This window comes from Ruditapes philippinarum, unplaced genomic scaffold (genome assembly GCF_026571515.1).
Source record: "Ruditapes philippinarum isolate M1 unplaced genomic scaffold, ASM2657151v2 ctg4973_1_1_1_1, whole genome shotgun sequence".
In the NCBI taxonomy this organism is placed as follows: domain Eukaryota; kingdom Metazoa; phylum Mollusca; class Bivalvia; order Venerida; family Veneridae; genus Ruditapes; species Ruditapes philippinarum.
The window spans coordinates 109,590-181,404 of NW_026860927.1; the positions used below are offsets into that span (position 1 = coordinate 109,590).

Genomic DNA, 71,815 nt, shown 5'->3' on the forward strand with positions numbered 1-71,815 from the left:
TATCAATTATGAATATTTTAAAATAAAAAAGGTGTCCCGAATTATCAATGGGCAGAGGGTTAGAGTTGTTCGCGTGTTTTATGTCATAATTATGGCCAATTTTGTACATTTAATTTTCCTGAATTACAGTGCAATAAAATATGTAATTTAAAATGCAATTCTATTTTTCAAATGAAATAAGAAATAATTTCAAATGTTTAGAAGACTTACTAAACGTTTACTTATGAATATTCTTTCAGTATTTTCGGGTTGCAAAATATATGTATTCTCTAAATTCATTATTAGTCCAATTAAATAAGGTTAAGTTAATAACTTAATGGCAAGGACATTAATAACCCCATATGGGTATAGGTATCATAACAAATCAGAAATGGGATGATTTCTCGGGGGAATGACAACAAAACAAATATATGAAAACCACAAACTCAGTTTTATTTAGGTTTATCATGAGACATTATTTGAAGCTTTTCCGTTTGATTGATAATCATCAAAATAAACAAAGTTTTAGAAACAATGATGCTAAAGGTACAAAATATATGACAGCGCTGGGATGAAGAATGGGAAACAATTCAAGCTTTATTCAGACTTAACACAGCAAATAACAACTAAAGTAGTGATTATAATTTTTGTAAGAGTAAGAACACAAGTCAACAATTTTTAATTCGCGGTTTTAGACTATTTAATCTTTATTTCTGTTTCAACGATCTTCGAGATATAGGAGACATATAATACATTTTTATGTGCCATCAAATATAACTGAATGTCAATAAACATACTTCTAACAGATAAAAATAAAAACAACCGAAAAAAACAACAGATGTCAAACCTTAAATTGATATGGCAATAAAATAAACGAGGTATAACATGGATTATAAAACAGACAATAGGTCTATTGCAATAAGAAGAAAAGTGCTAGAATTGAAATTATCTCGATCTAATCATGGGTGGGCTGATTAGCATATGTCACTTAGTAAAAATCGCAACTAAAAGGAAACAATATTATTAACCAAGATAAATCTGACAAGGTTTGGGATAAATTCTTTTACTCAGTGAGTTTCATCAAGAAGTATAATCTTGATCAATGGACATATTCATATATATTAATCTAATTCTAATGTCATTCATCATATGAAGACCAGTCGAAAATAACATGATATTCAGTTTCAGTAGAATCTAAAAATAGAAAAGTTCTGTTTTTGATACTTAAATCTTTGGCCCTATTAGTTTAAATTTGAGTAGGCGCATTCGATATCTACAGTATGCAGAAAAATGGAGAGGGGACATAAATATCTTACAATTATAGTAATATAGTGAATTTTAGTTTATACACAGTTATATTTAAGCTTGTTTCCTCCTCTACCAGTAATACTCGTGGTCCAATTAAGTTTCAATATATTGATAAATTGATTTCCCTTTTAACATATGAATGTATACACTCTACAATGTATGGTTTATCAACATGAACAATTTATCATAACAATTGAGAAATCACATTGAATTAATTGCTTCTTCACAGAAAAGAATCAATTTTAACATGATGTACGAGCTTTTCCAAATGCCCGAAACTGCCATTCATGTACGGGGATACATACTTAAGGTGGGGGTGACTGTCATGTCATTATGCCATGTCTCCTGCTTATGTCGCGATGTGTTTATTTAACGACAAGGAAAAACATCATTTCACTGTTCTAAATAGCATTTATACAGGAGAAAGACCGACAGCCTCACATTGCTGGACCATAATCTATTACATGTCGTACAATTTGTTATCACATGAGGTTTTGGGAAGGAATTCAAAGAAATTGCAGAACGCCGAGGTGAGCGCAGTAAGATCGCAAACATCGCCGAAGCATCGCTACAGCATCGTATTGGCATTGTATAGAACGCCAACCAACGGCGCGCATTTTGAGCATGCTGTAGCATCTCCTACAACGCAACAGGAGCGCTGTGAAAGCACAAAAGGAAAGTCGAATGAACGCGGCGCTTATCCACGGCGGTTGTACAGAGATTGTGCGGCGTACGTCTCTACCGCGCTTATACTGCGTGTGCACGGCGCTTTTACAAATTCGTATGATTTCAGCACAATGTGAGCGCCGCAAGAGCGCCGTAAAAGCGCTGTGGAAGTGCAAAGAACGCAAAAGAAGCGCAGTGTTTGGTCGCAGTAAATAGTCAATTAAAATGTCGTAGAAACTCCGTGGCATCACCATGAAGACGCTGTGAGATCCCCAAGTCATCAAATATATCACATTTTGTATTGCGATCTATGGCACCTTGTTAAATTAACAACGCTGTGTAAACGCAGTAAAATGACAGTCTAGTGTGACAGGGCATTAAAGACGTCTTAGGTTATTTCACCACTATTACGCTCATAAAATGTCCTCTAATATTTGTAAATTAGAAGCGCCGCGAAAGGTCCTTTCAGGTTAAATCAATGAGAGCCAAAAAAAGTAGAAGATCAAGAATTTGGGATAACGTTTTAATTTACATTTTAACAAAATATTTAAAACCACGACGTTTCGCCAGTCCTTCATTCCGTATCACATTCGTTAAAATAATGATTTCTGACTATTGGATAGTATTCCTGAATGTGATGCATGCAGTTAATTAAAATGAATAGGTCTATAATGGAAGGTTTGTACAATGCCATTAATGATTATGTTGATAGTATTTAGTATTATATGTGACAACAAACCACAAACGAATTATATATGGATGCGGTTGGTAATGCATGAGATACATGATCTGATATTACATAATCATTTACAACTTGAATTCCATATTTTTACATGAAATATAAGAATATCAAAATGATTCATTGCTATTGTTTTTCAATATTTGAAAAAAAAAATGTAAAATGTGCCCATTGTAGACTCATTTGCAGATAAATATTAATGTTTCATGGGTCTTTTGTCTTAACTTTTATAATACAATTATAAAAATTAACTGCACTTATGTCTATTAAACTTGTCAATATTTTTTATATTGTATGCCGTTGACCTTTGATACTTATGCATTTATATTCATTTGTACTCGGAAATCGAAAATACTCAGGTGCACAACTACACATCCTGATCAATATTCCTGTAAAGTTTCATGACTCTATGTCAAATCCTTTTTGAGTTACATGCGACACAAGTTGAAAATTGCAAAATTTTACTAAGTCAAGGGCAATAACTCTAAAAATACTAAAAATATCCAGACAAAAATACCCAGGTGCACAACTACACATGCTAATTAACATTCCTGTAAAGTTTCATGACTCAAGGTCAAATACTTTTTGAGTCATATGCGACACAAGTTGAAAATTGCAAAATTTTACTAAATCAAGGGCAATAACTCTAAAAAATGCTAAAAATATCCAGACGAAAATACCCAGGTGCACAACTACACATGCTGATCAACATTCCTGTAAAGTTTCAGGTCAAATCCTTTTTATAGTTACGTGCGACACAAATGTGAAGGGACGGAAGGACGGACAAGGGTAAATGTAAATGCCCGCCACTAAAGTGGGGGCACAAAAATCTACACATGTAGTAAGTTTCGTAGTATTATGTTTACAAAGGCTAAAAGAGCCGATTATGCTAGTCATATCCAAACAAATCAGTATCATGATCATGGGCTAAGACTTTCATATGTTGTTTTGTCTTCTCTAACATTATCATCGAGTCTGGAGTATACGTTCTCAACACCTGAATCAACGTTAAAGTTTCCCGATGTATTTGATGCTGAACCGGTCATGAATATTTCATTAACATATGTTTGACTCTTACGATCTTTTCTGAAATAAAAACAAATGATTTGCATCATGTAAAAAGTGCTTTTGGCAAGTCCTTTTATTATTTTTATTATCTTTTTTAACATTTATTATTTTTGAAATAATTTATCAAGTATTTAAAATAAACTATGTGTTAAACACGTGACTGATATACATGTATGATTTAAGTATATAAATACACATTATCTATTCATAAATCATTGCTGTCCCACTTACTTCAATTGATTACATTTAAATTGATGTAAAGAGCATCGGACTTGTAATCATGGGGTTGCTGGTCCGATCTTCGGGCGAGGCGAAATGTCATCGTAAAACTGATCTTGGACATTGAGTCCAATGGTCATTTGACTCGAACCGATGATTCTAAAATCATGTTGTATGAGGTTTTTTTCAAAACATTTGGTTAGTTATCCAGGGGATTGACTGCCGAGATATGACCAAATATGTGTAAAAATTGTCGTAAATCACACACAGTAACTGATAAACATAAATCAATAATTTATCATACTTTACTTACTTATTTCCAAATTTTATTTCTTGTTCATCTGGAAAACATAAAGTATAAACAGTTCACACATTAATCACAGCGTGAAATATGAGTATCTCATGTGCATGGAAAATGCTTTTTCAAAAAACTATAATCCTTCCACCCGTAAACATAATAATAAGTATCCATTAACACAGTTAGCATAGTACATCTACATAATGAATTCGTGCCTTATAAGATGACAAATATGTCATGAAACCTAATGAAACATACCAAACTTGATAATCCCGGTAGAACAGCAGTATAACTAGTATAAATTTGTTTTCTTAATCATATAGGCAACTTGGTTAAGGTTAAGTTTTGAATTACAATATAGTGGTGGATAAAGACCTCAGGTGTCCCATTGTGCATTATTTTGACAATAAGCGGGAATCCGAGTAAAAACTTCGAATTGTCGTAATTTTATTGCATAAAAGAACTGAAATTACCTGCATAACATTGAGGGCCAAATTATTTTAAGTCAATGAACTTTACCACTTGTGCACGAAAATGAGAGAAGTGAAATTAAATTGGCATTATTTTTTCTTTTATTTTTTACACATTTATCATGCAATTTTCTAAATCTTACTAATGTCCTACCTTTCGCTCTATACCTTCTAATAAGGTAAGTTGCATAGCCAGCATATAACAGAAGAATGATGATTATTAGGCCAAGTACAACTCCAACGATGACAGCATGTGAGTTGGTAGTATAAAACTCGGAGCAATGTGAATCTAGATATGCACAATAAATTCAAGTTTTAGGTTTGAAAATTTAAATTAGGATAAGACTGCTTTTCTTTCGATGTATTTTTTAACACGAAAATCATTCATTTAATGTTAAATCATATCAGAAGATTTTCTTATATAGTGTTTAGTATTCTGACGCGGTTGATAATGTTATAAGGACATATCTGACGTTTTGAAATGGAAATAGCGTACCCTGGTTAAATGATTTTATCTCAAATTCTACCAAAGTTCTTGCTATTTGAAATGTTGCCTATTACAAGGCGTACTACATATACTATCCATTGCTTTGAAATATCAAAAAAAATATTTGATTGCTATGCAATACCGAACATTTATATTGAAAATTAGTTTTGCCTCATCATTTTGCATCAAATAATATGTTTACAGAATCACCTGCATTTGCCGTTGTGAAAGGTCCATACTGCCGGCTCAAACGGCATCCTCCATTTGTACACGTAAATGCAACAAACCTGTTTGCAAATAAACAAGCAATGGATACAAATTGTCAATACTAAGTTGATATTATGGCCAAGACTTTTCACCAAACGACATTAATTTATCTACTTTTTAAAGAGAAAATCTCGTAGGTGGATTATCTCATAAGCATCTTAATAATATAAATATCTTTTGAAATATTCGACGTGTAGAGGCTGTAATAAACCTAGTCCAATACTTATAACTTGTCCCAGGTTGAAGTGGACCATTACAAAATCCATCTGGTGAGACATTTTTACAATCCTCACTGCCAACAATGAACTCAATATTTGTTACATCCCGTTTATTTCTTCCTACAAATAAACCATTAAATGTATTCAATATTTGTTACTTTCTTTTAGTTCTTCCTTCAACCAAACCAATCAAAGTCAAACCAACATAAAAAAACAATACCGCAATTAAGCTCTGTTTCTGATTTCTATTCATATTTTCATTGTTTGAAACAAGAATGTCTCTGATGCATCTGCACATTGAAATAAACCAATAAAGTTTGTGAAAGCGTTTACTAATTGATCTTAGACAGCATGCTTCTTCTCTCTTGACTCTATCCCTTCGATGTTTGATCTCGGACAACACACTTTTTCTCTCCGATGTCTATCACTTTGCGATGTCATAAACTAAGTAAGAATTATAGCTTTTGTACACAATTACTTACTTTTCTCTATTACTGTGTGTGGATTAAATCAAATTCCTTGAACCAAGTGTTCAACTACTTTACACCCTGCATCTTACATTTAACACATCTGGTGGACACTTTCAAGCATATATAAGTTTTACGTTCAATCACATTTATCTAGATATAGTACCTGCGATAGCATAAAATATGCTTGTTATCAAAATAAATGATAAGTGCGCGATTTTTTAAAGTTTCAATATCTAACTGAAATTGCAACTTACCCAATGTATATTGTATAGTAGCCTTATCTAGCCAGTCAGAATTTGTCGCCCGATACGACGCCTGACCTTTCTTTGATGCTCCTGACCAATTTTCCATTGCATTCACATCCGTAATTGTCATTACGCCTTTAAAATACCATATACAATTATAAATGAGCTTACATCTAAGACAAATCATAAGGACTTGTATAAATGGTTGTTTCCATTACCCGATCCGCTCGGTGAGAGTTATATAACAACTACCCTTTAGACCGGGTCATTACTGATATGGGCGCTGGCAATCGAAGTGAAGTAAGAAAACACACAGTATCATATATTAAATAACATTCCACGGTGTAGAGTAACTTTTTGAAACTACTTTCTGAATTTTGTTTTTTAAATTTAATATAATCAGCAAATTATTATGACTTGCATAATCATTGTTGCTTTTTTTTTAATATAAATAACTTGTCTACGAAACGAAAAGAATACCTTGAAGGTCACAGCTGTTAACACATACTACGAGTCCAGTGGTTTGTACTTTGCCATTTGTAGATTCTTCAAAAAACTCCCGAACTAATGTAATTGTTATTTCTCTGTCAGATACAGTTTTATCTCGTTGTAACTCGATAACATCTATTAATAAACTTTCCTCGATGTTTAAAGGAACTGAAATGACAATTGTTGTCTTATAATATTTACTCCAACAAATAATTACCTGTAACCACCTTATAAAGTATCTTTATCAATATAACAACTTTTAACATGTATATAAGTTTGAAAAAAGTTTTCCTCATTAATAATATTTATGAAAGAAAGAACAAAATAATATATATCTATATTCAGTTATTTCTTTATTCACAAAAAAAAAACATTTTTTTTTATTCCAAAATTTCATTAGTCAAATAAGTTTTGTTAATCTTATGACCATGGTCAAAATTTTTTGGGCTACATGTGTCACAAGTTGAAAACTAAAAATCCTTAACTAAGTCAAGGGCAAAAACTTTACAAATACTGAATAAATCCACAAGCGAACACCAAGGTGCATAAGTACATATGCTGACCAACATTCTTGTAAACTTTCAAGCCTACAGGTTAAATACTTTTTGAGCATGAACAAGTTGAAAATTGCAAATTTATACTAAGTCAAGGGCATTAACTCTTACAAAACTGAAAAAAATCAACAAGCAAAATATCAGGTGCATGAAAAGCTTCACAGTGATGTTGATCATTATTCCTGCACAGTTGATTGATTCAAACTCAAGCACTCAAGTCATTAATAACTGAAGATATTGAAACGATTTATAAGTCAAGAGTAATAATTGTACAAATACTAGATAACTCCACAAACAAAATCCAAGGTGCAGAATTCCATATGTTGACCAACATTCCTATTAAGTTTCATACACAAGACACAAATTGAAAATCGCAATGGCAATAACTCTGATAAAACAGTAAAACCGGCCCCAGAAAAACTTCACATACTCATCAACATTCCTGTGAAGTTTCATGACCCTATGTCGAATACTTTTTGACTTACATGTGGCACAAGTTGAAAATGGCAAATTTTTACAAAGTCCAGAACAATGAAACTAAAAATACTAAATTAATCTAAACAAATATACCCAAATGCACATGCTGATTAACACTTCTGTAAAGTTTCATGACCCTAGGACAAATACTTTTTGAGCTACATGCGACACAAGTTGAAAATTGCAAATTGTTATTTAGTCAGGGGCAATAACTCGGACAAAACAGAAATAAATTCACAAGCGAAACGCAAGGTGCAAAATTTCACATGCTGATCAACATTCATGTAAAGTGTTTTGCCTGTAGGTCAAATATTTTTTGAGTTACGTGCGACACAAGTTGAAAATTGTAAAGTCAAGGGCAATAATTTAAAAAATACAAAATATAGCCACATGAAAACACTCAGGTGCACAATTTCACATGCTGAGAACAATTCCTGTAAAGTTTCATGACTATAGGTCAAATACGTTTTGAGTTACGTGCGGCACAAGTTGAAATTTGAAATTTTTTACTTTTACTAAGTCAAATGCAATAACTACAAAAATACAAAATATATCAACACGGAAATACCCAAATGCACAATTTCACATGCATGCTGAGCAACATTCTTGTAAGGTTTCATGACTATTGGTCAATTACATTTTGAGTTACGTGCGACACAAGTTGAAAATTGCTGATTTTTACTTAGTCAAGGGCAATTACTCTAAAAATACTAAATATATTCACACGAAAATACCCAGCTTCACAACTACACATGCTGATCACAATTCCTGAAAAGTTTCATGACTCTAGGTCAAATACTTTTGAGCTACGTGCAACACAAAATTAAAAGGACGGACGTAAGGACGGATGGACGGACGGACAAGAGTAAATGTAAATGCCCCCCATCCCCTAAAGTGGAAGCACAAAAAATATCTAAGTTTCAAACCTCCTGGAGGAGCCATTTTTGTAACAGTAATGTGTTCGCCTTTCATGTTTTGTTCATTTATTGCATACACCTACAAAATAAATATCTGAGATACTTTTGTATAACTTAAATTTACACAAATGTGCGTTCAGCATTACAAACGTAACTTAAGGATTAATCCCTTTGTCTTTTACTGTCTATAATTTGATATAATAATATCATTTTCTAAAATCTCTTTATAACAAACAAAAAGCATTTGGCATCATATTGAATTAGTTTAAATTAATATTTCATTGATATGAAGAACATATTCTACGATGTAATACGAAACAATATTGCTCTGATATCAGTAATACTTTCTTTGACGCAATATTTTGTTTGACAGAACAAATATCTTTATTGGAAATGTTTAAACAATTATTTATTTCATGTAAATGTAAGTTTGAATTGTAAAGTGTTTTAGTCTTACGTACATTAAGTAAAAACTTGCTTTCCCTCTGTACATTCCTTAAAGTACGAGCGGGTTCACACCCTGGGCGGAGAGGGGCAATATGTTCGATGTCAAGGGACTTATCCACGGAAGTTTTTATGTGAAGATTTAGCTTATATCAATAAATTAGTATTTTTTTTATACCTTTTAAAGAATTTGACATTTTTTTTGGAAGCAGTACAATAATCTGACAAAGTATATTGCGTTAATAGCAATAATATAATATTTATACTAATAACATGTCTAGACATATTTTAAACAAAAACATAAGGATACCTATGCCCGAATTCAAGCGTGTTTCAGTAGTCATAAATAAGTTTTACATAAGGGAAAAAACCCATTCTTTAAACCTTGCTGCAACATATTATATGCGTGAATTAGTTATTCCTTATGATACAAAACCACCATGGTGGGGGGCATATGTGACTCTATGTGCATGGCAATTCCTATCATTGAAGTTATCCACCCGTTACTCCTTTCCCTTAAAATCTATATTTAAAACAATATTCTGTATATTTTTGCTTTAAGCAGCAGTCATGTTGAAGTCGATGTCGTTGAAGTTACAAGTCTTGAATGGGTTCGATCCCCGGGAGATGCTTTGGTAGTTTAGCACGGAGGAAGGTAGTCTAGTACTGGTGTAACTCTCCAGGAACGATGGTTAGCAAACTACCCGCCTATATGACTAAAATACTGTTGGGAATAGGCGTAAAATAAACAAACAAACAAGCATCAACATTAAATTATAAAGTCCACAGTGTGCCAATCAGCTAAGCTTTGAGCATTGTAGATTGACACATTACGACTTTAATATGTTTTCAAATAATGGTCTATGTAGTCTATGTTACTTCTTGGTTGGACCGATTTTTATTTGAATACGCCCAAAACTCCTCTACAACATATTATTACTAGGACAATTTACAAAAGATTTTAAATTGACGTGTAATGAATGTGACCTTGACACGAGGAATTCAAAACCTGCTCACTCATAAAAGTTAAACGTTTTCTTCTAAGAAATTTCGATGTCTTTCCATCGGTTCCAAAAATAGAGTGGATACGAAATGTCAACATATAAGACGAACGGTCAACCTGGTGCATAACAATGTACACAGAAATATTTTCTGTCGTTCACAGGTGTGAGGCGTTTAGCCAGAAAATACTTTTTCATTTAATTTAAAGTACTTGCATATTATATTTACTTGCGCTTTCGGTTTTTAAATTTATTTCTTAAAGCATTGGTATTTTAAAATTTTATTTACCCTAAATGTGTATTGTTCTTCTGGCACTACATATACCGTTTTTGTGTAAGTGTAACCTGGGCTTTTCTGTTGAAAATTTGTTGTCGCTGTCACATTCTTAAAGAAAGTAAAGACACTTAATGGGGATATCTAGAAATGTTTAAAGACATGGCAGTAAAAAAAGAAAATGCAAAAAGTTGCCGATTATCGTGGCATCAAAACATTCTATAAAGTTTAAAATAAGTCCCTATTTAATACACAGGATTTAAAGAAGAATAACGTTAACAAATATATGGAATCAATTTTTTAATTTCATAATCGTTACTTATAAGCAGATTGGTGTTCACTTAATCAGAAGCTTATAACAAAAATAAAAACATTTAACAACATCATTTTGAACATTTAAAACGAAAACTGAATAGCCGATAGTCATGTCACAACACTGTGAAATTAAAATACGTTGTTAAATTCAACACGGAATTATATTGTAATTGTACACGCACGGTTGTAATATATATATATAGGACGAGGCACAAGCCGAGTCTGATAAGGGTTTTTCAGCTGTGTACGAATTCAACAGAATCAAAAGTGTTCTCAAAATGTATAATGAGCTTTGAAAAAGTTCTTTAAGGACTCTATTATATTTTTACCCTGCAAAAATGGAAATGAAGCTAGATGGAGTACAATTTGGTTCAAACGCTGACAATTTGTTGGTTATATTTCATAACGTGTGAATTAAATTTATTTTATTCGTAAAATTACAACGTGCGTTTTGAATAATACAACGAAAATTGTACACAAAGGACTTTTCACACATACTAAATTGAATATAGGGCATACAATGTTGAAAGACCGTAAAAACTTCTTTAATTATGCAAACACATACCCCTGGTTCAAAGTTTTCGAAACGATAGCTTTTGATGACCCCATTTCTCTCCAATATAGTCGGCATTTCCCATGATATCTTCATTTTCGTAAAGTCTTCATCAGGATGAGGTTCTACAGAAAATTCGGAAACTTTGCCAGGGGCTGAAAATCAAACACAAAAGTCCTCTTTATGTTATAATTAGGAACATAGAATGATATGACAATGCATATTTAGGTTTGACTTCTGTTTACAGGTAATGGCTATGCCAAGAGTCGTCACATAAACATAAAGATAAAGTTATATCATAAAGTTTTGTATGTGATGAGATCGATATTCAAGTCTAAATATCTGGTCAATATGATTTTATCATATGACCAGAATGAAATCTTCATTTATTCATTTTGAAAATTGTCTGATAACACCTTGTACGCAAATTATACATGTAGATGGCAAACACATTATTTTTTTCTTTAGGCCATAGGCGTGTAAAAGTTAATTCGGATATAAGGATTCCAATAATCGTATTTTCTCATCTGCATCTGTTTTTAAAAGAAACAAAATCATGTGTGTAGTTAACCGATTAAAAATTTTAATCATATGTTAAAATATAAACCTTACACGAGTTACTTTATGTAAAATGGTTGGTAAGCGTTCAGTTGAAAGGTTTTGAAATAAGGGCATACATAAAAGATCGAGCAAAGCTGAGAAAATATGCTATAAATGTTTAATATAATGATACTTTTAATATTTATGACAACACTGACTTATTTCAAGGTGGATTTATAAATTTAAAAATGAGCACGAGTCAAAGATGCCTTAAAGTCTGGTAGAAAACATGCCATAGTTACTGTCAGAAATATTTGTAAAGTCAGGCTTATCATTGACAAAGATGCCAGACTTTGACAAAAAAATATCGCAGGGATATTAAAAAGGTCCACTCATACTTTTCTGAAGAATCACTCGAAGGTTAGGGGAATAACGACCAGTACGTTATATGCTTAAATACTAATGGATAACCAATGGAACTTTTGTCTAAATTCCCGTTTTTACAGGTCGTTCTGTTACATCCAAGTATTGTAGACATAAATGAAAACAAGCAAGTATCATAGTATTGCAAGCAATCCATACGTCCCGTACCGGTTAGAACCCCAGCAACATTCTGAAGGGCCATTGGCCATTCTTTAATGTTTCAATTTTTCTCTCTATTTTAAGTAAATTTGTTGGAAAAACTCCTTAAAAGTGATCACAGGAAACAGTATGTATGAAAAGACAGACAGACAGACGGACTGAAGGACACTCTAAAGTTAATATCTGAAACATCCCTGTTACCAAAAACAAAATTTTAATTAGCAAAATTCTTAAAGAAGAGATGACTCTTGAAATAAAGATGCAATTTCATAAAAAAGTTCAGCTCCTTTTGACTCATCACAAATATTGTTATATTTGCTATGTTTTAGCCCTTTACCTCACATATACGCGGAACAACGCACTTTCGACCCCCCCCCCCCCTCTTTTAGGCCTCAAATAGTAAAAAAAGTTCTATTTGGGCCCCAAACACATGTTTTCGTTTGAGAAATGTTGCTTAAAAAAGTGAGCACTTTTCAAGGCCGCCCCACATCCAAAAGATACATTTAGGGTTGAAGGGGGCGGTAGTCCCCCTCACCGCCAAGAAAATTTTGGACTTGTGAGAGGCTTAAATTGACCCAGGTCGATCATAAGGTAACGTGTAACAAACACTGAAAACTGAAAAGTTAAAGCACTTTGAAATAAATTTTGATGAAAAAAATCAAGGCAAAATAGTGATTTATTGCAATTTTGAGATGTCCCCTCGTTGCCATTGTAAAAAATTTAAAACTGAGCATGTGCCTACAAAGGCAATAGTCCAGTTAACGCTTGTGCCAAGTTTGATAAGTATTAAAGCATTTTTCATAGTTTCATAGCAGTTTGAACTTGTAACAGGAGGCTTTTCAGTAAAAATGACCATTTTTCACAATATGCTCATGAGGGAAAGGGTAAAGCCTATTTGTTGCCATGGCAACCATTTTTTCAAATAGAAAGAAAAGGATAAGACATGCATAATTTCCAAACTGCCATCTATACATATGTCACATTTCACAAAAATATTTCCAGTACTTTTTGAGTATTACTGGATTCATTTTATGTGTAAAGTTTGTCATATATTCAGTCTATTTGTTGCCATAGCAACCAGAATTTTCAACATAGGAAGAAAAAAAATACGTGCATAACTGTCCGACTGCCATCTACATACAATTCAAGTTTCATAAAAATATTTCCAGGATTTTTTGCATTATCAATGGATCTAGTTTATGTGTAAAATTTGCCATGTTTTCAGTCTATTTGTTGCCATAGCAACCAGAATTTTCAACATAGGAAGAAACGAAAAACGTGCATAATCTTCAGACTGAAATCTACTCATATATATTAAGTTTCAAAAAATATTTCCAGTACTGTTTGCGTTATCACTGGATCCAGTTTATGTGTAAAATTTGTCATATTGTCAGTCTATTTTTTGCCATAGCAACCAGAATTTTCAACATAGGAAGAAAAGAGAAAGACGTGCATAATCTCTATACTGCCATCTATCTATATATCAAGTTTCATAAAAATATTTCCAGTACTTTTTTGCGTTATCACTGGATCCAGTTTATGTGAAAAGTTTGCCATATTTTCAGTCTATTTGTTGCCATAGCAAGCAGAATTTCAACGTAGGAAGAAACGTAAAGACGTACATTATTCCTATACTGCCATCTATCTATATATAAAATTTCATAAAAATATTTCTAGTACTTATTGCGTTATCACTGGATCCAGTTTATGTGTAAAATTTGCCATATTTTCAGTGTTTTTGTTGCCCTAGCAACCAGAATTTTCCATATAGGAAGAAAAGAAAAAGACGTGCATAATCTCTATACTGCCATCTATCTATATATCAAGTTTCATAAAAAATATTTCCAGTACTTTTTTGCTTTAAAACTGGATCCAGTTTATGTGGAAAATTTGCCATATTTTCAGTCTATTTGTTGCCATAGCAACCAGAATTTTAACGTAGGAAGAAACCTAAAGACGTGCATAATTCCTATACTGCCATCTATCTATAAAAGTTTCATAAAAATATTTCCAGTACATTTTGCGTTATCACTGGATCCAGTTTATGTGTAAAATTTGCCATATTTTCAGTCTTTTGTTGCCATAGCAACCAGAATTTTCAAGATAGGAAGAAAAGAAAAAGACATGCTTAATCTCTATACTGCCATCCATCTATCTATATATCACGTTTCATTAAAATATTTCCAGTACTTTTTGCGTTATCACTGGATCCAGTTTATGTGTAAAATTTGCCATGTTTTCAGTCTATTTGTTGCCATGGCAACAGAATTTTCAACTTAGGAAAAAGAAAAGACGTGCTCATTTGCCAGAGTGCAATCTACCCATACTTCAAGTTTCATAAGAATATTTCTAGTACTTTTTGCGTTATCACTTTATCCAATTTATGTGTAAAATTTGCCATATTTTCAGTCTATTTGTTCCCATAGCAACAAGAATTTTCAACACAGGAAAAAAAGAAAAAGACGAGCATATTCTCCATACTGCCATCTTTTTATATATCAAGTTTCATAAAAATATTTCCAGTATTTTTTGAGTAATCGCGGGATCCAGTTTTGTGGACGGACGGACGGACTGACAGACGGACGGACGGACAGACGGACGGAGGGTAAACCTAAAGTCCCCTCCAGTAAAACGGTAGGGGACTAAAAACACTTCAATAAATTTCGTCCTAAGACTGGTATGATAGGCATGTATTTTCTGCAAGACAAGGTTCCTTCACACACACTGTAATGGAATTTATTTTCGAGAGCAATTTGTGACTTTCCATATTCGCACCCTAGGCACCCTATGACTTTTTCCTTTTACCTTACTGAGCCTAAGATTTAATCTTGCAGGTCACCACTAAAGATAAGAAATGCACATGGGTTGGCCGGATTATTCGGTTTCTAAAAGATTTACCTTGGATTAAACGTCCGAAACTTTGTATTTCGTTTGGAGGAAATTATTGTAAAAATTTGCAAAATATTTGTTTTTCTGAAAAATTAAATGATCATTTTGCATGACATATTGATCAACACACGTAATTCTTACACTCTAAGATGAAATGAAAACCAATTTGAAATCAGCCCTGTGTTCAAGGATTACCTGCAGGTGAAGTCCTGTACTTATTTGTCACTGCTGATATACTGCTACCAACTGATGTTTTAGCCATCACAACGACACTGTAATTCCAGTACTCTTGTAATCCAAATGCTTTGTATTCTCTCAAAGCGAAACCTGAACATTACTTAAATGTTTATGACAAGACATACAAAATACGAATACAGTGTATGGGAAAAATGTTTGTAAATGTGACATTATGCACATTTTAACTGTTGAGCTGAATTAGCTAGATTTTTCAAAATATTATCTGTCTTAATGACCAATGATTGGTACTGAAAATGATATGGATAAAATGTAAATACTGCATAACATATAAGATGACAGCCCAATTCTTTTTATGAAATGGACATTACCGATATGTATTCATTATCAAGTCGACTTTTGTTTTAGAATTTTCCGTGGGTCATATGAGTTAATGATTATATAATTATGTAAAGAAGAGTGTAAATTGAAAATAATTATGGCAAAATGCAGTTATTTTCACATTAACCTGTTCACTTACAATTGAGACTTAGATCGACATAATGTAACTTGTATGCCTACAAATGAAATAGAATATAAAGGAATACAAATAATTTACCACTGACAGAAAAGTTCTTTGACTTTGCCGGCGTATCTGCTGTAAGTATCATAACATAGAGTGTTTGTCCCGGTCTTGGTCCATTTATACTCCATTTTATGTCAAATGTTGTTGCAGTCATGCCTTCAACTTTAACATTGTATGGAGTCTGAGGAGCTGTTTAAATGAATAAACGAATTATACATTTATTTGTACAGTATGTTCAGCAAACAAAAAAAATATGCATAACAATATAAATTTTTTATACTTCCTTTATACAAATTTATTTCGTTCGATTGTGTATTAAGCTTAAAGCTTATAGACATACCCTCAAATATGTTCCTGGAAACAACAACAAGAACTGAGCATTGAGTGAAAAATTTCTTGCTGAAGGCCTGGTGGAGTTTGAAAAATCACCGCAAAAGGTATCCTTAGACGCATTTACCCGGCTATGTGGTTTAAGCAAATACTTAATTTGCTGGTTTGATAATGGTAATGAATTACCTAACCAATATAAACCATTAAGAAATATTACAAAAAATGTAGATAATTTTAGGATGTTGCCATTGAAATCAAACAACTAGCACATTAACAATAGACGATTCTATAAATGACTAAAACATGTCTTGGATATTAGTTTGATTGCAGTGAAAATCAAACGGATATTTTATGAAAACCAGTAATTTCAAAGAAGTGTCAAACATAAAATTGTTTGTAATGAGAATCGAAAACTTTGTTTGGGTTTACATTGAAAAGGTAATATGGAGCTCTCAAGCTTTATGGGTGGAGGAAGACCTCTCGTATCCATTCGTGCACGAAAAGGCTTACTCGAAAGAATCTTAAGTCCCTTGCGGTATTCGAATTCACTGCGATGAGGACAAGTGGTCTGAAGTCAGCGACCTTAACAACTCGCGATCGGCTACGGACGCGCTAAAAGTCGAACATCATTTTTATTTTATAAGTTGTGTTTTGATTAGACATACTTACATGCCAAATATAAACAGACTTATTGAAAACCAATAATGTCTCTTAAAAAAAGCTATTAAAAGGCATAACTCTAGTAATGATAAGCTATCTGCAGCCAAAATTGAATTTAACCTGTGCGTTGATATAACATGCATTCATGCTACATATGAACACAATCACTAAAATCTTCCAAATGTTATATAGCGGAAACTATTGATTTTACATGAAATGTGCTAAAAAAAGGGCATAACTCTCAAAATTACGAGGTCATTGTAGCTTATATCGAAACTAACTTTTTTGATACTACACACTTACAATGTTATGCCAAATATGAATAATATTTTTGAAAAACTTCAAAAGTAATACTGCCAAAACCAATTGTCTACGGATAGTGTACGTTCTAACGAGATTTGTGACTACTTCACAGTTCTCGTCATAAGTGTTTTAACCACATAACAAAGAGCGTCATAAAAACTTATGGAATGAATGACATCAACGTAAAAGTACAGTTACCTACTGTTCCAGTAGCCACATAAGAAGCATATTATTAGAGCGAATAGATGGACAGGTGAACAGACAACGCTTTCGCACTACAGTTCACCGAATTCTTAATATATTGTTAAGATGTGCAATTTGCATTTTCTGACAATTTCCGTTGCATTATATGCATGGAAATATTTATTTGAAAAATGACAAATGTCTTGTTCCGTCACTCTGTAAGTTTTATCAATTATACTGCCTAACTATTAGGCATTTCTTTTTGCTGATATAGTGTAAAGCCAGACGGTCAATCTTTCATTATAAAGGAAAAAATACCCTCTACATTTGTTCCATTTGTCACTGTTGCAGGTTGACCTCTCCCTTCAGTAGTTATTGCTGTAACTGTCACTGTGTAGTTAATGCTTGGATTAAGGCTTGCATTATAAGACAACTGTCTTGCTAACTGAGCTTTACTTAAAGTGAAATCTGGCTGCTTATTCTGATCGCATAATCCAGAAAGCTCAGAAACCTAAAATGTAAAAGAAAGTTTGTAAAGTATGGATTTGAGATTTACGTGATTTACTATACATTAAATATCACGCCCGATAAACTGTCGCTCCACTTCAAAGTGTTTCGTGCGGTAAAAACAAGCAAATAGCATTTCCCAGAGATAGAGAAGAAGGCCGATTTAAACGAATTCACACCGTACAATCAAATGGGCAGACAGCTGTTCCAGCGTCCACAGCTGTACCAGTATATACATGTCGGCGCGGGGAATACAATTGACCTACGGTAAGTATTCATCTATTTTTAACATATCCAAACTGTGTTCGAGTAAATCAATGTTATGGATTCATAGTCACATCTAAAGAAGCATGCTAACAAATTTCTGGCCCTGTGAAAGCTTTACTTCACTTGAATTTTGACTGAAAATAACCACACTATCCGATGAGATGCGGTATTTTTAGTTTGAAGTCACAAAAACTTATATTTTCTCATGATAATTAATCCTTTTTTCATACGATTCGTAAGCGTCAACATTTTGTCATTAAATATTCCAAACCATACCTTCAAAAAAGCTTTTCTGTTAAAGTTATAAGGTATTTAAGTTTAAGTGTCATCAAAATTTTAGTAACGTCATCAGCTGTTCGCCTCTTTTTAATGATAACATCGACAGCAATTCATCGGCAAGGATGAATAACGCTGAAAGCTGTTCAAAGAAACAATCGTTAGAGCTTTTGTCCTCCAGTAACCAGGAAAAAGTAAAGCTTTTTTGTTCATTTAAAATATTACTTTATTCATTATACTTTTTAATTATATTATTTTTATTATTACTTTCTATTATTTGGTGTATCTTAGCTGAGAGGCCTTTATCTCCATTTACCGCACTGTATTTCAATATTGATATTGTTCATATGAATGAATGAGTGAATGAATGAATTAATTAATTACTTTATTAATTAATAAATGAACGAACGAATGAACAAACGAACGAATGATGCAATATACGTATATGTTAGTAGAAAGTATATGAGTTGTAATATTCTAAAAATTACATATTATACATTCATTTTTCTTCCTATGCATGTCCTGTTGTTGTTGTTTTCTATTTCAGAAGGCCATATTGGAAATAAGATATATATGATTGTTATTGTATGTTATTAATGTATAACCTTCTTTAAATAAAGATATTATTTTTATTATTATTATATAAAAAGGTAGCAAGATCTATTAATATGTTTCTGAAATGTTAAACTCAAAGAAAGTGAAGGCAAATTTAACGCTTAATACGAATACTCTGTATTATAACTAAATCCATCAAGTGTTATTATAAATAATGGCATATAGTAGACATGTCCCATGTAGTAAATGGATGTGTAACCCGAGATTTCTATTGCACTATACATTAAAACAGATTTCAAGGATAAATAACAACATGTTTTTCCATGCACTTTCATATCTCGGGTTACACAGCCATTCACTGCATAGGACTTGTCCATTATATGAATTGTTTATAATAACAATTGATGGATGCCTTCATTTACAAGACTGAATATTCATATTAAGCATTAAATTTGCCTTTGCCTTTTGACTTAAACATTTCATAAACCTATTACAGGAACTCCAATGAGGTTTATAAGCCTAAAAACATGAAATTTTATTTTTTCACATAAAAAAAACATGAGCACTAAAACATAAATATTAATAAAATATAACCAAGAAATATAGGAGAAATACATTGAAAATCATATGTTTGTGCTATTCTCAGTCCGATTTGAGCAAAAAGCGTTTAAACTCTTTTCAATTTTGGGTCATTTTTTCACTTTTATAATATTCTGGAAATACGGAGCAAGCTAATGATCGGAAATCTTGCATATAAGTTATTAGTATAGATCTACATCAAATGGAGAAATAATCTCAAAAAATTATTTCCAGTCCCGTCATGTCAAAAAAACCTTAGTGGAGTCCCTTTTAAAAGGTTTTGCTACCTTTTTATATTGAAATACAGTGCGGTAAATGGAGATCAAGGTCTCTAACCTAAGATATAACAAATAATAGAAAGTAATAATAAAAATAATATAATTAGAAAGTATCATGAATAAAGTAATATTCTAAATTGACAAACAAGTTTTACTCTTTCCTAGTTACTGTAGGACAAACGCGCTGTTGTAAATACATGTAATTGTTTCTTTGAACAGCTTTCAGCGTTATTCGTTCTTGCCGATGAATTGCTGTCGATGTTATCATTAAAAAGAGGCGAACAGCTGATAACGTTACTAAAATTTTGATGACACACAAACTTAAATACCTTATAACTTTAACAGAAAAGCTTTTTTGAAGGTATGGTTTGGAATGTTTAATGACGAAATGTTGACTTTTACGAAATCGTATGAAAAAAGGATTAATTATCATGAGAAAATATAAGTTTTTGTGACTTCAAACTAAAAATACCGCATCTCATCGGATAGTGTGGTTATTTTCAGTCAAAATTCATGTGAAGTAAAGCTTGCACAAGGACCAGAAATTTGTTAGCATGCTCCTTTGGATGTTGACTATGAATCCATAACATTGATTTACTCGAATACAGTTGGGATATGTTAAAAATAGATGAATACTTACCGTACGTCAATTGTATTCCCCGCGCCGAGATGTATATACTGGTACAGCTGTGGACGCTGGAACAGCTGTCTGCCCATTTGATTGTACGGTGTGGAATTGTAATACATTACAAGCCAAATACATAAACAATATTTACAATAACCCGTTTAAATCGGCCTTCCACTATCGGAAATCCTGTACGCTCTATTTTCCGTACACCACAATTATGAGGTGGAGCGACAGTTTGCCAGACTTGTCTATTATACAATATAATAAGCTCAATGTCTGAAATGGCTTGCATTGTGCAAAAAGGATGTAGTTATTTATTACATAGGACACAAATTTAATGAGAGTTGTCAGATCCCGTTTTAAATTTTGATAACCAAGTGTTCAAAATCTTACACCAAAAATATGGTTTCACTTTAACACTTTCACCAAACTAATTTAGTACAGAAACTCAAAAATAACAGGCATTTTAAATGTGACGAAGTTTTTGAAGCTGAATTTGGTTTGAATTTATTTTATAACGCTTGACAGGGCACATTAAAAAACATTATAATCCAAATATCTAGACTACCTTGCATATTGACATAAAAATGCCTATTTTGCCAATGTAATACGATAACAAGAAACAATTTGTGGAGAATGCCATGTCTAACTTGGGCAACTTTCAAGGGTCATAACTCTAAAAAAGTCTCTGAAGATTGGTTGTCAAAAAAGAATTTGACCGTCAAAGTCATTTAGTGAAGGTAAAGGTCTGTCTAGTTTACTTAACAAACATCAGCAAAATTCTCTAATCTAGACATATAACCATAAAGTACCTGCTAATTTACAGATCAAGAGTAGTCTAGTCTTCTGATAGGTTTTGTCCCAAGTGTTGACAAAAATGAGTTAAAATTATTCTATAAAAACCTTGACGATACAAGTAAACATTGCACTTTTTCAAGAGAAGGTTCTTAGGACACGTTTTCTCTTAAGTGAAATTATGATCATGTTTTTACTGTCAATTTTAGGTAAATTAGGTATATATTTAAAAGGATTGACTTTTTTATAGCGATTGAAAGATAATTTTCGTTTTCAATTGTTAAGTATGAAATATAACAACTGCCTAAAATTTAAAAAGACTGTCCTAAAAAAATGGACAAAACTGACAATTTGTGACGGATACTCATATATATTTATATAGGTCAAGGGCTACTGATTCCACCGGTAAAGTTATTTCAATTTACCTGCGCTCTAACTTTTTCCTCTTGGATGAGCATAATATAATGTCCTTTTAATATATAGATATGTTTACTATGTGACCAAAATTGTGCAACAATTTTTGACTTCAGGGACATGATTTTTATTATTTTTGTACCGGTCTTCTAAAGACGACCAATCATTTCTGTGAAATTTGGTCCCAGTTTATTACTGGTTCAGAAGGAGATGATGTTGAAAGAAATTTTGGATTGAAAAGCAGAACTGACTACAAAAACTGACTAAATACGATGACAAACAAGATTGATCACAAAGTTTACCTCTAAACACTTTGTGCTCAAGAAGGCTATCATGAAGGCACTGGTAAATACTAGAAGATGATAAAAAGAAAGCAACTGAAATCTGCTTCTGTAATTACAAGCTCTACTATGTATCATGACAATGCTTCTTTTATTTAGAAGATGACTACAAGCCAATGGTATATGCCAAAATGTCTTATTTCTAAACGCTTTATTACAGCCAAAATTCTGTCTGAGGACTGGACCATTGAACGTGCACTTCGTTTCAATTCCAAAGACATATACAAATTTCAAGTTAAAACCTTTGAAGTTGTTTTAAATATTGATGTTCCACACAAAACCTAAAACATGAATTTTCTCCATATATATGTCAAGATTTATGGGTTTTTGCAAGTGTCCGCAAGTATCACAAAGACATGTTTTATTTTTCAAGTAAATGCCTTCATTTGTCTTGATGAAAGAAAAGCTTTCACAAAAATACTATAATTTGGTCAAAAGACATGTCACGATAATGAGCCTTGTAAAATGATCTCAAGTTATGTTCCATAAAGCATGTATTAGCTTTCAAGTTGTTTTTAAGATTGATGTTGTACCAGGATATTTTTAAGATCAAATAGAATAGCCATTTTCGCGTCAAAATCCATGCTAAAATTATTAAAAGTGACTGTCTTTAATCATCTTAAATACGTATTTGAAGTAACAAAAAAAGATCTATTAATGGTTGATGAGATATTCTTTGAAAAGGACACTTAAAACACAAATTCTAATCAGGACTGATTCCAGTCTAAAATACATGTATATATTTTGTTCATTTTAATCTTTACCTGAAAACTTCCTTCACAGTCTGAACATTTGTATAGAACTTCTTCCTTGCAAGCGTGTTTATTATCCTTAACTTGCAGGACATAGCCGTAATTCTCAGCACTGTACGTTTTTATAGGTTTATCCCAAGTTATGAGAAAGCTTCGACTTGTAACATTCGTTATTCTTAAATTCTCTGGCTTCATGGACACTGAAGAACACAAACAATAACATCATATTTTACTTGCATATTTAACTGGTCTGTATAAATTAAACTTTTTTGCAATTTTTGTAGTTTTTGTCGTCTAGTTTTACCGAAAGAAAAAAACATATGCAGACAACTTGGTGTCTTTTCTCTGTGTAAAAAAATATGCAGAAAACTTGGTGTCTTTTGTCTGTGTGTCTTATTTATAAGTTAATTTTGTTTATACTGAAAAACATTCATGATTTCGTTCAATACATTTTTCAGTATAAGTGAACTATGGCATATATGTGTAAATGTATTGTATTGATCTAAATCCATAAAAAGTGGGTGGGGTATTACGAACGAGGGTCCAGCCGTAAATGAAATACTTGTCTCATTTGTATTAACAATGAACAAGAGCCACCGCCTGAAGGGGACAATGCTCGCTTTGTTACCTTCTCTAAAGCAAAAAAAGTAAAAACAAAAAAAGTAAGGTTTCCATTTTTTTTTAATTTAACAAGTCAGTTGAGTCACACTGGTATTTTCTAAGCACGAATCCGTTCCATGAATTAATAAAAAGAAAAAAATTAAACATTCAATCATTTGACGGTCAAGGACACTTAAAGTTCAAAGTCTTATCTTTTGTATAATTCCACATGTCTGTTTGGTCAGAAATGTTGTTTTGTCTGGGTACTATGCATGTCTCATGGTTCATGAAACTAAAGGTAAACAGAGCAGATGAGGCATGTAGATACAAATATCAAACTTTTAAATGACTGCATATTAAGTTTAACATGCAGTGTCTAATATATAGACAAGTGCCATCAGTGATTCTATGATAGCTTTTCCTCGGACAAAAAGTCATTTAACCTACAAACATGTATAATAAGCAACATAATCTGAGCTATCGATCAATCCTTTTCATTGAAATTTCAACAGAGCTATAACAGGAGTAATCCGACAAATTTCAAAATTAAAATCACGAAAAGGGCAAAACTGTGACAAAAATCAATGTAAACAGTAAAATATGAAGACTTTGTGATAAATTGTTTCCAAGATAATGAGCTGAATCAATTTTGCCAATAAAGTGACCAAAAGAAGTGACCTTGACCTTTGACCTAATGACCCCAACATTAATAGGGGTCAATTACTTGTAATGACAAATCACTATATGAAATATGAAGACTTGTGATGAATACATTTTATGATCAGCTTATACCATTCTGACATTTAAGGCCCCTGTGACCTTGGCCATTGACATAGTGACCTCAAATTCGATACGGATTATAAACTAGTTGTGACCAATCACTATGTGAAAGATAAAGACTTTGTGATAAATAGTTTTTTAAGATAATCAGCAGAAACCATTCTAACAATTAAGGTCATTGTGACATTGACCTAGTAATAACAAAATCAATAGGGGTCATCTACTTGTTATGACCAATTGGTGACTTTATGATAAACAGTTTCCAAGATAATGAGCGGAAACCACTTTTACTTTTAAGACTCCTATGACCTTGACCTTTGACCTAGTGACCCCAAAATTAATAAGGCTCATCTACTAGTTATGATTAATCACTAAGTGAAATATTAAAATCTTTGGATAAATAGTTTTTAAGATAATGAGCGGAAACAATGTGGTCTCTCGACCGACAGACCGACCGACATTACCAAAAGAATATTCCCCTTCTTCTTCAAGGGGGTGGGGGCGTTAAAATAATCTTAGAGCAATAACTTTGACGAAATCCATTGTATTATTATAAACCGATGATATGCATACCTTCACTTGATATGGATCATTCCTGTAAAGTTTGGATTGAATTACACCAGTGGTTTTAGAGAAGCAGTCCGAGCTAGCTTTTGTTTATCTGGTAACACACACAAACCACTTTTTTATTCATTTGCCAAAAATCAACCAAAAAACCCGTGCAATATGCGATAGGACTTGAGCTACAGATCAAACCTCTAAGGTTTCATTGAAATTGCATTAGCGGACAGATAGAAAGACAGAAAGATGGATAGACAGAGAGATGGGTTACAAAAAATATATCCCTATAAGTCGCCACTTGTTCGTAGAGGCGACACAATTAATGGAAAGTTTCTTTGCATTCTGTTTAAATTTGAATGTGACCTTACACCTCAGTCATGCTTATCAAATTGGTAAAACATTTTGATAGATTATTAGATCTTACAAGATACCTCTTAAGGTATCATTTTGAAAATCAACCCATGTTACCAGTACGTAAATATCGCCATTTCATATAATCGGTAAAATCGAGGGATCACTCTTTCTCAAGATTTTTATTCTTTTGAAAATAGTGGATGGGGTACGTTTTGACTAGTAATTCATTTAAAAGACTGAAGCAAATTATCATATTCCTTATGAATTGTGTTTATCTGTTACATGTACGGTATCAAAGAAACTATATTTTAACAGAAACACAGAATAGATAAAAAAATAAAATTGGTATGACAAATAAGTACAAGTTACAACCTTACTTTTAAAATTATTTAAATTCAGCGCCTTCCATTTTATATGTCTAACTGTTGAATTACAAACAAAGATTTCATTAGATATGATATGAATAGATTTAAGCATTACTCTCATGAGTAAATTACAAAAGCGGCGTAACAAAATAAGTAATAGATATTTGAGCCGCGTCACGACAAAACCAACATAATGGGTTTGCGACCAGCATAGATCCAGACCAGCTTTCGCATCTGCGCAGTCTGATCAGGATCCATGCTGTTCGCTTACATACCCTATAACAAGCCGAGAAACTGATAGCAAACAGCATGGATCCTGATCAGCAAACGCTAAATGTTGGTTTCGTCGTGACACGGCTCTTTTTTCTGTTTAAGATAGATGAGAAAATCATAGCAAGAACCCTTATGTTAAGCATTTAATTTTACTTATTGATGTATAAACTAGAAATGTGTCCATAGAATATGGTGCCCCTATACTCCACTGTTTTGTCAATCTTATGACTCTAGGTCAAGTAGTTTTGGGCTACACTTGACACATATAGAAAACAAATCTTTTACTTAGTCAAGGGCAAGAATTTTACAAATACTGAATAAATCCAGAAGACCGCAAGGTGCATAAGTTCATATGCTGACAAACATTCTTGAAAATTTTCCGGCCTACAGGTCAAATACTTTTTGAGCTATGCATGAACAAGTTGAAAATTGAAAATTTTTACTATGTCAGTATCTCTCATATATCTTAAAAATATACCAAATGCAAAACAACAGGCGCGCAGCTTCACAATAATGTTGATCATTATTCCTATAAAGTTGGTTGATTCCAACATAAGCACTCAAGGAACAATGGAACGGTCATTACAAAGTCAAAGACAATTACTCTTTTAATACTGAATAAGTACAGACGCAAAAACAAAGGTGTACAACTACAAATGCTGACGAACATTCCTGATAATTACATAACGTTCGGTCAAAAACGTTTTGAGCTACACATGACCCATATTGAAAATGCAAATTTTTACTAATTCATTGGCACTATCTCCTTCAAAACATAATGAAACCCCAGGTGCACAACTACCAAAGCTGACCAACATTCCTATTTAAGGGAGACACAGGCAAAATGTTCGTGTCTTAGTTTTGAATTCTTCATTCATTATTCTGTAAATGCCCTCAAAATGAATATATTAGACAGTCAAAGGAACAAAACGTTTCTCCATATAAAGAATAAAAAAGTGGTTTCCTAACTTGACCCGCGTGGGTCAGGTTAGAGTGCTAGGATTTCACAATAGTTGTCACAGTGAACTCTGTAAACAATTAAGAACATGTCAAATGAATGACTAAGACTTGTTTCAATCATACAATATCCACATTATCTGTTATTGTCACTTCAACGGTTTGTTCAAGTCACCTGACTTGTTTTAAAACTATTTGGTGACTCTATTGGTGTCTAAATTTTGTTCAACATATATAGATATATTTACGCTTAATACCCAAAATATATACTTTATTATTAGAATTAAAACAGAAATTCATGCTCAAACTTTTAGAAATGCCATCTTAGAGTGATTTGAGTACATAAGATCATTTTATTACTTTTGTCATTATTTTGCCTGAATATCCCTTTAAGACTCTAGGTTAAATAAATTTTAGCTACACACAACACAATTAAAAATACAAATTTTTACTAAGTCAAGACAAAACAGAAAAATATATCCACAAGCGAAACCCAAGGCGCACAACTTCACATGCTGATCAACATTCCTGTAAAGTGTCATGACCCTAGGTAAAATACTAGCTGCATGCCACACAAAATGAGAACGGACGGACAGATGGACGGACGAGGTAACATCTAAATGCCCCACTATAGTGGGGGCACATAAAAGCAGAAAAAAGTTTAACTTTATTGTTTAAAACGCTTTAACTAACATCCTCAGTGCACAAAGCACTTAAAAATACAAATATAGGTCCAACATCCATATTTATACATGTATACTTACTGTGAGCTCTAGTTTTGCAAGCTGATGACACCTGGTAAAAATGTGTCGAATTATATCCTTCATTTTCTGTATATAACCTAAATATGTAGTTTGTTTCTAAAAGAAGCAATAATCAATAAGTTATTATTTGATAGAGTTATATCTTATATTATGAAATAAATGAAAAGCCAAATTTTATCAATTATTTCATGCTTTCCAGTGTTTTACTGTAATATATCAGATAATTATATTCAGACTGATAAACCAGTAGTGAAATTTATAAAATATAATTTTCACTGTACTTAGCCGGACTATATCTGAACGCGGATGAGAAGACTATCATGAACAGAACTACATGAAATAACAGGCTAATTTAAAAATAAATTTTGTCATACGTAAATTTTGCTAATTTAGGAACGGAAAGTCGATATATCATCATACATCATATTAAAACGTAACAAAATTAGAGAAATGTAACAGGACTATATTTCAAAACTGATGATGTGACGTCATGGTGTGATGACTTGCGGCTAAAATCATTAAAAATACTTAAAATCACTTAAAAAACATAAATAAAAAGAAAAGTTGTTGGTTGTGCATGTAAGATTGAAATATATTTCATTCGTGAACACCAGCTTTTTTATTTGCAGTTGTGGCTACGCCAGTCGCAAAAATATTGCATCTGGTGTTCACTCAACGACGTATATTTCAATTTTATATAAAAGCAAACAAATATCCTCTGCATATCTAAATAACTATTAACATAAAATTGCTTACACAATATCATTCCTTACAGTGTGTTGAAAATGTTATAATTACTTGTTAGAAGATTTCCAACCACTTTTTGTGTTTCAGTTCCTGTAGTTTTATCACGGAGCTGAAAATCGTTACTTGTATTCAATACTACAATATGATATCTCACTAAATCACCGTTAGGTAATGACGGTGCATTCCAATTAAGTGTTATAGCACTGTCTGTAGGAGAGTTGCAAGAACCATTATGAGGTGCATCTGGAACTGTAACAGAGAAACAAACAGAAATTTTAAAAATATTTTTTTTTTCATTTCTGAAATAAAAGTTCACTTGTAAGGGCTTACTATTACAGTCTAAGTATCCTTTAACAATAGAATGCTTTTCTAATACCAAAAATGGAAATATTTCTTGTCTTCTTTTTAAATGTTTCCAATATAAGCTCAATATAATGTGAAATGAAAAGGCATGATAGAGAACTGTTACCTTGGACTTTTGTTTTAATTGGAGAAACCTTTGCTTCACTCCATAAATAATCTCCATGAAACTGTTGACTCCTTGCTGTTACATAAACATTATATCTATAACCATTCAGTACGTTGTTAAACGTTGTTGATACAAATGAGGCGTCTCGGGAACCTTTCTGTGTATCACCATCAAATAACTTTACTCTATATAACGTTGTTACACCAGTTCCTGCTGTCCATTTAATATTTATGTATCTATCAAGAGCATCTAAATCATCTCCTGAACTTGTTACATCACCTGGAATGCTTGGTTCTGAAAAATGAACAAAAGTATAAGCTTTTAAAAGAAAACATTTGTTTACATTTTATGATCTACAATTAAATCTATTATTGATAACAAGTTGTCATGTTACATTCAATATTCAACTGAATGTTCACATCTAATACGGTAAAAACACGTAGGTTGTCCCCATCTATTCTACATTTTCATACCATTCATTACTTGGGGGCAAGTTTTATTTGTGTAATGTACTAAACTATAGTCATCAAATCAGCTTGAATAGTGAATGTCACACAGACATCATTTATGAATGGTTTTAAAATTAAAAGTACTTTATCATGATCAATATCTGAAATAAAAAATCAAATACATGTAAAATATAATACTAAATTTTCATGACACCAACAAAAAGGACCACCTTTAAACTGATTTAATAATGCAAAGTCAACAAGCATACTTTTTACAGGATTTATTTTAGTTCGATTGTGTAGAGAGCTATAAGCTTATAGACACATTTAATTCCATTCTGGAAGCAACAAATACTGAGAAATGAGTGTAAAGTTTCTTGCATTAGGAAACAATGACTTGCCCCTGAATTGGTTTGAACCCATGTGACTAGCAATGCCGCTATTTTGCTTAAATTTGTAAAACTACATAACGAAACTTTATCTTATCTGTACTGTTGTCACCTTAATATATTACAACAGTTGTTGAAAATTGGTTTGTATATCTCAAATGGTTTCGACTAAGAATGCTTAAAGATTTCCCCAACCGTAGAATTCAAGTAATATTAAACAGAAAAAAATAAAGATAATAAGCATGTGCAAAAGTGTGCTCTCCCTTATTCTGCATCATAATGTAAAAATACATTTAATAGATTTTAAGACTTCTTAATTACTTGCTGCTTGTTGCTTTGATGTATAAGTTGTCCTTGTAACACCAGGTTCTGTGGCTGTATCGTTTGTTATCACTTTTACTTCATATGTTTTTCCAGGTGTCAAACCTGTAACCCTCTGAGGTGATGTTGCACTGACCACCTTACCCCCACTTTGCCATTCTACATCAAATCTACTTACATAACTAGATCTGATTGGTGCAGTCCAAGATACAGTAAATTCTGTGGTTTTATATTTGTAAATGTAATTCCAGTTACTTGAAGTTCTTGCACTGAAATCAAACAAATGAACTGAATTGTTTTAACATCTGAGGCATTCACTACATTATCATGAATCATATATTATCTGTTTTGTTTATACCTTCATAACTAGACATATATAATAAGCAACTACATGTATATTACACTCTACATCATATACATTATCATGCATAGATTTAAGCCGATTACCTGGTGTGGTTAAAATGAAAACAAGCAACTTTGTTGAAAAAGTTATTTCCCATTGATATGAAGTTACTGAAGCTGCTTTGTATCACTGACTTTTGAAGAGGATCTTTGACATTACTATTTATATGGGTGAAAACCATAAAATATTTAATAAGTGAAACATCATTGGAGGATTATGGGGGCAATACTTATACACAATGTCACACAATGTCATTGTCAATATACGAGGTCATATAATTTCATAATTTAATGCTCAATAATCACAGAAACTAACAAGAGCCATCAACAAGAGGGGCTCACATGTTGTTTTCTTATTTCTTAAGTCAAACACATTTGAGAAAAAAATATTACAGTAAAGAACACTCTAAAGATTACATCATTTTCTTATACAAAATCAATTTAAAATTTTATATTTCAAAACTGTACAGGTCAACTAGGAAAATACTACATGACAAATATTTAAACTATATGCATGGTAGTTTCACAAAGTAAGACTGATATGTGTTTTCTCATGCAAGATATCAACAAAGTGACCCCAGGTCAGGGCCAATATTGACCCAAGGGGCATGAGAAATACCAGTTATTTTGTGGGCCACAAACTGATATTACATGCCACACATCTAAGTCCCGGGCATCATAGTTCACACAATAAATTAGATGTTGTTTAATATAAGTTTATATAAATTAAGTGACCTCTTGGTTGGGGCCAATATTGAACCAAGGGGCATGGTTCAGATCAGTTTTGTAAAGGTCAATGAGGCAACGCGAAGTAGATACAAATGTATCTAATTTGTAGACATTGAACTTTAACACAATGCAACTTAAATGTGTTTTCTTATACAAGTCTTTATAATCCTGTATATTTCGACATTGCTTGAACTTGTTACATCACCTGGAATGCTTGGTTCTGAAAAATGAACAAAAGTATAAGCTTTTAAAAGAAAACATTTGTTTACATTTTATGATCTACAATTAAATCTATTATTGATAACAAGTTGTCATGTTACATTCAATATTCAACTGAATGTTCACATCTAATACGGTAAAAACACGTAGGTTGTCCCCATCTATTCTACATTTTCATACCATTCATTACTTGGGGGCAAGTTTTATTTGTGTAATGTACTAAACTATAGTCATCAAATCAGCTTGAATAGTGAATGTCACACAGACATCATTTATGAATGGTTTTAAAATTAAAAGTACTTTATCATGATCAATATCTGAAATAAAACAAATCAAATACATGTAAAATATAATACTAATTTTCATGACACCAACAAAAAGGACCACCTTTAAACTGATTTAATAATGCAAAGTCAACAAGCATACTTTTTACAGGATTTATTTTAGTTCGATTGTGTAGAGAGCTATAAGCTTATAGACACATTTAATTCCATTCTGGAAGCAACAAATACTGAGAAATGAGTGTAAAGTTTCTTGCATTAGGAAACAATGACTTGCCCCTGAATTGGTTTGAACCCATGTGACTAGCAATGCCGCTATTTTGCTTAAATTTGTAAAACTACATAACGAAACTTTATCTTATCTGTACTGTTGTCACCTTAATATATTACAACAGTTGTTGAAAATTGGTTTGTATATCTCAAATGGTTCGACTAAGAATGCTTAAAGATTTCCCCAACCGTAGAATTCAAGTAATATTAAACAGAAAAAAATAAAGATAATAAGCATGTGCAAAAGTGTGCTCTCCCTTATTCTGCATCATAATGTAAAAATACATTTAATAGATTTTAAGACTTCTTAATTACTTGCTGCTTGTTGCTTTGATGTATAAGTTGTCCTTGTAACACCAGGTTCTGTGGCTGTATCGTTTGTTATCACTTTTACTTCATATGTTTTTCCAGGTGTCAAACCTGTAACCCTCTGAGGTGATGTTGCACTGACCACCTTACCCCCACTTTGCCATTCTACATCAAATCTACTTACATAACTAGATCTGATTGGTGCAGTCCAAGATACAGTAAATTCTGTGGTTTTTATATTTGTAAATGTAATTCCAGTTACTTGAAGTTCTTGCACTGAAATCAAACAAATGAACTGAATTGTTTTAACATCTGAGGCATTCACTACATTATCATGAATCATATATTATCTGTTTTGTTTATACCTTCATAACTAGACATATATAATAAGCAACTACATGTATATTACACTCTACATCATATACATTATCATGCATAGATTTAAGCCGATTACCTGGTGTGGTTAAAATGAAAACAAGCAACTTTGTTGAAAAAGTTATTTCCCATTGATATGAAGTTACTGAAGCTGCTTTGTATCACTGACTTTTGAAGAGGATCTTTGACATTACTATTTATATGGGTGAAAACCATAAAATATTTAATAAGTGAAACATCATTGGAGGATTATGGGGGCAATACTTATACACAATGTCACACAATGTCATTGTCAATATACGAGGTCATATAATTTCATAATTTAATGCTCAATAATCACAGAAACTAACAAGAGCCATCAACAAGAGGGGCTCACATGTTGTTTTCTTATTTCTTAAGTCAAACACATTTGAGAAAAAATATTACAGTAAAGAACACTCTAAAGATTACATCATTTTCTTATACAAAATCAATTTAAAATTTTATATTTCAAAACTGTACAGGTCAACTAGGAAAATACTACATGACAAATATTTAAACTATATGCATGGTAGTTTCACAAAGTAAGACTGATATGTGTTTTCTCATGCAAGATATCAACAAAGTGACCCCAGGTCAGGGCCAATATTGACCCAAGGGGCATGAGAAATACCAGTTATTTTGTGGGCCACAAACTGATATTACATGCCACACATCTAAGTCCCGGGCATCATAGTTCACACAATAAATTAGATGTTGTTTAATATAAGTTTATATAAATTAAGTGACCTCTTGGTTGGGGCCAATATTGAACCAAGGGGCATGGTTCAGATCAGTTTTGTAAAGGTCAATGAGGCAACGCGAAGTAGATACAAATGTATCTAATTTGTAGACATTGAACTTTAACACAATGCAACTTAAATGTGTTTTCTTATACAAGTCTTTATAATCCTGTATATTTCGACATTGCTTTAAATTTGATAATCCTGAAGTTTATATAGTTTTATATACAGAGCTGCTTTCAATTTATACAGAAATCTCTTTTTTTTTCTCAGAAACATAATGTTAAATTGCTGTATTTTGAATTTGTTATAAATATTTCTGAGAGGTTTTATGGCCGTATATAAAATGTTGTTTGAAATATAATCCTTGCCGTATAGGGTCATATAACCTGTCAGAAATCTTTGTCAGTAATAGTATAAATCAAGTTATCTAAACACAAAATTGTGAAATTTATACAAAATGACCAAATGTGACCTTGACCTGAGGAAGGTCAAACCTGCACTCTACACAACGTCTCATTATAGCATGGAATGAACTTTATTGTTATGTTAACTTTTTGATTGTCCCCTATCTCTATTTGGTAGTGCAGATGGACAACCAGGTGCTCAACAATATACGCCAATATTGTTTTGGGCATATAAAATTAGGACCAATGTTAAAGTTTCTGGCTTGCAATGAGAATGGAAACAGACAGCATGACTTTAGCAATGACATTTTTAAAAAGTTAAGTTAAAAAGACACTTAAGACTATCTCTGTAAATATAAGGGTATGAGATCATATAAATAAGGAGGTGGTTGCTACTACAATTGCCTTGACAGCTAGTAAATAATGAATATAAACTTTGCCTGTTTTGCAAATACTTCGAGAGTTCGCTTCATTTAAATGATAAAATCCAACACTACATGTACATGTTCTGTTAATACATTCAGCATGTGGATCTGAACATTCATTAAGTACACCTCCTTTACAATTGCCACCAAGTGCAACATCTGAAAAAAGGTAATATATTGTAAAATTGATTAATATAAATACTGAATCAGATATAATATTTGTATATCTTATTAGACAATTTTTTTTTGTAAACTTTATTAACTAAATTGTTACAATTTTCTCAGTAATCAGAGATTTAGCACAGTATTAATGCTTAATATATATAGTCAAACTATATTGATTGATAGTTTGGGTCAAATTTGAGATGAAACATGTTTTAACAAAAGCTTGAATGTTTCATTATTGATAGAATGATTTAAAAATATAAAACATAACGAAGTGAATATCTAGGTCTAAATGATATTTTGTCAGTTAAATTTCATCTTAGACAGCAGATGAAAGCTGTGATTACTTGTTATTTATTTACATAATTAATTTAAAGGCACATTTTTCCTCAGACACGAATGAATTCGTTCTTAAAATATAGCGAACACGAGTTCACTAACATGTAAATAATGATACGACAGCATGCTAGAAGCTTATCACCTGAAAAAAGTAGCGCTAAATGTGGAAATATTGCCATTTAAAACAAAGATTTGACTTGATACGAAATACTAAATCACTATAACTGTGCTAATTACTGAAAAGCAACAGAATAAAGTGACGGTTCAGGTAATTGTCTAAACGTAATTCTTTGGAAACTGTAGCATGTTACCAAATACATAAAGTTTTGATAAATAAAGATGCAATCAGTCTTGAGGCATAAAAAGGGTTTAATGAATCACAACTAAAACATAAGCCCATGAACCTTAAAATGTGAGAGGAAAAAGAGGTTTCAATGCTAGCCATTTCTCGAAATACATGTACATAACAAACTGTTTACTGCTAGTTTGTTTTTGTTTGTTTGTTTCGTTTTACGCCGTTTTCCAACAGTATTTCAGTCATATAGGTGGGTAGTCGAACCCACGCCAGAGAGGTAACTGGATTAGAAGTCATCGACTCTTACCCCTCGACCACGGAGGCGGTTTACTGCTAGAAGCTCAAATATAATACAAATGAATGTTAAGTTAAAGGGTCAATCATTATGTTTATTTTACATGATGGGATTTGTAAATAGTTTTGAAGATTAATATTCCATTTTATGTAGGATTAGGCTAATAACTTGTACGCAAAATTTCAGATCATTCACTCATTATATTTCCTGAATAATTCTAATTATAAAAATTTTCACTCAAATAGGGATATTAAGATTAGCACATATATATGAGTTTTAAATATATTTCCGAGTATATTTCTTAATTATTGTTTGCAACTGTTTCCTGTTTTAAGTGCCCCAATTAATCTATGTAAGATATCTAAATTCTATTTTTCCGGCTTTTGGACCTCAGTGCAGTTCGTTTAATATTTCATGTTCATTATGTAAAACTCAAATACACAAACATTGTTCAGAAATAACTAATAAAGATTGAAGATTCTTCTCCATAAGTAGATTTTCCAATATACCCCTTTAAATGTCTATATTTTCTTTAATATGCAAGTTACGTTACTTACTTGGTTTACAATTGCTTCCATCTCGATGATAACGTTCATCACAGGAGCAGATATAGGAGGGCAAGCATTGACAGCTTGCATTTTGGTCAATACATTGTTTATTGTTCGAATGGCTACCGGAACAAGAAGCTCCAAGATTTATCCCTGTAATCATACAATTACATTATTGACAACCATTTTTTTTACTAAACAACTAAATAAAGCTTAAAAATATCTATAATTGTACGATACTGACTGGACATAAAAAGTATTCCTAGTTTGTATAAATTTCAAAGTGTTTTCTTTCATTTGAAATTTTTCTCATGTCAAAGTTAGAAATATTCATTTGATTTTCACCATTTTACATACAACAGGATGTTTGAGCCCTAAGCGCTTTTGTATATACAACATGTATAATTCAAAAATCAAATAAACATACTTGTCTCACAACTACCTCCAATTGTATTGTCAGTGTTTGTATCGTAATATGTGTTGGTACATCTACACCTGCTTCCAACACATTCAGCCCGAGATGATGAACAGGCATTTGGCATTGAACAATTAGAGCCAAGGCCAACCTCTAAAAATAAATAAATGTATAAGGTTTATACATTCATTAACTTTTTTGGATATCACTTAACATGGACAACATACAATAAAACAACAGTAAGCAGCTAGTGAAAACTTGCTTTTATTCAAAACTTTCTACATCTCATAGAAATATTTTACATATCTTACAATCCTCAACACGAAAAAAGAGCAATAAAAATCCTATCAAGCTGACATATCTAAAAATGAATATTACATGAAGTAAGATATTTAGGCCATTTTTAAAGAAAATAAGAGCTCCGCATAGGCGTGGCAATATATGCCCAATTGCAAATTTGTTTGAAGTTATTAAATTCAAAATAATCAATAATAATTTTTAAATAATGGGGAGACCCATTTATAACATTTGTCTGGAACACCCCTTGCATGAACATAGTATCATCACAAATATCGCCTTGCATACATATTTAGTATCAGTCAGTAAATTATCACCAGTCTCTGCTTCAAAATAAGCCCCCAAAAGCATGACTGGTGGCTTTCTGGGGTATTTACTCGACAGCGAAAGCTAAACATTGCATATATAATCATCACTTCAAGTTTTCTTGTGTCATTTATTTATAGATCATAGATCTTTGGTATGAATAATGTATCAATGAAGATCTTAATGTTGATAATTGAATGTCTAAGATAATATTATCTCACCAAGTGACATGTTCAATTACCATCAAATAGTCACCTGATTTGTCTATGCACACTTGTCAGTATGTGTTAAATTTTCCTATTGGCAATTACATTATAGCTCTTTCATCATGTCTTTAAATGTATAGGTATGATTTTTCACAGTGTTTTAATTTGTTAGGTTTTTTTATATAAAATGTCCAAACAAAGAAAACTTTTGTTTGAAGCTACTCACTAGCCGAGATATTAAGACATTTAAGCAGAAGCCGGTTTGATCTACTTGACAGTATAGACGGGTCAAGGACAAGGAGAAAGTCAAACTGACCATGTATTTAATGACCAGACTTTTAGACAGGTGCAGCGTTCTAAACGACCGGGAATAAGTAAAGGCAGCACTGATTTGGCGATTGATGAATATATACTTTTATCTATTTGTGATTAAATTTCTGTTATGTTTGCCAAAATTAGCTCGAGTAGAAGGAAAATCGAGGTCATCGAGGGGAAAATTGACAACTGCCTAAAACTCAAAGGTAAACTCGAAATCATTAAGGACACACTTATCTCATTGAAAATTGTGAACAAACTGTCACCAACCTCCTTTTAATTGAGTAGGAAGTTGCCAGGCCAATACACATGAAACGCTCATACAGACTTGGTCCGTTTGTTAGAGGAAAAACGCGGCCGATATTTGTGACTTTTGAAAACTTTAATGATGTCCAATTGATCATTTCAAGAGCTCGCCGCCTGGAAGGCCTTTATTACAGTATAAATAAAGATTTCAAAACCGAAATAACCTCGGCTAGGAAAACACTGTGGCCTCCTTTTGAATCTAAAAAACAGAGATATCCCGACAGTAGAACAGTCCTGGCATACCCCGTAAAAGTTATTCGTGATGGGGATGTTGTACTGGATCGTGACCTAGACTGGGACGATGTTTCGAAACATTCGAACATTTCAAAACAAAAGACAGCTAATTCCCGTAGTAATACTCCAGATAAACAAAATGAGTTAATGAATAGTCACGTGACCAGGACAAATGCAGACAGTGCACGGGATTTACATGCTGACAAACGAGTTTCTACGTCACCCTCACGAAACACCGGTCTCAACAGGAGAGAGCCAATTTCAACCAACAGGAAAACCCCTGTATCACTGCGTTCACGAGGTCGAGCACCCAGGAGAGAATCCCAGCAGTATCGTAGTAACTCCCAGATTGATAAATTCTCGAGGCCGTGGACAGACACCGATATAAGATTTACCCTAGGAAACAGGAACTCTGATAACCGTGATTATGACAGATTGGGGGAATTCTTCCCGAACGATATGTGATGATATTGATATTAAGTTTTTATAGTTTGAATGTAAATGATTAAATGATTATCCAGATTTCCTTGAACTTGTTAATTGCTTTGATTTTTTCTATGCTATTGAAACTCATCTTGATGATAAAGATTTGGTAGACATTGAAGACTGTACTTTTGGCTAAGCATCGTTCAAATAATTACACAAGAAATGATGTCCGATGGAATAGGTCTATATGTCAAACAAAAGTATTCTAAATTTGTAAAAGAATTACCTGAAAATAATAATTATATAAAATGAGTTTCGTTAGACTAACAATATTTGAATACTTCTGAAAATGCAGTGCTATGTATTATATATTTTCCGCCAAAAAAACTCGCGGTTTAAAATTAAACCGATATCAATTCTTTTGAAAATGATTTTGTCTGTATGTAGTACATATAAGATTGTTATGTTAACTGGTGACATGAATCCAAAAGTTGTGGAACTTGCAGATAATCTCCCCTCAGACTCTTTTCTTAACGATATGTTCGAATTTGACGAGGATTTTGTTTCACATTTAGATAATTATACAAATCTTGAAAAAATGGCAATAAATTTAGACAGGAAATTGATGGACAAGACAATTAATCACAATTTTATGATGTTAATTTATGCAGAAACAATAATTTATTTATCGTTAATGGACAATATGATAAAGATTTACAAGGGAATTTTACTTTTCGAGAAGAATCGTTAATTGATTATTTGATTGTTACTGCCAAATGCTTTTCCCTTTTGAACACTTTTGAAATCAAAGGAACAGATGCACTTTTTTTTCTGATGGACAAAGTGCACTGTAGGTCTTTTAATTTAAAATTGTAAATAATTTATTTTCTGGTATGTCCGGTTTGTCTAGGAACTTAAGAAGTATTTCTGATTACCGTATCTTAACCTTATTATTAGATGTCATACCCCATTTTTTTCTTTTAGTGTCGAAAAGACGAAAAATCGGAAAACAATGAAAGGATTATATTATGATTTTTTACCACTGTAATACAACTTCATTGTAATATTTGCGGGATTCTACAGAAAATTCTTATTTGTTTACATATTCATGCAAAACATGAACTTTTTCCGAAGTTAGACACAGATATTGCTGTATTTAATAAAAACTATGTAAAGGTAAAAGCAAAATTATCTATAGTTATAGATTATATATCAATATGGACTGAAATAGTTTGTACTTTCAACTTAATATTAGAAAATTAGTTGAAAAATCTGCAAAAATGAGCCGAAAACATCCTATTTGTTTATGTTTTCATGCCCAACACGGGGTATAAAAGCTGCTCTCTAATTGGTCGAAAGCACTTGTCTCCAATGTCGTCATTGGTTCATTTACTATCCGATTTTGACTCCATGCTCAATACTTTAACCTATGATCCCCTCAGGAGCGGGCGTAAACAAGTCCTGTATATTTTAGTGTGCTCTGCTGTGCACTATGTAGAGCATCTAGACTCTATTCACGTTAAAACTTTTGATTGTTTACTTTATAAAAACTAAATATTCGTCACGATTCTCTATAGATACATTAGTTAAATTTAGATTATTTATTTATTTTAGTTTATTAATTAATTTGATTAGATTTTTAGAAGAAATTATAAGAATATTTATAGGACTAATATTTATATTAAGCTATTAATTGTTTATCTATATCTCAATTAGTTGGAAGTAATCGGAATTTAATATTGAAATAGCCTGGGGACGGGTTTTATCCTGATGTTTGGCCAGTCCACACGCTCAGGTCAACCCGCCCCTAATCTGTTTTATAATTAAAATTGTTTAAGAAAATTGAAATTTATTATTTGACATATATGGTACAATTTGTTTTTACTTTGGATTAGCAAAGGAACATGGAGTCTACCAAAGCTCCTCCCCGGTAACATAGGATACAAGTATCCCCCTCCCTGATAAAACAGGGCGCCGCTGGGGTGCCCGCGACAGTCTTTTGCCGCCCACTTCTTGATGATATTGACCTGAAGGAAAGCAAAGGATGTCTCTGAACCCCCTCATTACCAAAAGCAGTCAATTATATTATTATTTGCTGTTTAAGTCTAATTACATGGAAACTGATGGAAAGTTGTACAAATTGACCAAAGATAGTTTAACATCTAACCCAAATATATGCTATATTCATTATTATTTTTATGTTTACATTACATTAATACAGAAAGGTTGTGAAATAGAAGATATAAGCTATTTATTGTTTATTTCAAAGGGGAGAGTAGATAACTCCTATTTATTGGTTATTTTGTAAATATTTGGCAATATAATCCATTTAACTGTATATTGATTAAATTTATTCCGAGAAGTCATTAACATGTTATAATTTAATTTTGGTCTGTCCTACTATGTTCAGGTTTAATAATCTGAAAGAAATTAAGTGCAAAGGTGATTTGTTAGAGTTTGGCGCCTTTTGCATACATGCAACTTGGATAAAAGCTGGACAGTCGGACCGATCCGATAATAATCATCGGACCTAATAAAAATTTATCGGACATGTCCGTCGGACCGACGTATTTCGGGAAGTCTGGAACAAGGTTGGCAGACATCTACTAGGAGATGTTACATGTCAAATATCTAAGCTTTAGCTCTTTTGGATTTTCACAAGCAGATTTTTAAAGTTTTCACGATATACATGTATATAATTATAAGGAAAATCAATGACCCCCTCGGTTGGAGCAAATTTTGACCCTAGAGCTTTTATTTGAACAAACTTGGTAGACATCCACTAGAAGATGTTTCATGCCAAATGTCTAAGCTGTAGCTCTTTTGGATTTTCACAAAAAGAATTTTTTAGTTATTAGTTTATACATGATAAAGGAAAAGTAATATCCATGGGGACGGGTCAATGACCCCCTGGGGCAGGGTAAAGTTTAACCCTATGGGTTTTATTTGAGCAAACTTAGTAGACATCTACTAGAAGACGTTTAATGCCAAATATCTAAGCTCTAACTCTTTCAGTTTTTTACAAAAACATTTTCTAAGATTTTTGGTAAATAATATTTTGGTTGCCATGGCAACCAGAGTTATTTACGGGGAACATCCCTGTAAAATTTCAACAAATTTGGCCAAGTGTTTATGGAGGAGAAATTGTTTAAAGAAATTAGTGACCCACGCACAGATGCACGATGGACGACAGACAATGTGCCATCACAAAAGCTCACCTTGAGGACATTGTCCTCAGGTGAGCTAAAAGTGGACGGACGGACATACATTTCTATTAAAAAATAACGCGAAATTTTAAGGAAATCATTAGACTAAGATGTTAACACTTCATCTTTTTGTTCCTACAGTACTCATATAAGCAAAATAAAAATGGGGATATTTAACGTTGATGCAGCTCAATATATGGCTATCAATTTCTGCATTTGGTGCTGAATGACGCAGTCAAGTTAAAAACGTTTAAAACTGTGGAAAGGTACCATACTACTTTGATCATCGTTAAACAATTGTCATAAAATATATGTCACTTGTGGTGAAAACATTTAGCAACAAGAGGGTCATGATGACCCTAATATTGCTCACCTGAATATCAATACTTTCCGTGACGAGAAACAAGTTATATTGTAAGCTATAAACAAAAGCAGATACAAAATCTAAATCTTAAAATCCTGTATGTTTAAATTAAGGTTGTAACAACATTTAACTTTTTATACCTCATTTAGGCGTGTTTTGACGGATTTTCACACCCTACTTTTGAGGCCTCAATTTGACGGTTTGAGTGTTTACGAACAAATGTGGACAGACAATAGACAATGGAAGACTGACATTCAACAATTCTAAATTCTTACCCTGAGCAAGGTTATGTCAGCTTAAAACGAAGAATATACTGATCTTTTATTAATGAGCATTTTAATAAAAATTTAATAAAGTCTACAAACTTTCAACACATGTTCCTCCTACATCAGCACCATTGCTATCATAGTAATTACTTTTACATACACATTTGGTTGTAGTAGAATCACAAACAGATGATTGATCATTACAAGGAACATTGCCTGTACAGTTATATCCTAGCCCTGGAATAAACATTAATTTAAACAAAACTTGAATAAATTGTATAGCCACCAAATCACAGATGTCAGCGTACCATAAAAAGAGCATAGTTCTTAGGCATGTATCAATATAGATCTTAATAATGAAAATTGAACTAAAATATGTTCCCGACAAATGTTTTATATATATAAATTATGGGTCTCATCTATAATTTAAAATTATTTTTGATTACTATTACTTTAAATTCTAATTACTTTTAACAAATGCAATATTTCTATTTTTCCAGGTGGTAAATGAGCTAGAGAAATGTTACTTACTAGCTTTACATCCATTATCATCAGTATTTACAACATAGCCTGTGCTACATGTGCACTTGTCATCAATGCATTCTGTGAATCCTGTGCAGTCATCAGTATCAGTGCAGTTTTTACCGTAACCTGCAGCTTGACATGACTTGAACATACAGCAAAGGTATATCTGTGAAAATAAAAACAAGACTTGTCTACTACACATACAACTCATTTATTTCTTCGTACTTGACAGTATAAATAATTTTAAAATCAAATTTGGATTAGGGGCACAATACTGCAACAAAAGGGATCAGTGATCACATATGTCGCCCGAAACCAATTGCATGAGACAGCTATTCTGTAGAGACACATAAACCAGTCACAGGCCAAAATACATTATTAATTGAAGGGCAAAATCATCCAGCTGAAAAAAAAAACTTGTTTGATAAGCATTAGTGTATAAGAGAAGAAGTCAAGACAAACTTTAAAAAATCTTTAAAGGGCCATTATTATTACTCAGACAAACTAGATGCTCAAAGGTAACATTTGTCAAACCCGCATACTGTGAATAGTCAGAGAGGAAGAAGTGAAACTTTTGGACAAATAATATTGTTGTCTGTTTTTTTTAATGTAGAGTTTTATAAATATCTACCAAACAATTAAAGAACAGTTATTTAAAGGTATTTCTATTTTAACCGCTGGTGGCCATTTTGTCAGACGACCAGATTCACAATTGTCCAAACGGAACATCGTAGTATTTTGTATATTTGGCATATATTTTTTGTTTTCTTTCCCTCATAATCAAAAATAGGAATAAGGTGTGCATTATAAGTAAAGCATGCAAGACTCCTTTTTTAAAAGTATTTTATCCGCCTAAGAGTTCTTTTTTTTACATAAATCATTTACCTGACAATGCCAATTGATTGTATCTTTAACATAGATACCAAACAGTCTTTGTGACTTTTTGCTATGGTCAGCTTTACATTAATTCTCCAGAAATTGTGAAATCGTTGTCGCTGCACACTGTGGACATATTATTTGATAGCTTACATACAAAAAGTATAATTGGTTGTTTTTTTGTTTTTTTTGATAATTAAACTACTTTTAAACTTGGGTGATTTTTTTAAAGAAAAGTAAATATTTGCACACTTTATAGTCCTAACCTCCGCTTCGGCTTAACACAAAATATATTTGACAGCGTTTGGTAAAAATAAAATATTAATATTTGTTCAAGCAGAAGCGCAAGCCCCAATGTGAAAGAGCCTTGGCAAATGTGACTTAAGACTTAGGCAACACAAGCATATAATAAGTCAGGGATTATGCGTTTATTCTGAACCAAAATATTGAAGCATAAGCAAATACATATATTATTTTTGGGACTAAGAATGTCTCTTGTCCCAAATTATTATGATGATGTTGTACTCAAGGACACTTGGTTTCAGGATAGAGAAACATTTTGAGAGGTTTGTAGCACTCAAATTAAATTGAATTCCACGATTTTAAACGCGGATGTCTCTTTTCTTAAACCGTAATTTTGCCAATGCGGTTTTAGGAAAGAGACATCTACGTTAAAAATCGTTACATTAAATCAAACGGCTTGATTTTTTTCTGGATATTTTAACACATTTTATCACAAAAAAGGTATGAGTCTCCGCGTGTGCCTTTTTTTTCATTTGTCATACATCCAGCAATAAAATACATGATCACCATGCAACAGATATGGTAAAGGCAAGCAAATATATCCAATTCAAAAATATATATTAAGTTAATAGACAAATGCCACTGATCCCTGAAAAAAAACACAGTAAATAAAGAAGCAAACAATTAAGATAACAAAGTGATAGATTCTACAACTTTCCATACATCAGATATTTCTTTTAAATAATATATAGTCATTACTCACGAAAAGCATAGATCCTTTCATCATGCTATCTAACAGACGAGTGTTAATTTAATATCGATAAACAATCCTTAAACCGAAGTAAACAACACACGGAAGTAAAGGAAAAAAAACTTACCATTGTTATTTTTTTTAGTTTTTTTTTTGTACTAAAGTTTAACTTTTTTAAGATATTAAAGTGATATATGCGTATTTCCGTATATTTCAAAACATCAAACGTTTTGTTATATCTATCATATATACAATCAAATCATTTTAATAAATTAGTAAAGATTGTATTTGCTGATTATTTTCTGAATCAATAACTGATTATCAATTTTATCTTTTAATCTTGTCACATGTTAACCGATTATACATTTATTATATATAAGTAATCTATCTCTGTTATTAATATTAGAAAAATGCACAGTTTCTTAACTAATTATATCAATAAGATTAATTTGGAATAATTTGATAATATATTCGCCGCGATAATTTATTTTAATTTTACTTCATATTTGAACAAGAATATCGCTTAAAGCGATAGATACATCCAATCCTGCATCTTTGCCTATGAATGTTAATACAAATAAGGGAAAACGAAAGGGGTAAGCATCAAAACATAGATATTTACCTACAAAATATAAATGACATTATTGACCTTATTGAACACTTCTTCACTCAAAGGTTCAGAATCAACCAAGATACTGCATGTACTATTCATACTATTTATGACTCCAAAACTAAGAAAGGTACGATTATGGATGGTTAATACAGCATTTCCATCCCTACTTTTTACAAATGAATGAATTTCTAACACAATATTTATACTTTGTAAGTAATGCTCCGTACAAGAATTATTCAACTTAATTTTACCCAATTTAATACATTCTATCAAATTGCAAAGGATTCATTTAAAATTATTCTTATACAATGCAATTTCTCTCATATTTCTCTATTATTGTGTAAAGTATAAATCAGATCCCATTAAACATTTCATGTTTTTCGTCAAAAGTAAATTGAATATGTCGGAAAATAGATAGCTTGATAAATAACAAAAAATTAATTTAACAACATCTAACCCTCTTGAACGAATAAGACACACATTTACATACACAGTTATAATAGTTCACATGAAATTACTATTATACTGTGCACAGCATAAACATTGCAGTATAAATGTTCGTGTATGATACGAAACAATGTAAATATATAAACTGACTTGCATTAACATTGAGATTTAAATTTTAACATGTTCGAGAAAAATTTTAGTCTTTTGTTAGTAGTAAGTATTTTTTTAAAAGGAGATTAGATGAGATAATTAATAATTTAGGACAATGCGACAACTATATACGTTTTTGGAAAGTCTACATCCTGATTATATTTGTAACTTTACGTATGTCTAATTTTACCTCATTTTCTTGTTGATAAGTCACAAAAAATAGTTTTGTTCTAAAATAATGACTTTCCAGGACGACTATATATATATATATATATATATATATATATATATATATATATATATATATATATATATATATATATATATATATATATATATATATATATATATATATATATATATATATATATATATAATAAACTTATATCATAAAAAACTCTTATAAAAAAATATCTACAACATTTACATATTTATTATCTGTCAAAAACGGTACATATATTTCGACGGGCAAGCATAAAAAATTATATAAAAATACAGTTTATTTTTAAAACAGCATTCAGGTCTATAAATATGAACATACTTTGTTACTCGTAAAGAAACTATATCGTACAGGTGTATAACAAGAACCTCAGTAGCATTGTGTTAAAAACGTACTTTTTAAACTGGGTTTCATAGACGCATGGATATTTCAAACAGTTGGTGATGTTGATCTGTTTAAATTTATTTAATGTCAAACAAAAAATAAGAGACCAGTTTGTTCAAAAATGTAATGATAGACTAAACAATTCCACAAGAGCAATCTTTTTTAGAAACATAATCAATTTTTGCTTTTGATCGTACTTTAATATTTTAAATATTAAAAGTTTCGTGTATTTTTGTCACACAGATTATATGTTTAAACAGGTAGATGGCACCCGCCAAGGGCTTCTCCGTATGGTTATCGCAAATGTTCTGAATGTAATGTTTTAGAGGACGAGTTTCACTTTGTGTTTCAATGAAATAGATATATTAACCTAAGGAAGCAGTTTATATCGCCATGTTATTGGAGACATCCAAATATGATAAAATTTATTGCTCTTATGAACTTTGATAATGATACTATAATAAAACGTCTTGCATGTTATATTAAAAGAGCTTTTAATGATAGAACAACAGTATTTTCATTCAACGTAATCAAGGTAATTAAGGTGTAGAAAACTTATAATCGTAATTTGCCTCTGAACGTGATATATTTTCAGTAAAGTGCTTCAATCACTTAGTTATCTATGTATTTTGGACGGTTTATATTCATAATTGTCACCAGTTTCGTTGCTATATTTCGTTGTAATTATGTAAAACTATTTTAAATGCAATACTCAAGTGAAATTAATCTACCTGTTGCTAAATAAATTATGTTTACTGTTACGTAAACGAGAACGTAAATATGTTCGTTAATAATATTTATGTAGGTCTTATATGCTAGTATATAAACTGCCATATTTGTAATTTTACTGTGCATTTTGCCACATGGATCGTTGACCCCCTGATTTGATATGAATCAAATTTGTTAAACTTATTAACTTGTGTTTGATCTTAACAATCTATTCAAAAGACAGTGTCAGAATAAAATGTTTCAATGAGGATAACAATGGATCTCATAATTTTTGATAATATTTTTTATCTGATTTGCAAAATATGTTTATGGCCCATGCTTTGATCAAAAAGATACTTAAATAAAACTCAATTTTTTATTTGGCATTAAACTATATATACCATATAGCCATTATACGATAATATAAGTTAATATAAAAAGATAAAGACTTCTTAACAATTTAAAGTAAAGATAATTGATGTAAGTCAAAATAAAAGAATAAATTCAAATTTATAACAAGAGATTGGGCCAATTTGTATGGTGTCCTATTCGTGCCATTTTTTTTAATGTCGTTCGGTGCATCGAAGGGTCGACACACGACAATGAGAAGTGACATTTGACAAAGTGAAGTGAGTTCGACAACGCGGAGCGACGAGCGACCTTGCAAAGCGACGCTCGAAAATGTCTTATGATATGTCACAATGTCGCCTAAAATGTCGCGGAAAAAAAGGGCAGGGTGACATTTTAGAAATGTTGCTCTGCGTTGTCAAGTGTCGCTTCTTATTGTCGAGTGTCGTTTCATTGTGTGAAGTTTAAATCAGATCCAATGAAATGTTTCATATTTTTCGTAAGTAAGTAAGTAAAAAAATAAGTAGCTAGGTATGTAGGTAGGTCCGTTGGTAGGTGATATGTGTATGACAATTTATAAATAACGAAAAATAAACATTTTAACATAATCTTACAACATCCAGGCTTATTGGATGAATAAGACACAAATATACATATACATTAATCACATGATACACAGCATCAATATCGCAGTATAAATTATGTAAATAGTGATGCATAATACACAACAATATACATATCTATATTGACTTGAGTTTACATTGGAATTAATCTTAAGATGTTTGGGAAAATATTTAGTCTTTTGCTAGTAGTTTGTATTTGAAAGAGAGATTGTTTAAACACCGATCACTGTAGAGCTCTATCACACTAGTACCTTCAATTACCATCTATAACTGTTTGAAGTTTTGATGAGATTTTATCAATTGTTTACAAGTTTTACTCAGTAAAAGAGTGTACCGGACAGACGGACGGGAGGAGGGACAAGGCGGTAACTATTTACTATAGGGAAAGACTACTTTATGATTAAATTTGTAAATCTATTTGTGACTAGTTTTTCCTAATTTTCATGTTGATAAGACACGCACAATAAATCTTGTTTTAAAGTAAGGACATTTCGGAAGGATATAATAATAGAGAATGTGCACTTTTACTGAAAGGGAAGTTCAAAAAAATATAATAATTAGTTTATACTTTACCTTAGACTAAAAAGGAAAGTAATATATTAGATAATAAGAAGTATATGTCAGTTTATTTACTGCATGACCAGTCGCGTCTATAAGTAAGCTATTATTAAATCAACCTTCATCTTACAGCTTGGTAAGACATTTCAATGAACTACAGTAAAGTCTTCAGGAATAATTAACAATGAGTGAAACAATTTTTCGGCGAGCTGTATAAAATCGTGATTGGTTTACATTTGCAACCAATGGAATTCTACGTTATAAAAGCCTTCAGCTTAATAAAAATGTTTGACGTTGGTTTAAAGAGCAGACGTTACAGAAGTTACAATCAACCTAAAAAAGCTATATATATTTATATAAAATATAATTTCAAAGAATAAAGTTGTCATAAAAATATCAACATATTTATCATCTCTCAAAGCAGAGCATAATTGTCAAAGGGCAAAGATATACAGCACGCAAGTTGAAATATTTTTTAAAAAAAACCACAACATCCGGGTCTGAATATAATTGGCAGACATGTTTCTCGTGAAGTAACTATATCGTACCAGAGAATTAAATGTCATCGGTGTTGTTATGTTTGATCATAACAATCAAATCAAATGATACTATCAGAAAAAAACTGGTTCAATGAGGCTAACAATGGATCTAAGAATTTTTTGCAATTGCTTATATCTAATTTGCAAAATAAATATTTCATGACCCATGTGTTGACAACAAAGACAGTTAATATAATTAGGTAATGTATGTCAGTGAAAATAAATGACCAATCCATGGGGAATATCCTGGACATGTTCCTTGGGTTAGGGCTCTAAAACTAAAAACAAAAAAAGACCCTCCATAGTTGTACAAAATCGAATCGGCATGGGAATTGGTCAAATGGTTTTTGAACGGTAGGCTCGTGAAATTGATCTTTTTCCGAAATTTATATAGAGAAAGAATAAATTGCGGTGCAAAAAATGACCAATTCAAAGAAGACCCTCCAAAGTTGTACAAATCAATTTTGCAACGATATTGGTCAAATGGTTTTTCAACAGTTGACACGAGAAAATGATGCATTTAATTTCACAATTTCTTAAGACCTTATATAAATAAAGAACCAATTGCAGGTCGGAACAGCGACTACTGAACGTGGAGTAGTTGCTCTTATTTTCCTTGAGTTAAAAACTCTGTGCCTTTAAGCCTTATAGCAGTGAAGAAGATACGTTTAACTTACACAATCTATTAGACTTTTTAGTACGTAGCGTTCATTTTGCAATGGCTAACTGTACAAGAGATCAATTCCTGCAAGCGCATTTTTGTCACACACACCAGAACTGATTTACTTTTTATGAAGTTTGAAGACCACTATTTGAACGGTTGTTTCTAAATAATGATTTTTTTTCTCGAAAATCTATACACATTGTATACAGAAAGAGCAAATCGACGGAAATTGACCAAATCATGCGGAAATCTCCCGGACATTTTCCTTGGGTAAGGGCTTTAAAACTTAAACATCTACAGAAGACCCTCCCTAGATCATGTAGATGTACAAAATTAAATTTGCAACGGAATTTGTCAAACGCTTTTTGAACGGTAGGCTCGTGAATATGATTTTTTTTCCGAAATTTATATAGAGAAAGAACAAATAGCGGTGCAAAAAATGACCAAGCCACATATTACTTGGGTTAGGGATTAAGGCCTTTTTATGTACAAAGAATACCCTCTAAGGTTGTTCAAAATCGAATGCATTGGATTTGGTCCAATGGTTTTTGAACGGTAGGCTCGTGAAAATGATGATTTTTCTGAAATTTATATTGAGAAAGAAGAAATTGATGTGCAAACATGACTAAGCCACGCGGAAATCTCCTGGACATATTTCTTGGGTTAGGGCTTTAGGCCTTATAATGTTCAAAGAAGACCCTCCAAAAATATACAAAATCGAATTTGCAGCGGTATTTGTCAAATGATCTTTTAACAGATGACACGAGAAAATGATGCGTTTTTACGCAATTTCTTAAGACTTTATATAAATAAAGAAAAGATCTCTGGTCCGAATAGCGACTATTGAACGTGGAGTAGTTGCTTTTATTTACCTTGAATTACACTCGGTGCAAAAAATGACCAAGCTACACGGAAATCTCCTGGACATGTTCTTTGGGTTAGGGCTTTAAAACTTATAACATGTACAGTACACCCTCCAAAGTTGTACAAATATAAATTTGCAACGTAATTGGTCAATTCGGTTTTTGAAGGGTAGGCTCGTGAAAATGATTTTTTTTCTGAAATATATATAGAGAAAGAACAAATCACGGTGCAATAAAATGACTAAGCCACGCGGAAATCTCCTGGACATGTTCCTTGGGTTAGGGCATTAAAACTTATAACTTGTGCAGTATACCCTCCAAAGTTGTAGAAAATTAAATATGCAACGGAATTGGTCAATTGGTTTTTGAAGGGTAGGTTCGTGAAAATGATATTTTTTCTGAAATATATATAGAGAAAGAACAAATCGCGGAGCAATAAAATGACCATGCCACGCGGAAATCTCCTGGACATGTTCCTTTGGTTAGGGCTTTAAAACTTATAACATGTACAGTACACCCTCCAAAGTTGTACACAATTAAATTTGCAACGGAATCGGTCAATTGGTTTTTGAAGGGAAGGTTCGTGAAAATGACTTTTTTCCTGAAATTTATCTAGAGAAAGAACAAATCGCGGTGCAATAAAATGACCAAGACACGCGGAAATCTCCTGGAAATGTTCTGGGTTAGGGCTTTAGGCCTTTTTATGTACAAAGAATACCCTCTAAGGTTGTACAAAATCGAATTTGCAGCGATAATGGTTTTTCAACAGTTGACTCGAGAAAATGATGGTTTTTACGCAATTTCTTAAGACTTTCTATAAATAAAGAAAAGATCACAGGTCCAAATAGCGACTATTTAACGTGGAGTAGTTCGTCTTATTTTCCTTGAGTTAAATCTCTGTGCCTTGAAACATTATATATCTGCGAAGAAAATCCTTTTAACAAATACAATCTACTAGATGTGTGTAAGTACGTAGCGATCATTTTGTAATCATAGCTAACTGTACATGGGACCAATTCCTGCAAGATCGAGCCCTCTCATCTCTCAAGCGCATTTTTGTCACACACACAAGAACTGATTTACTTTTATATGAAGTTTGAAGACCACTGTATGAACGGTTGGCTCTAAATAATGATTTTTTTTTCTCGAAAATGTATACACTTTGTATACAGACAGAGCAAATCGCCGGAAAATGAGCCAGCCATGGGAAAATCTCCTGGACATGTTCCTTGGGTTAGGGCACATGTTCAGTAGACCCTCCATAGTTGTACAAAATTAAATTTGCATAGGAACTGGTCAAATGATTTTTGAACGGTAGGCTCATGAATATGATGTTTTTTGGAAATTTACAAAGAGAAAGAACAAATCGCGGTGCAAAAAAATAACTAAGCCATGAGGAAATCTCCTGGACATTTACCTTGGGTTAGGGCTTTAAAACTTAAAACATTTACAGAAGACCCGCCCTAGTTGTACAAAATTAAATTTGCAACGGAATTGGTCAAATGGTTTTTGAACAGTAGGCTTGTGAAAATGATGGTTTTTTTCGAAATTTATATCCAATCGCGGTTCAAAACATGACCAAGCAACGCAGAAATAACCTGGACTTATCACTTGGATTAGGGCTTGTGACCTTTTAAGTACAAAGAATAACCTCCAAGGTTGTACAGAATGAAATTTGCACTGAAATTGGTCAAAATGTTTTTGAACGGTAGGATCGTGAAAATGATCTTTTTTTCTGAAATTTATATAGATGAAGAACAACTCACCGGTGCAAAAAATGACCAAGCCACGCCGAATTCTCCTGAGCAATTTATTTGGGTGAGGGCTTTAGGCATAAAAATTTCAAAGAAGACCCATCAAATTTGTACAAAATCGAATTTGCAACGATATTGGTCGAACAGTTAAACAGTTGCCACGAGAAAATTGTGCGTTTTTTACAAAATATCTTAAGACTTGACATCAATAAAGAACAAATCGCAGGTCCGAATGGCGACTATAAGTTATTGAGTAGTTGCTTTTATTTTCCTTGAGTTAAATATCTTTGCCTTTAAGCTTGATATAGCAATGAAGAAGATCTTTTAACTAATACAATCTTCTAGATCTTTTTTTAAGTAGTCGCGTTCATTTTGTAATGGCTAACTGTACATGAGATAAATTCCTGCAATATCGAACTCTCTCAAGCGCGTTTTTGTCACATACACAGACTTGATTTACACTGATATGAAGTTGGAAGACCATTGTATGACGGTTATCTCTACATAATGTTTTGTTATTTTTTTTCTCGAAAATGTATACCCTTATATACAGAAAGAGTGAATCATTTTCCGGCGATTTTCTCTTTCTGTACATAAAAGTGCATATTTGTTCCAAAAATTATTATTTGAAATAATAATTATTTGAGGTCAATTTGTTTGTTTTTAACTGTTGTCGTGTATTGTATTAGCTATGTTTTGAACATTGCAAAATTACGGCAAATGTATTATTAAGTTTAAACTTGAAGTGATATTGCTATTTTACCCACTTGCACCTGCTTGGCATGAGCAAGCTATCAAGAATTAGGTCAAATTTAGATGTTTTACATTTTTGTTTCACAACCTTAAGGCCATACTATGTCAATTTCCTGTTCAAGTTATTTCATTTGTCCTTCTTCTATGCAAATTGATTGAAATACAAGGATGAAAACGTTTGTATGCCAATATAATTAGGAATAGTAATGAAAAATATTAATGCAGAAAAAAGAACTACTGTTTATAATATATTTTTTGTTAATAAGATATGTTCTGTGTGATGATTAAAATTAACGCTAACGAATATTGTTAAGTCTATTTTGAAGAAATGTCTCCTGTCATTTTCAGATGATTGAGACAGATGAATACGTTACACGTATATGTTGGAAAATGGCAAATGTTTTCCTATAATTATATTAATTATTATTTACTGCATTTTATGTTTAATCAAATAAATTATTCCATTTTGTTGTAACGTTGATGCCCTTGATCCATTAAGTCTTATTTGTCGTGTCTTGTTTACTAATGTATCATGTGTCTTCTTGTCTAACAAATCTTTAATTTCCTTTCCGTCTTTTGTCTGATCCATTCAGTGTCTGGAATGCTTAGCAAAGACTTTGATTTCTGCCCCGTGAGCTTAGTTTAGTTTTTGTATGTTCCGTAAGGTCCTTATGATTTATACATGTTCATGTATAAATCATAAAGACATGGCAAAACTTAAATATGCATGTACATTTTAAAATCAGAAAAATATGGCAAAACTTTAGGTTACAAATCCAAGAATAAATAAAAAATACATGACAAACGTTAAGTTTACATGTTCATGTATAAATCAGAAAGACATGACAAAACTTAAGTATGCATGTTCATGTATAAATCAGAAAAGACATGGCAAAATGTAAGTATGCATGAACATGTATAAATCACAAAGATATGGCAAAACTTAAGTATGCATGTGCATGTATAAATCAGAAAGATATGGCAAAACTTAAGGTTACCAACCCATGTATAAATAAATAATACATGACAAAAGTTAAGTTTACATGTTCATGTATAAATCAGAAAGACATGACAAAACTTCTGTATGCATGTGCATGTTGAAATCAGAAAGATATGGCAAAACGTAAAATTACATATCCATGTATACATCAGAAAGACATGACAAAAGTTAAGTATACATATTCATGTATAAATCAGAAAGACATGGCAAAACCTAAGGATATATGTTCGTGAATAAATCGTAAAGACATGACACAACTTGACTTTTAAAGTTCATTTATGAATAAGAAATAAATGACAATAATAAAGGATACACGTATAAATCAGAAAGACATAAGAAAACAAATGTATAGTTACATGTTCATGTTTAAACCAAAAAGACATGATGAAACTTTAGTATGCATGTTCAAATATAAACCAGAAAGACGGAAAAAACATAAGGTTACATATCCATGAATAAATCAGAAAGAAATGACAAAACATAAAGATACATGTTCATGTATAAATCAGAAAGACATGACAAATCTTTAGAACACATGTACGTATATAAATCAAAAAGACATGACAAGACATATGTATACATGGTTATACATTAATCAGAAAGACATGACAAAACTTAAGGGTACATGTACATGTATCAATCAGACAGATATGGCAAGACATATGTATACATGTTCATGCTTTAATCAGAAAGACATGACAAAACTTGCTTCGTCGGGCCCTTGTAGGTGATTTTCCTGTGCTCTGCCTTCCTTTCAGGCATCGAAGACTTTGGTAATGGTCATTTTGCAGTAACTTTTTCTACATATTTACATAATTTTGTATGTGTTTTATTTATTTCGTATAATGTAACCATCACCATTGTTAGAATTTCACTTGGCTGGGATTAATTTTATATACATTTTCGTGTCATTCATGAACATATTGGGGCTAAGAGTGAGGTTTGGCGCGCCTAAAACCGGTTTAAACTCCCCAGTGGTTTAACTACCACTGACCGTTCCAAGGCGGTACCCCTTTGTGTTCCTTCACGTGTTTTTCTTGTCTGGAATGTTACTTGTTTTTGGATGTTTACATGTTTTGTGATGTCTGTCTTGTTGGATTGTCGTTGACGGTATGTATTTTCTCTCCCCCCCCCCTTCCATTTTTAATCCCCCCATCCCTCCCACCTTTTCACCCGTACAGCCCTTTTCCCTTTATTTTTTTTCCTTATGTGCCTGTTTTTGTTTACATGTCCCGCTCCTTTCGCCCTTGTTTTCACTCCAGGTACTTGTTTGGTGCCTTCTGGGTGTTCTGCTTGGGTGTGTCCGGGGGCGGTGTCCTGTGATCGTTGCCTTTGCCTTGTTGATCTTTATTCTTGTTATTTTAAGAATACATTTTCATGTATAAACCAGAAAGACATAACAAAACATAAGGATACATGTACATATATAAATCAGAAGGACATGACAAGACATATGTATACATGTTCATGTATTAATCAGAAAATATAACAAAACTTGTACATGTAAAAATCAGAAAGACATGACAAACTTAAGGACCTATGTTCATGTATTAATCAGAAATACATGACAAGACATAGGTATACATGTATAAATCAGAAAGACATGACAAGAAATATGTATATATGTTCATGTATAAATCAGAAAGACATGACAAAACTTAAGCATACATGTACATGTATTAATCAGAAAGATATGACTAGACATATGTATAAATGTTCATGCATTAATCATAAAGGTATAACAAAACTTAAGGATTCATTTACATGTTTAAATCAGAAAGACATGACAAGACATATGTATACATGTCCATGTATAAACTTGAAAGACATGACAAAACTTAAGGATATATGTTCATGTTTAAATAACAAAGACATGACAAGACATATGTATACATGTCAATGTATAAACCAGGAAGACATGACAAAACTTAAGGATTCATGTGCATGTATAAATCACAAAGACATGACTAGACATATGTACACATGTTCATGTATAAATCAGAAAGATATGACAAAACTTAAGGATATATGTTCATGTTAAAATCACAAAGACATGACAAGACATATGTTTACATGTTCATGTATAAATCAGAAAGGCATGACAAAGCTTAAGGATACATGTGCCTATATAAACCAGAAAGACATGATTAGACATATATATACATGTACATGTATTTATCAGAAAGACATGACAAAACTTAAGGATTCATGTGCATGTATAAATCACAAAGACATGACTAGACATATGTACACATGTTCATGTATTAATCAGAAAGACATGACAAAACGTAAGGATATATGTTCATGTTTAAATCACAAAGACATGACAAGATATATGTATACATGTTCATGTATAAATCAGAAAGACATGACAAAGCTTAAGGATACATGTTCATATATAAACCAGGAAGACATGACAAAACATCAATATATATGTACATGTACATGTATAATATACATGTACATGTATAAATCAAAAAGCCATGACAAGACATATGTATACATGTTCATGTTTTATTCAGAAAGATACATGTACATTTATGCATAAAGAAGTTAAGACGTTAGTATAAGTCACCTCAAAAACACATGCTAAAAATGCTATCCATTCTATTACAAAACTTATTTTAACTCTGAAAATCGATCCACTTCTTACATTTTATTTCTTTCTTGGGTGCCATTTATATCTTTGCATCCTGAAATCTGGCGACATAAACACAAAAGCCGACACAGGAACCCACGAAACTACATTACGACGATGTGGCACGCGCATGACAATGTGATATAACACATAATAATAAAATTAAAAGAAATCAGATTTTCTTTCACCATACAATTAGCCACGACATTAAAATGTTACTTCCATATCTTTTGTCTTATTGTCATATCTCGAGTATTCATATCTTGTGTCGCATTATCACATGTCGCGTCGCATTGTCATTTCCCATGTGTCCTATCGCTTGTCGCATTGTCATTTTTCACATCATGCCGCGCGTCGACTTTAAATTGAAATCTAATAGTACTTTTGACATTATTGCACGATACATAATAATGCGACGTATTCATGATAAACGTATATCACACAAATATCGTGACAACATTAAGAGTCGTGTTTAAGTTTTTAGACACGACCCTACACATCAAGTGAAACATGACAATGTAATTCGAAATTATACATTAGACATTATATGTATTCATTGCAGGTTAAGAGTTATAATTGTCCGGTTAAGTGAGGTATAACATAGTAAGCACGAATATTTTGTTCTCGCACGTCTTGATATGGATACATAACTGAAAGGCGAGTAAATCGCCACTCGAGGACTTCGCATTGCAGTGAACACATCGTTTTGCGTTATACGGTTTTCTTTATTGAGAGTACACGTGGTGAATGTCCTTCAAATTATGGGTTTGATTCATTTCTGAAAAAAGAACTTTCTTCTTTCAAAGAAGAAATAAAAGTGGAAATTTCAGGGTATTCAGAGAAAAGCATTCGCAAGTTGCAAAAAACTGTCAGTAAACGCTCACCTGTTGACTTTAAATATAAAGAGAACAAGCGACAGTACGATTTCAATTGTGAAGTTTTACAAGACATTGGGCGCGTACAGTCTTTAGTGAAGTCAGGAGAACAGTTAAGTTCGCTTCGGTTGCTTGAGTGTACAGTGCAAAATAATACATAAGAGGAATAAACTTGTCAGGTTAGCAGACAAATCCCCTGCTGGGTGGGGAACTGTCGCAGAATACGAGTCTGACGAATTGGCAAGTGATAGCGACAATGATCGTTAAATTCGTAAAGCCGAGGCAAGGGCATTGTCAAAGAAGAGAAACTTATCCATTAGTCGAGGTCCTGCGACTAATTCTATTTCTACTCCTACTAGTAGTCAATTTGAAACTTTTTGTCCCGTTCCCGACATCAGCAGAACTTCCCCGGGAATTATCACGTACCAGTCCCCAACAGAAATCAAAGGCGATAACCGAGGAATGTCATTCAAGCCACAGCCAGTCGAAACAAACTGATGAAAGACAGTTTAGTGATATAGATGAGTATTTTTCAGCTCATAGTTATTTTTGTAATTTTTCAGTAAATGAAGTTGAAACTGATATTTTATGATCACATTCAAGATATTTTGAATTTCAATATGTTTCTTAAGATGATAATTTTGAAGTAAATTCGGGCGTAAAGGGTAGACTGAGATTACACGCTGATTATTTGTGAAATGTTTTAGAGGCATCTGATTTTATTTTTGACGCAGTAAAAAAGCTTACGTCATACCTTTTTACAATATTACTCAATCATATTTCATGAAAAATAATGAATCTGCATTTGACCATTCTGATTTTGTAACTGACGCAGTTGCTGATTTAGTTAAGTCTTGCAGTGTGTTAGAAGTGCCTTTTCAGCCTTTTTTGGTAAACCCTTTTTCAGTGTCTGTGAACAGTTCGGGTAAAACGCGTTTAATTTTAGATTTAAGTGTCATGAATACATTTGTTAAGAAGGAACTTTAAATTTTAGGACTGGAAGGTTGCGTCAGATTATATGTTTAAGAATGGTTTTATGTTTAAATTTGACATTTCATCTGCGTATCACCACATTTTTTTGGATTTTCATGGACTGAGAACGCTACGCTTAAATATTATGTTTTGGTCCGCCTGGGCTCCTTGCCACTGGTTCTTGTTGCTGGGTCATATGGGGGTTGCGTTCATTGAACGCCACCTTTCCTCGTTGATCTTATTTATCATATTTTTACTGTATTACCATTTGGGTTGACGTCGGCACCGTTTATTGGGACTAAATGTTTAAGATTTATTGTAAAATTCATTCGTCTTCAGGGAATCAGATTTGTTTTGTTTTTAGATGATGGGTGGGGAGTAAATAAAACGTTGGAATGTACGCTTAAAGATGCTGATTTTGTTAAAGATGTCTTCATCAAAGCAGGTTTTTTGATCAATACTCGATATAAACTCCAGTTCGAAATTTAGAATGGTTAAGCTTATTATGGAATTTAAAGGATAAGGTTTTAGAAATTCCCGATAGGCGTGTGAAAAGCGAAGTACAGTGTAATACCTTCATCATAGGTAAATTTCCTTTCGTGTCTGCGCGAGATATGGCGAGGTGTACTGGTAAAATTATTTCACTGATTCCAGTATTATTATACCAGAGAGGTTTTACTTGAAATGTTAAAAAGATTTAGGTCTAGATAAGACCAAGTTTGGACTTTATAGTTTGTGGCGGATGTACAGCTGCTGCTAATTTTGATATATCAGATAGACTATTTAAACGACACGGTAGTTGGCGTAGTGAGAAAGCCAAAGATGGTTATGTGAAGGACAGTATAGAAAATTTATTATCTGCATCAAGTTTAAGTGTTTAATTTGTCGAATATTTTATGATTATCTATAGGCTGTTATCATAGCTAAAGTTAATTGATAGTGTATATTGGTTACGACATTATGAACGTTATAATTAAATTGGTTAAAGTTTATAACTATCTCCTTCTTTGTTTTTCTCGATATTGAAACAATGCGAAGGCCTTTATCCTACTTGAGTGTTGTTGTTTATTCTGCCTAAGACTGAAGGTTTCACAACTCTTATTAGTTGATTAATAATTTATTTTCGGTCAAGCAGAGCGAATTAGAAAATAAATGAAGTAAATATCACGTGATTATCATATCATGTATCTACCATAGACAGTATCACTTTTATCATCAAATATGAAGTACGTCAAGTAGGTAATGTAATTTTAAACTTTTTTTACCGTGTGGTTTAATCAGTCAACTAAATTTAAAAGCCTTTCAACTGAATTTTACTTCCTGAAATAATTTATATAAAGTTTATAAAAACCTAAATGTATGCAAACCGTTCCCATGATGTATGGACATAATATTTTCGTGAGTAATAATCTTATATAAATTTTTAAAAAGCACAGGTTTTCATGCGCAATATTTTAATAAATTTCTTGTTTAAAACGTTGCTGTTTTAGAAACATATTATTATATCTTTTGCAAGATTTATAGTCTCGTTTTGAACGGAACGTTTTGAAATCGTTCCAATGAGGCTTCTTTACTTTTCTCATTCTATGCGGCGATATTTTAATGAGAAAAATGATGTGATATCACAAATTTCTGCAAGCATACTGGAAAAGGCACAAATGCTTCAATGGGAACATTTACCTTTAATATCCATATATGTTAGAGATATTATTTAAAGTGATACCTCAAACGAAACGTTTTAAGAGATTTCAGTTAGATTTTCAAAAATTAAAAATCGATTGATGATGATCTGCCGCACAGGTTTTATATGCTTAACATAGATCTGTATTATTTATATTATCGTACTTAACTACATTATTAAAACATGACTGTGTTTTTTCAGCTATCCCTTTGTATCCTCTGCCATCTCCTTAACTGTACACTCACACAAGGTAAGCCTTTCTTGAAACACTTTTTGAAAATAATTGTTGTTTCCTTTAGTTATAACTAAAACATTTGACCGTATAGTTTGTGTATAATAAAATTAATGTAGGAACGTTTTCAGTTTATATTCAATTTACATAAAAAGTTGTTCAAATAAAGGAAGTAAAATTCCTTGTCGGTTACCTTATCAACCTTTATTTATTAGTGTTATAAATAAAAAGTAACTTCTGAAGTCTGACTAGCCAAAATGTTCGGATTTCTGAAATTTCTAAATTAAGAAAACCGAAACAAACCCACTTAGTAGAATTAATGATGAAATATGAGCACAGAGTCCTATATGTTTCAATTTTTATAAAAAGAGAATCAATAGTAAACTATTAATGACATACTTCACATAGATAATACCTTACTTATAAAGTCCTGCGCTTAAACATCTTTAATAGGAAATTTCATTTATACATACAGACAATTTAATTACAAATGTTGATGAATGCACTAAAAATATTCATAACTGTGGCAACAATGCAGGCTGTACAAACACTGCAGGAATTTTTACTTGTACATGCAACACTGACTATACTGAAAATTGAGTGACATGTTCTGGTACCAATTTAAGGTAGAACACCCCTAATGGGCATTATAAGAAACTATAAAATTGACAACATAGGACAGTTATATGCCTCAAATGTCACCTGTATGCAAAATTTAAACAAAATTTACCATGTGGTTCATGAGGTATGGACATTTTTCTGAACTAAAACTTTGCCATTAAAAGGTTTTTTTTTCAGAAATGAGGAAACTCTAAATAATCTATAATATCATCATTATGAAAATGTTTTCCTATTGCTCATTGGCAAGAAACAAATTATGACTTTAAGGGGTAACAAATTAAACAAGCAAAATGATTTTTTTAAACTAAATGTTTTTAATATGTATAAAAAGTAACCCTACCCCACTCACTTTTAACTCTTATTTGACCATGTACCTATGTAACAAGCCTTATTTAAAATATCCCTAAAATTTTCCACAATGAGGAGCTGTTTTCAAAAAATTGCTTAAATTTTCTGAAAAGTATTATTGGTTGGTCTTGCAAAATATACAATACTTTTATCGTGTAGTTTTTATTTTATTAAACTTTGAACATATCTGGTACATATTTACTATTTTTGGCATTATTTAGTAAATAAAAACCTACAATAATTATATAATTAAAATGAAACAATTTTTTCTTCCATTAGATAGATTAATAAAAATGTTAAAACGAAAAGAAAAAAAAAAGTTTCCCCTTCTGGGGTTTGAACCCACGGCCCTCAGTTTCAATACACTTTACAGTGATTCTAGCCTATTTGAATACTCTTCAAAGTGGAAATTGTGTATATGGGGTGCTCTACCTTAATTGAATTCATACGTATGCGCTTTTATTTTTATGAAAAGAATTTCAAGAAAACAAGCTTAAATTTCAATTATTCCGTATTAGGTTTTATTTTACCGGAACAGTTTTCCTGATTAGAAACTCGGTATTTTTTTTTATCTTCCGTTATTGAAATGATTGCATATGATTTATTTTATATATTCAAAAGAGAATATAATCACATAAACCGCGGCGCAAGAGTATAATCAAGCCATTTAATAAAAACGATATTACACTAGTATAATAACTAATAATTAATTATTTTTGCTTTTCATTGGATGCTTAAGTTGATTTATATGCTTCTCTCAAAGCAATGTATGTATTTCTACAAAGTGCTCACCTAGGAAAATGAAAATTCTACATCGTACTCAGTTTCAAATAGAGAGGCATGACAAAAATCATTTTTATTTATATTTTTATATACAAATAAAGTCAAGGGGTTCTCTTATTGATATGACACTTATCATAAGGTACCTTACAAATGCAAGACAGTTCGTTCACAGTTGCAATCAAAATGTTCAATGTTAAGAAACAAATATTGAATGTAGTAGTAAAAGATGTTCACGTAAGAATGGTTACTATCATTACATTACCATGGTTACATTACCATCGCAATTACTTCAGGAAGACTATTGTTACATTTCCTTTTCATATTTATCATGTTATTATGCTAAGACATCAATATATTTATTCTTTTGCTGTTCGTTAAGCCACAGGAAGAACATCTTAATGAAAATACGGATCAGATAGGACTAGGATTAGATATGCATTAATGATGAAGATTTGTGATCTAGCAATTTACTTAATTTACTAATTAACTACGGCAGGTATTCTCTTAAATCGCACCTAGAATTAATATATGTTCATAAATGTGAATGATTTAAATATATTTATTTATTAAATGGAAAAATTTTCTATTTTACTGTTCTTATCAAGCTTTAAGTGATGCATGTCAAGATTCCAGCCAGTGTTCAACAAGCAACGCAGAATGTGGTAGTAGTAGTGGTACTAGAATCTGTCAGTGTAGAAATGGATATTATGATACAAATGGTGTAGAATCTGGTGGATCTTGTATGCAAAGTATGTTTAAACATTTATATTATTCAATGTTATATTATTGTATCAAGTATATATACACGTCCTTTTATATTTATCATGTAATTATGCTAAAACATGAGATGTGATTCCATATATTTAAATTTAGTCTTTTTCTGTTCATGCTTCTTAGACTTTGATGAAGTATAAAATTAATTTGTAAACTTGCTTTTTCCTGTGAGCTCTTTTTTATTTATGTTTTTATTTCTTTACCATTCCTTGATGAACCACAATTAAATGCATTCATTAAATATTATTTATAGCAGGAGATCTGTAACAGTTTTATGATTGTAAAATAGGTTTTTTTTTATTCTAGATCAAATTCTGAACATGTGTTTATATTCATTAACAATGTTTAACAATTTATTTATATCAGAGGTTTATGTTGGGAGTAACTGCCCTCAACCAACAACTTCTGTGCCAGATACAGCTACCTGTAGTGACAATAATGCTAGATGTATGTCAAGTGGTAGTTCATATACTTGTCAATGTATAAGTACCTATTATGACAATATGAACAGCAACAGAATCAACAGGCAATGCATTTTAAGTAAGTTTTATACTTCTTAAAATTCATTTATTGAACATGATAGAAACACTATTTAATAAAATAATTGTTCATAATTAGACAAGTAACCTCCTCTTATCCTTTGCCTGAACTGAACAATTAATTGTTCTATGTATGAATTCAAATACTAGTTTTGAAAAGAAATATGTTAAAGGTAACGATAACTGAGCTTGAAGTACAACTTTTTATTAATAAGTTATGAATAATTTATGCAAAAATGTATTTTGACAAAAATTAAAAACGTGTAATTTGACTTTGTCTAGGAAGAGCTTTGGAGATACCTGCAGTGGCACATATTCACATATTATATTTGACAAAATCAAAAAACAAAACAAAAAATTATATTTTTGTCTGCTAGGAAGAGGTCTTGGAGTTACCTGCAGTGATAATGGTTACCCAAGAGACCAATGTTCAGATTCAAGAGCTTCATGTATATCGGAGAGTGGAATATACAAGTGTAAATGTGATCCTGGGTATCATCAAGAACAACAACAGTGTGTAGCAAGTGAGTAAACTTCAATGTTAAAAAATAACAACAGTTAGGCAGGATTCCTCTTTATTATAAATTTATTTTGTACCTGTCTCCTAAAACATAAAATACTACTAATAGCAGACATTGGATACAGTTTTGCCAAATTGCTAAAAGTTTTATTGATTTTTATGCAGTATAATCTTTATGTGAAAATCAACATATTAATGACTTACACAATATTTATCTGCATTTCACTGAAAGAAGCTGTGATGAAAGGATAAAACTGATTAAATTGGAACAAATAAGGAATTTGATGTTCAAATTTACATTTTCCAATTTTCCATGTTCGAATATATTCGAATATTCGTTTTTACAAAATTTGTTCCTCTATTTCTCTTTTACGTAGTATCCGACATTGATAAGGTTGAATACTATACTAATTTAATATTCTTGGAAAAATCGACGATTAAGAAAGACTTTAATACTATGTCAAAGTTTTTGTTTTGTTTTATTGATTGTAAATCTTACTTTTGAAATAGGATCAAAATTTGATTGTCTTATTTTAGTTTATCCGGCTGCTGATCATTTGTCTTACTAACAGGAGGTAACACATTGACATATTGACTGACAGTACTATGAATCATTTTAAGGACTAACTTAATATTTGTTTATTGAAACTTAACTTGTATTCCTTTTTTATTATTTATTTATAATTTTAGATAAGCTATGAAACATTTTAAGGGTAAATTAGGCTTCCGCAATAAAATATCATATGGAATCTAATTTCTACGTAATGTGTAATGATCATCTTAAAATATTGAACATATATGTTTTTATCTTAAGACATTTATCAATTTATCAGAAAGATTAAAGCACAGAAAACAATAAAGTAAGATAAATCAAATCGGGAAAATAAACATTTTATGCTGTTAAACAGGTAAATAAAAAACAGTGAAACAGGTGCCTTTTTGATCAACTTATAATACCCCAACTTTTCACAAATAATTAGCGATAATAATTTATGTGTGTTATACAAACAAATGAACAACTGGTCAAGCGAAGGTCAAGGATTTAATTCATGATCTTAACTGAAATTTGAAAGTTAGAAAATTTCATTCCTTTTTTTCTCTCCAATATTCGTATTCGTTTACCAATCTTCAAATATTCTGATGTTTTTTTCAATCTTCAAATATAATTCCTTGCCCAATAATTGACCTACACATATTTTATATTTGTAATTATTACAAAATGTGTTTTAACATGCTTATTAAAGATAATTATGATGTGTGTAAGTATTACAAAAACAAAATGTTAACAAAATGTTATAGACTAAAGGAATTAAAATTGTACATCTTATAACATTTAAATGTCACAAAGTATTTCAAGCACGTGTCATTTCAAATTCTTTTAAGCTGTTTATTTAGTTATGTATTACAGACACCTTATATTAAATAGAATTGCATCAACATGTCAGGTTTTCTCTCTAAAGTTTTACTCATCTGTACATTGTATGAAATGGAAAAGACATGTAATGTACTGACCTAGTTACAGTATTAAAAAGTGCCACCTTGTTGTTACAATGTATCTTCAATGTCAAAGGATGGAAACCCAGATAATAGATAACATGATAGTTTAATGAGCAATAATGAAAATAGTTTTTGTCCCTCCAAAATTGTGAATCTTTCTTTTTTCCACAATTGGTGCCTATAAATGTCATTTATTGGGCAGAATAACAATACATGATGCACCACAGATTGTGAAAATCGTCTACATACTGGACATATCCTGATATAATCATAAGAAAACAACTGACTTAATACAAATTCAACTGTTATACAATATTGCATATAATCACGATGTAGTTGACTGAAGCGCCAAGCATTGCATGGTAGTATCTCAATATGAATACATAAGAAGCTAGATAGCATCATTTTTGTATGTTTAATAACAGTTGCTTTAACAGTTCGCTTCCCATTGCTATTAGATGGAAACACTGCACTGAAGGTGTAATCGTTAAAATATTGAATGCAGTTGTATTTTCCTAAGAGTCTGTATATATGTGGTACAAACACTAATGTTTTGCTGGGATGTTCCATGAAATACTTCATGCGCAAGTCAAATCATATTTTAACTCCCTTCGCTTTGTCTAAAGCTATGAAATTTGGACCAAGGTGCACAGTTTTAGATGTAAAATTGAACTTTGATATCAGCTGATCTAGGTAATTTGATGAAGTGACCTTCTTTCCGGTGCTTTGATTTACATTGATATTAGCTGACCTAGAAAATTTGATGAAGTGACCTACTTTCTTGTCCTTTGATGTACAACTATGAAATTTGGACCACAGTTTCAGATGTTAACTTGATCATTGAACATTATGGTACTTATTCATAGACAATGCAATAACAGTAACTAGACCTACCTATTAAAATTAAAAAAAGGAAATACTATATTTTTCTGTTTAATTTTCTAGATTTGTTATTTGATTTTAGAAAAAAATATAAAAGTTGAGAATTGCCCCCGCTCGCAAGTTTGTGTGTTTTATGTTATATTTGTTTATATTTTGCCAGATAAAGCTCTTGGTGATACTTGCAATTTGGCTGCAACGGAAGCAGAATGTTCTGATCCCGCTGCCGTATGTTTGAACAGCAAATGTACATGTAATACTAAAAGTTATGATAGCAATGGACTAGTAAATGATGGGACATGTATGCCAAGTAAGAAAAAATAAAGCAGTATTTGGAGGTTTTAAAATATTAATTATAAGATTTAAACTTTCATTGTTGATGCTGTAGAGGTAGATAATGGATTACATGAACTTTTCATTTTCCAAAATATTTTAAGGCATTCAAACTAACTAGCCATCCATTATATACAGGTTAAACATGCAAGATAATCATTGTAAAATTGAATAAAACTTTGCTTAATCTGGAGACTGTTATAAACTTTCTCAGATTGCTGCTCTGTCACCAAACTTGTTTGTTTTGGCAACAAATGAACATTCAAGATAATGCTTTGACTATCATGTTTATTTTGCCAACAAATGAACAAGATATAATTCCATGATGCCTGACATAGGAATGTTTGGACTTTGAAAACATTTCATGGCATTATGTACTTTTTTCATGAAATAAAAAGGGATATAAGGGCATCTGTAACCAAATTCCAGTCACTTCCTCTTACTTATGTGGATTTGAATCAAGTAATAGACTTTGGTTTCGTTCATGCGAGGAATCTATCCAGCTAGCTTAAGGAAGATTCATGATTAAATTCAAATGTTATTATCTTAGATAATGCATGGAGGGTCTTCATCTACCACTTTAGCTGGAATAGTCTCTTTATAAACTTTCACAGTGTAAGTATTATGACATAAAATGAAACAAACAAATAATAAGATTAAGACTAACATAAAGTACTTGCATATAATTTTCATTGAAAATCTCATATGCCCATTTGATAATACAAATATTTTTTCTTACAATATTTTCTTAAATTATTAAACTTTAAATACAAAAGTAAAATATAAAAATCATGTTATCGGAATTAATTACTGAGTTTGCTGTATCTTTTGATATATTTTATTGAAACTGGATAAATTGAAAGGTGACAATTTCAATATGTTGCTTTCTTATAAAATATGCTTGAAGCATATGTAGGGAATGCTAGTTATTTTATTTACATTTTAGTACTAGCTCCTATTGAGAACAATTATATGATCTTCAAAAACGTTTTACAGTGGTTTAAAAAAGTTCTGAAGAAATATTTATTCTCACTATTTACCCTCTCTATTTTCAGTATCAAATTTACAAGTTAGTAATGTTGGCTTCAGTTCAATACAAACTGATAGGATAACAGTTACTTGGATCATACCCCAGAATTATAGACAGTACATCAACAGATTTAAAGTGACTTGGAGACCAACCAAAAATAACAATGTAAACAACGATTCAGGAGACCTAGCCTCTTCTCGTACATCATACACCATGACACAAGGAATAGATGCTGGTAGAGCATATACAGTTACAATCATCTCAATCAACGATCAAACACAACAAGGATCATCACGTACTGCATCAGTTATTAGATATCAGGCTGCTAGTAAGATTTTCACCTTGTATCATACTACTTACGTGTCGTTTCAATATCTAATGAATTATATTTGTACAACGTGACTTACTATTTATACAAGGAGATACATCCTGGTCTTGTATTGAGAGCTTGACTTGCATTTGACTCAAATCCACGAAAGTTTGTCCGCCAAGAGCTTTTTTATGCCCCCGCCATGTAATGGCCGGGGCATATAGTGTTCCGTCCTTCTTTCCTTCTGTCCTTCCGTCATTCCTTTCTTCCGTAACAGCCTCCGGAATAAGTTTGCAAATCCGGAATTTTCGCAAACTCAGCTACCTTTTTTAAATTGATTAGAGAAATAATTTAAAGACCAGTCAAGAATAGGGAGTCAAGTAGAAGCTGGCTTTTGAATAGAAGATACCCTTAAAATTTAGAAGATACCCTTAAAATTAAATGCAGGGGAGACATTCAAAGTTGGCTCTCCCATTGGGGTTTTTCGATTCCCCCACTGGGGATTTGGTCTCCCAGTGGGAGTTTCGTGGGGTTTCATTTCCTCTTTACGAGAATGGGAGAAAAAAATCACGGGAGAATTAAAAAAAAATATATACCATTATTTTTAGAAAAAATCACAAATCTTGACTTTAGATATTCCTTCCTAAAAATATAGATCGAAATATAAATATTTTTAGAATCTCCCATTTTCATTATGGGTGAAACGCACCCATGGATGAAATCACCCATCTTGATAATGGGAAGAAAATCCCATTTTGATAAATGGGATAAAATCCAATTTCTTATAATGGGAGATAATTCCCATTCCTTGCAAATGGGAGAGTGTTCTATCTTTTAGGTGTGGCGCTTATAACATATAATACAAAATATACGAATAAAATAAAATCCAAAAATCAAATAAAATGACAGGGAATATGCAACAAAATAATAATAATAATAATAATAATATATAAATAAATAAATAATAGATCTAATAACAAAAATAATAAAAATAATAATAATTATTATAATAATAATTATAATAAGAAATAAATAGTGATAATAGTAATAATAATAATAAAAAAATAATAATAATAGATAAATAATAATTATAATATATATAATATTTCAATGATAATAATAATAATTATAATAATTTATAATATTGATGATAATAGTATTGATGCTAATGATAATAATAGTAATTAGAAGAAATAATAATAATAATAATAATAATAATAATAATAATAATAATAATAATAATAATTATAACAAAATTTTATCTTGGAATATGACGGGAATGAATACAGGAAAGTATCATATGTAACGATTTAATCACCAAAATTCATTTAAATATAAAACAATCCAAAATGCTTTGATGTACTCTTCGCCGGTCTGCTATCTGTATTTTCTGTCTCGTCCAGTCTATTTTGACATTCAAATAGTTTCACAAGCTAAATGGCAAGGCTCTCCTGGTTTTGAAGTATATAACTTATTTGAATTCAATAAATATAAATACCGCGGTAAGATTTTTTATTTTTCGAAAAACAAACAATATTTTGATCACTTCGTTTAGTTGTAATAATAACCTTATAGAAAACAAATTTTTAATATTGTTCATATAATGGATAAAACGAACCAATTCCAATTATGGAAATTGTTTCATTTTTCTATTGTTATCATCGTCGGATGAAAAATTATTACTGAAAATTTTTCAAAACAAACAAACAAAAATAAACATTATTTATAAGATTAAACGGTAATATGCTCGAATGGTAATCTAATCGGTGTCATTCAGATTTTTAAGACGTAGCGATTAAGTAATAAGGGATGAAAAACAAGTGTGCCGTAAGGCGTGCGTAGCATAAAGCCATACATGTAGTTATTTTGTATCAAAATATAAACATGCAGTCTTTGAAAATTAACATAACGCCGCCTGTCAATCAAGCTGACAGGTGTCACGGAGATAAGCCAATCAGCGATCGTTATCAGTTTCTCGCTAAGATGCCTGCGAAGTCCACCATTTAACTAAAAAAAGCTTCCTGTCTATTTAATTTTATGTCAATTTAGAACTATTTAATTAGTACATTTATAAAGTTACCAAATAAACTGGCATATTGATGGACCGAGTAAGTTTGTTTATTACACAAATAGTCAATAAATTTCTACATACGGAAATTAATATACAAAAGCAACGCATTATAAAAAAATCTGTGTTTTTATTCATACCGATTTTACCTGCGCATTTAGGCATAACTATTAAACGGTAACATATATGCTTTACAGTAAATCAAACTGTGAAAAGAGACATAATAAAAAATTCAATTCAATTCAATTCAAATATCTTTATTTAACCAGGTATAAATAAAATACATAAGGGGTTTACAAAATATTATTTTACAATATATAAGATCAGGTTGTAAAGTCCTGAAAAGATAATGCAGTATCAATAGTCATTTAGTCATAATTTAAACAGAAATATATAGAGGATATTTGTTTGTTTGTGTGTAAGATGAAATTTTATTTCATCGAGTGGGCTTTAAAAACAGTATTCTCACGAGTGGCGAAGCCACGAGTGAGAATACTGTTTTTAAAGTTCACGAGATGAAATAAAATTACATCTTACACAACAAACAGACAAATTTTCTTTTTATTTTATGCTTAAAAACAAGTTAAAACGAAATTTCCATAATTTTAACGTTAATATTAAAACTGTTTCCCCCATTGAGAGCCCCATTTATTCGGAATTTCTCATTAAAAAAAAAGAAGTCTTGAGCTGAAAATAAGTCCGCCAATCAACATTAAATGACGGTGATATTTATTAATTTTATTAAAAAAATATGAATGATCGCTTGTTTTGATAATAAAAACAAACACTTCTTGTAGGGAGAAAAAGTCCAACCATCCATCCATATTTCTGTTACTTAGTGCAAATTTATATTAGACCTGGCTTTGTAAATTTGTAAGCGGCAGCCATTTTTTAAAGTTGTGTATTTCATGGGAGGAAAATAATTGTGTAAGATTCAGAGGGATATAATTTGGATTTGTTAGTCATACACATTTTTAAAAGAAAGAAAACTTATTTGAGGATTGTAACAGACAAAAAATAAGTGTTGACAGATGTGAAAACATTCAGAAAAGGAGCTAGGAAAATGGAAAACTTGGGAAACCTGCTCAAGAACGCTGGGTTGATTTAACTTATTCTTCGAGTTATGGCTGTCAATGCTTTCAATTTTCATAAAGCATACGGCAGTTATTGCTCGTAGGATACTTTAATATGCCCAAAATGTCATCAAGAGCAGTTTTGCATGGGGAAGGAATGTATTTTTTGAGACTGTCAAAATGAAACAAAAAAACGAAATTTGGTGATTGGAATTTCATGAATTTGAATGAAATAGAAGTAAGTTTTCTTCTTTTTATTACTTTTGACATTTAAGTTTTTTATGAATTTCAGTTTTGCTTTTTCTTTAAACAGCCTGACATTGTCAGAATTGTCAG

The 71,815-nt window shown here is 31.7% G+C and overlaps 3 protein-coding genes across 3 annotated transcripts; 1 reads left to right on the forward strand and 2 right to left on the reverse strand.

The window, feature by feature from the left end:
- Nucleotides 1-409: 409 nt before the first annotated feature.
- Nucleotides 410-32,686, reverse strand: LOC132713943 (titin-like). Its single transcript, XM_060696645.1, has 20 exons — nucleotides 32,343-32,686; nucleotides 31,412-31,477; nucleotides 30,127-30,414; nucleotides 28,968-29,261; nucleotides 28,550-28,747; nucleotides 27,752-27,847; nucleotides 23,110-23,297; nucleotides 18,024-18,216; nucleotides 16,263-16,418; nucleotides 15,665-15,796; nucleotides 11,471-11,613; nucleotides 10,606-10,701; nucleotides 8,881-8,950; nucleotides 6,915-7,091; nucleotides 6,444-6,569; nucleotides 5,725-5,839; nucleotides 5,445-5,521; nucleotides 4,902-5,036; nucleotides 4,293-4,320; nucleotides 410-3,778 (listed from the first exon to the last, which is right to left on the reverse strand). Exons 1-20 carry the CDS (start codon nucleotides 32,677-32,679, stop codon nucleotides 3,613-3,615), a joined length of 3,081 nt encoding a protein of 1,026 aa, XP_060552628.1. The 5' UTR covers nucleotides 32,680-32,686; the 3' UTR covers nucleotides 410-3,612.
- Nucleotides 32,687-34,248: 1,562 nt separating this feature from the next.
- On the reverse strand, nucleotides 34,249-44,739 carry LOC132713944 (prion-like-(Q/N-rich) domain-bearing protein 25). Its single transcript, XM_060696646.1, has 6 exons — nucleotides 44,695-44,739; nucleotides 42,819-42,978; nucleotides 42,387-42,524; nucleotides 36,374-36,514; nucleotides 35,956-36,099; nucleotides 34,249-34,463 (listed from the first exon to the last, which is right to left on the reverse strand). The coding sequence occupies exons 1-6, from the start codon at nucleotides 44,716-44,718 to the stop codon at nucleotides 34,249-34,251; spliced, it is 822 nt and encodes a 273-aa protein (XP_060552629.1). The 5' UTR covers nucleotides 44,719-44,739.
- Nucleotides 44,740-60,080: 15,341 nt separating this feature from the next.
- On the forward strand, nucleotides 60,081-67,048 carry LOC132713947 (fibrillin-1-like). Its single transcript, XM_060696650.1, has 6 exons — nucleotides 60,081-60,189; nucleotides 60,674-60,722; nucleotides 63,062-63,205; nucleotides 63,597-63,770; nucleotides 64,147-64,293; nucleotides 66,829-67,048. The coding sequence occupies exons 1-6, from the start codon at nucleotides 60,151-60,153 to the stop codon at nucleotides 66,987-66,989; spliced, it is 714 nt and encodes a 237-aa protein (XP_060552633.1). The 5' UTR covers nucleotides 60,081-60,150; the 3' UTR covers nucleotides 66,990-67,048.
- Nucleotides 67,049-71,815: the final 4,767 nt, after the last annotated feature.

Excerpts from the sequence above, each read along its gene's own strand:
- LOC132713944 (XM_060696646.1), bottom strand. The coding sequence starts at position 44,718 with ATGATGAAAGGATCTATGCTTTTC. Across the intron at positions 42,525-42,818 it reads TGATAATGGATGTAAAGCTA|GGCTAGGATATAACTGTACA; the intron begins GTAAGTAACATT and ends TGTTTATTCCAG. Across the intron at positions 36,515-42,386 it reads AGGAGGAACATGTGTTGAAA|AGGTTGGCCTTGGCTCTAAT; the intron begins GTTTGTAGACTT and ends ATTTATTTTTAG.
- LOC132713943 (XM_060696645.1), bottom strand. The coding sequence starts at position 32,679 with ATGATTCATGATAATGTAGTGAATGCCTCAGATGTTAAAACAATTCAG. Across the intron at positions 29,262-30,126 it reads ATCAAAGCAACAAGCAGCAA|AACCAAGCATTCCAGGTGAT; the intron begins GTAATTAAGAAG and ends TTCATTTTTCAG. Across the intron at positions 10,702-11,470 it reads TCGAAAACTTTGAACCAGGG|AATGTGACAGCGACAACAAA; the intron begins GTATGTGTTTGC and ends ACTTTCTTTAAG.
- LOC132713947 (XM_060696650.1), top strand. The coding sequence starts at position 60,151 with ATGCAAACCGTTCCCATGATGTATGGACATAATATTTTC. Across the intron at positions 60,190-60,673 it reads TGTATGGACATAATATTTTC|CTATCCCTTTGTATCCTCTG; the intron begins GTGAGTAATAAT and ends GTGTTTTTTCAG. Across the intron at positions 60,723-63,061 it reads TAACTGTACACTCACACAAG|CTTTAAGTGATGCATGTCAA; the intron begins GTAAGCCTTTCT and ends GTTCTTATCAAG.